Below are 63,489 nucleotides of genomic sequence, written 5' to 3'. Positions count from 1 at the left end.
TAGGGGGAAAAATCATACAAGAATATAAAACAATAGGAAGGATAATAGCCTTAAAGATTAAGATTTTTCCCTCCAAAGAGAGATCACGCAACTTCCAATAAATCAATTTTTCTTTAATCCGAGAACAAATCTGCACCCAATTCTTCTCACCAGATAGATTACAATCAGACCACACACCAAGCACCTTAATGCAGTCAAACTTCACCTGCACCTCAGATGGCAGATCATCACGCCATTCACCAAAAATCATACAGGCAGACTTCTGTAAGTTCACTTTCAGGGCTGAAGCAGAAGAGAAAAGACTCACCAGCAACAAACACCTATGGATAGAGGAAAAGGATGAACATAACAAATTCACATCATCCATATATGCAAGACATTTGGTCTGTTGCCCACCTGAACCTGGCACAAAAACCCCCTTGATAATTTTATCTGACCTAACTTTACAAAGTAATGGCTCAATAACACAGATAAAAAGGACAGGAGAAAGGGGGCAACCTTGTCTTACTCCAGATCTAATTGGGAACGGTTTGCTTAAGTGGCCATTGATCTGAATGGTACTAGTACCACATTTATACAAGGATCTTATTTGGGATATTAGAAGAGATGAAAACCCCATCTTCTGCAATACTGCAAACAAAAAATCATGGGATACAGTGTCATAAGCCTTCTCGAAGTCAAGGCTCAGTAAAGCCACAGATTGCTGACGACTAGCAGAAAAAAGTAATGAATCACGCAGCACAGACAAAGTATCAGTAATACTCCGATTAGGCACTGCACATGACTGGTCATCATGTACAACAAAATGAATAATCTGCTTAATACGGTTTGCCAGGACTTTTGTTAACAATTTAAAATCACAATTTAATAGTGTGATGGGTCTCCAATTTCTAATATTGCACTTATCAAGATTTTTATAAAGTAGGGTAATGGAACCTTTTGCAAAATCTTCAGGAATTGTCTCCAAGGTAAGACAGGTGCTAATCACCTCTAAAAAAATCATGTTTTATGGTCTCCCAAAAGAACTTAAAAAAATCATACGGGAGACCATCCAAACCTGGGGATTTATTCCGAGCACCGAGATCTACAGCACACTTCAGCTCCCGTTCCGTCACTGCATCACACAAAGAACTCCTCTCTGTATCAGGGGTCTGTGAAAGAGATGCAAGAAGATCAGATTTACAGCTCTCATCTATAGGTTTCCTATCATACAGATTGGCATAAAACTGTCTAGCCATATTTAAAGCCTCATCAGAGTTATTACTTTGTACACCGTCCTCCTCCAATACCTTTATCTCATTCCTCTTAAAGGGTTTCCTGAAGAAGTAACGGGTAAATTTCTCATTAGATTCTATATCTCTAATGCAGGAGCTAAAGATTATTTTCTTTCCCATCTCTTCAATACGTTTTTTAATTTCTAGCTTGGTTTTAGAAACTTCCTCATCCACTGTCACTCCTCTGTCTCTTAGTCTATACAAAAAGGAAAGCCTATTCTGTAAATCAGTGTAGATTTCTCTCCTCTCCCTAGCTCTAATCTTTCCCCACCTAATAAAAAAATATCTTATCTGCCTTTTCACCATTAGCCACCAATAAATACATGATGTATAGGAGTTCCTTACATTCTGCAGATTTTTATACAGGAACAAGAATTCAGATACAATAATTTCATCCTCCAATAAAGATTTATTTAATTTCCACACACCATTACCCTTTACCTCAAAAGATGTTACCAAAGAGGTAGTAAGACATTTATGATCAGAAAAGACATTTTCATGGAGCGCTGTCGGTCCGGCTGAAAAAAAGGAAGAAGAATAAGAAACAAAATCTATGCGAGACTGCACATTCTCTCTCCCCCACGTAAAGCCGGGATCTTGTGGGTTCTCTTTCGCCCAAGCGTCAGTCAAGCACAAATCATCTACCAACTCCTTTAGTAGACGAGAAGTAACATCGGCAGAGCCCTCTCCTCTTTTACGTTTCCTCCCGTCAGCTGAAAGGACAGTGTTAAAGTCCCCTGCCAGGATCATTGGATCAGATCCATACAAAAAATGTCGTAATGTTTCAAATGATTCTATCCTCTCCTGTTTGTAAGGGGACGCATACACGTTAAAGATATTAAAAACCATATCATTAAAATTTACCTTGACAGACAGCGCTCGACCAGGTACTATTTCTGTAGAAGACAAAACATCAAAATCATGAGAAGTAAATAACATGACCACACCTGAATTTTTACAATCATCCCCCCCTGACCATATAGAAGGACCATATGTCCATTCTTTCTCAAGATGACTATAATCAGGGCTAGATGGAATAGAACATTCTTGTAAAAGAATAACTTGAACACCAAGAGTAATTACATAAGCAAAAATAGCAGCTCTACGCGCTCAAGACTTGATAGAGCGCACATTAAATGTTGCGATGTTAACAGCCATTACATCAATTAAAAGGATCTCGACCTCTGACAGTTTTCAAACTTAAAGGACCTCCGGGAGAAGGAAAATCTGAAGATTCAGCATCCTCATTAATCCCGAGGCTAGCACCAGAAGAAGCCAAAGGAGAATCTAAACCTGACCACTGATCAGGCAGGTTAAATCCACTTACAGCTTGTACAGGATTATCAAAGTCCATATTATCAGACTCACAGCTCTCATTACCCTTCAAACGTTTAGAATCATGCACCTGGTCCCCATCAACACCTTTCTCAGTCCTCTTAGAGGTAGATGACGTATCCATTACTTGGTCTTCCTCCTGAGTGAACTCCACAGACGGAACAACCACCTCCGTAGCTATCTCCCCCTCAGCGTCCACTCCAGTACCGACCACAGCTTGACCACAAGGAATTTCATAGCTTTTGGACACAGAACCAGTAGAAACAACTTCCTCAGGACGAGAAGAAGGACCGCTGTTAGCAACATCCTTACTCTCCGGCGTACCATCATCGAGCTCCGTTACCACAACTGTGCTTTTAGATTGCTTTTGAGTAACATCAAGCTTGAGTTTCTTAGTTTTATGTTTCTTTGACTTCTCCCTCTGCTCCTTAGGCAAGCTGGTACAACCTACAGAGGAAGATAAAGAACAAGACACATTCTCCTTTGTTTTGGCTATAACTGGAATATCCAACAAGGCATCATCATCAGAGGAAACAAATCCATCAGACTTTGGCATCACTCCAACTCCACCAAGGCTGTCAACATCCGATACGGAACCTAAAAGCTCTCTTGAAACAGATGGCTGGACTAAAACATCATGAGAAACAACATTTTTCTTCACAGCATTAGCATAAGAACTTGAATTAAAAATTCTACATTTCTTAGTACATTCATTAAACAAATGAGTAGTTGCATCACAAAGAGCACATTTCTTGATTTTACATTGACTGGCAAGATGATCATTACCCCCACAATTAATACAAAGAGATTCAGTACAATTATCCTGCACATGCCCATATGATAAAAATTTTCTACAAAAATGAGGTTGCCCCTTATAGAAAATCCTACCCTTATTTGACCCAATAGAGGCAGTCATTGGCGGAGCACGTCTCCCACCAGGGCAAGAATCATCTTTGATAAACTTAACAACATATTGGCGTTTACCATTCCAAACTCCCATACAGTTTTTAAAATCTTTTATAAAATGTACCTCAGTGCAAAATTTCCTCAGAAAGGTAACAATATCATCTTCTAATAAATAAGGATTGAAAAAATGTACAGTTAGTAAAACTTCCTCCTCCCTGTACACAAAATCTGCCTGAATACCCTCTAATCTGGGATCTTCCCTATACCTCTGAAATCTGTCCTGAAAATTAAAACAACCAGAAATAGTTCTAAGCGTAATATAAAAAAAAAACCCACCTAGAAAAGTCTTGCGAGCAATGAAAATCTTCTACTCTGAAACCCATTAACCCAAGAAAAACTTCTCTGAATAAATACTCTTCAGTTACTTTAGATCTAAAAGCTTGCTCAATAAACGTACACCATTGTGGAGTCGCGCCCCTTGGGCCAACAAAAAAATCGGGCCAACAAAAAATCCCGGTTCTCCATAGCAGGAAAAAAAGTAGAGCACAAGGGAATGCCTCCCCCCCAATAGCAGCAAATTACAGACCCTAAAAAGGGAAAGGAATAAGGCCGATGGAGAGGGTCCTCACACCTACCGATCACTTCTCGTTTTAAGCTTGGTTATGCCCCTCACCCAATAGCAGCAATGCCCCAACCCCATAGGGAAGGGGAAAAAGGCCGAGTGAGGGGGTCCTTAGCTGCCTTTTGGCTAGATCAGTAAAACAAAAATTACCACTGATCTTAGCCAAAAGGCAGAGAAGCGATAACCACAACGCTCTTGTCTGGGACGCCACACACTCAGAGCACTCCCTCTGCCTCGGGGAGACAAATCACACCATTGGAAATTCACAAGCTGCAGCAGCAAACCACAACAATACATGCCAGGCTGCTAGGCCAGGCAAAAAACACAACTAATGACCGGGGATGATAACAGAAAAAAAAATCTGCTTCATGATAAAAAGCAGCAGCGGTGGCGGCGACCACCAGGAACCTGCTGCCTGACTACTGGACAGATAGCTGCTCTCCAATTTGCATGGCTCTGCCTCCTCCACCCTCCCCCGAAAAACGCCCCCCCTCCTTCCCCCCCGCCATCGTCGGAGCTGCACTCTGGAGACAGACAGGTAGAAAGGCGTGAAAGCCACCCGGCTGCTCAGGCTGATTGCACCTACCTAGCTGCTACTGGATCTTGTGGGCCTAGCTGCCCGCCTACCTACCTAGCTAGCAGGCTCCACTCATTTTAGAAAGACTTCCATGAGCAGGCACCAGGTGGAGAAAAAAGCACACGGACAACTTTGACAGCTCCAAAGACTTTTATTGTCTGCCAAGAAGGAGAGATATATAGATAGATAGAAAGACAGACAGACAGACAACAAAAATGAAAGACTGAAACAAAAAAACATAATTTATGTAAGAACTTACTTGATAAATTAATTTCTTTCATATTAGCAAGAGTCCATGAGCTAGTGACGTATGGGATATACATTCCTACCAGGAGGGGCAAAGTTTCCCAAACCTCAAAATGCCTATAAATACACCCCTCACCACACCCACAAATCAGTTTAACGAATAGCCAAGAAGTGGGGTGATAAGAAAAAAGTGCGAAAGCATAAAAATAAGGAATTGGAATAATTGTGCTTTATACAAAAAAATCATAACCACCACAAAAAGGGTGGGCCTCATGGACTCTTGCTAATATGAAAGAAATGAATTTATCAGGTAACTTCTTACATAAATTATGTTTTCTTTCATGTAATTAGCAAGAGTCCATGAGCTAGTGACGTATGGGATAATGAATACCCAAGATGTGGATCTTCCACGCAAGAGTCACTAGAGAGAGAGGGATAAAATAAAGACAGCCAATTCCGCTGAAAATAATCCACACCCAAAACAAAGTTTAAATCTTATAATGAAAAAAACTGAAATAATAAGCAGAAGAATCAAACTGAAACAGCTGCCTGAAGTACTTTTCTACCAAAAACTGCTGCAGAAGAAGAAAACACATCAAAATGGTAGAATTTAGTAAAAGTAAGCAAAGAAGACCAAGTTGCTGCTTTGCAAATCTGATCAACCGAAGCTTCATTCCTAAATGCCCAGGAAGTAGAGACTGACCTAGTTGAATGAGCTGTAATCCTTTGAGGCGGAGTTCTACCCGACTCAACATAAGCATGATGAATCAAAGACTTTAACCACGATGCCAAGGAAATGGCAGAAGCCTTCTGACCTTTCCTAGAACCAGAAAAGATAACAAATAGACTAGAAGTCTTTCGGAAATCTTTAGTAGCTTTAACATAATATTTCAAAGCTCTAACTACATCCAAAGAATGCAACGATCTTTCCTTAGAATTCTTAGGATTAGGACACAATGAAGGAACCACAATTTCTCTACTAATGATGTTAGAATTCACAACCTTAGGTAAAAATTTAAATGAAGTTCGCAACACCGCCTTATCCTGATGAAAAATCAAAAAAGGAGACTCACAAGAAAGAGCAGATAATTCAGAAACTCTTCTAGCAGAAGAGATGGCCAAAAGAAACAAAACTTTCCAAGAAAGTAATTTGATATCCAGTGAATGCATAGGTTCAAACGGAGGAGCTTGAAGAGCCCCCAGAACCAAATTCAAACTCCAAGGAGGAGAAATTGACTTAATAACAGGTTTTATACGAACCAAAGCCTGTACAAAACAATGAATATCAGGAAGACTAGCAATCTCTCTGTGAAAAAGAACAGAAAGAGCAGAGATTTGTCCTTTCAAGGAACTTGCAGACAAACCTTTATCCAAACCATCCTGAAGAAACTGTAAAATTCTAGGAATTCTAAAGAATGCCAAGAAAAATGATGGGAAAAACACCAAGAAATGTAAGTGTTCCAGACTCGATAATATATCTTCCTAGATACAGATTTATGAGCCTGTAACATAGTATTAATCACAGAGTCAGAGAAACCTCTATGACTGAGAATCAAGCGTTCAATCTCCATACCTTCAAATTTAAGGATTTGAGATCCTGATGGAAAAAAGGACCTTGCGATAGAAGGTCTGGTCTTAACAGAAGAGTCCACGGTTGGCAAGTAGCCATCTGGACAAGATCCGCATACCAAAACATGTGAGGCCATGCTGGAGCCACCAGCAGAACAAACGAATGTTCCTTTAGAATCTTGGAAATCACTCTTGGAAGAAGAACTAAAGGCGGAAAGATATAGGCAGGATGATACTTCCAAGGAAGTGATAATGCATCCACTGCTTCCGCCTGAGGATCCCTGGATCTGGACAGATACCTGGGAAGCTTCTTGTTTAGATGAGAAGCCATCAGATCTATTTCTGGAAGTCCCCACATTTGAACAATCTGAAGAAATACCTCTGGGTGAAGAGACCATTCGCCCGGATGTAATGTTTGGCGACTGAGATAATCCGCTTCCCAATTGTCTATACCTGGGATATGAACCACAGAAATTAGACAGGAGCTGGATTCTGCCCATACCAGTATTCGAGATACTTCTTTCATAGCCAGAGGACTGTGAGTCCCTCCTTGATGATTGACATATGCCACGGTTGTGACATTGTCCGTCTGAAAACAAATGAACGACTCTCTCTTTAGAAGAGGCCACGACTGAAGAGCTCTGAAAATTGCACGGAGTTCCAAAATGTTGATTGGTAATCTCGCCTCCTGAGATTCCCAAACCCCTTGTGCTGTCAGAGACCCCCAAACAGCTCCCCAACCTGTCAGACTTGCATCTGTTGAAATCACAGTCCAGGTCGGAAGAACAAAAGAAGCCCCCTGAACTAAACGATGGTGGTCTGTCCACCACGTCAGAGAGTGTCGTACAATCAGTTTTAAATATATTATTTGAGATATCTTTGTATAATCCCTGCACCACTGGTTCAGCATACAGAGCTGAAGAGGTCGCATGTGAAAACGAGCAAAGGGGATCGCATCCGATGCAGCAGTAATAAGACCTAGAATTTCCATGCATAAGGCTACCGAAGGGAATAATTGAGACTGAAGGTTTCGACAAGCTGAAACCAATTTCAGACGTCTCTTGTCCGTCAGAGACAGAGTCATGGACACTGAATCTATCTGGAAACCTAAAAAGGTTACCCTTGTCTGAGGAATCAACAAACTCTTTGGTAAATTGATCCTCCAACCATGTTCTCGAAGAAACAATACAAGTCGATTCGTATGAGATTCTGCTAAATGTGAAGACTGAGCAAGTACCAAGATATCGTCCAAATAAGGAAATACCACAATACCCTGTTCTCTGATTACAGATAGAAGGGCACCGAGAACCTTTGTAAAAATCCTTGGAGCTGTTGCTAGGCCAAACGGCAGAGCCACAAACTGGTAATGCTTGTCTAGGAAAGAGAATCTCAGAAACTGATAGTGATCTGGATGAATCGGAATATGCAGATATGCATCTTGTAAATCTATTGTGGACATATAATGCCCTTGCTGAACAAAAGGCAGAATAGTCCTTATAGTTACCATTTTGAATGTTGGTATCCTTACATAACGATTCAATATTTTTAAATCCAGAATTGGTCTGAAGGAATTCTCCTTCTTTGGTACAATGAAGAGATTTGAGTAAAACCCCAGCCCCTGTTCCAGAACTGGAACTGGCATAATTACTCCAGCCAACTCTAGATCTGAAACACATTTCAGAAATGCTTGAGCCTTCACTGGATTTACTGGGACACGGGAAAGAAAAAATCTTCTTGCAGGAGGCCTTATCTTGAAGCCTATTCTGTACCCTTGTGAAACAATGTTCTGAATCCAAAGATTGTGAATCGAATTGATCCAAATTTCTTTGAAAAATCGTAATCTGCCCCCTACCAGCTGAGCTGGAATGAGGGCCGCACCTTCATGTTGACTTGGGAGCTGGCTTTGGCTTTCTAAAAGGCTTGGATTTATTCCAGACTGGAGATGGTTTCCAAACTGATACCGCTCCTGTAGGGGAAGGATCAGGATTTTGTTCCTTATTGTGACGAAAGGAACGAAAAAGATTAGTAGACCTAAATTTACCTTTAGATTTTTTATCCTGTGGTAAAAAAGTTCCTTTCTCCCCAGTAACAGTTGAAATAATAGAATCCAACTGTGAACCAAATAATTTATTACCCTGGAAAGAAAGGGAAAGCAAAGATGACTTAGAAGACATATCAGCATTCCAAGTTTTAAGCCATAAAGCTCTTCTAGCTAAAATAGCTAAAAAGACATATACCTGACATCAACCCTAATGATATCAAAGATGGCATCACAAATAAAATTATTAGCATGTTGAAGAAGATTAACAATGCTATGGGAATTAGGATCTGTTACTTGTTGCGCTAAAGCTTCTAACCAGAAAGTTGAAGCTGCAGCAACATCCGCTAAAGATATAGCAGGTCTAAGAAGATTACCTGAACATAAGTAAGCTTTTCTTAGAAAGGATTCAATTTTCCTATCTAAAGGATCCTTAAATGAAGTACTATCTGCCGTAGGAATAGTAGTACGTTTAGCAAGAGTAGAGATAGCCCCATCAACCTTAGGGATTTTGTCCCAAAACTCTAATCTGTCAGATGGCACAGGATATAACTGTTTAAACCGTTTTGAAGGAGTAAATGAATTACCCAAATTATTCCATTCCCTGGAAATTACTTCAGAAATAGCATCAGGGACAGGAAAAACCTCTGGAATAAGTACAGGAGATTTAAAAACCGTATTCAAACGTTTAGATTTAGTATCAGGAGGACCAGAATCCTCTATTTCTAATGCAATTATGAAGATTTATCAGTATCAACCTCTGAAACAGAATCCTCTGAACCAGAGGAATCATTATCAGAATCAGAATGATGATGTTCATTTAAAAATTCATCTGAAAAATGAGAAGTTTTAAAAGACCTTTACTTTTACTAGAAGGAGGAATAACAGACATAGCCTTCTTAATAGATTTAGAAACAAAATCTCTTATATTAACAGGAACACCCTGAGTATTAGATGTTGATGGAACAGCAACAGATAATGGAACACTACTAAAGGAAATGTTATCTGCATTAGCAAGTTTATCATGACATTCATCACAAATAACAGCCGGAGGAACAGTTACCACAAGTTTACAGTAAATACACTTAACTTTGGCAGATCCAGCATCAGGCAGCGATTTTCCAGAAGTAGCTTCTGATTCAGGGTCAATCTGAGACATCTTGCAATATGCAATAGAAAAAACAACATATAAAGCAAAATTGATCAAATTCCTTAAATGACAGTTTCAGGAATGGGAAAAAATGCCAGTGAACAAGCTTCTAGCAACCAGAAGCAAATAAACAATGAGACTTAAATAATGTGGAGACAATAATGACGCCCATATTTTTTAGCGCCAAAAGAGACGCCCACATTATTTGGCTCCTAAAGCTTTTAGCGCCAAAAATGACGCCACATCCGGTAACGCCGAAACTTTTGGCGCAAAAACGTAAAAAAAGAGACGCAACTTCCGGCGACAAGTATGACGCCGGAAATAACACGAAAATGTTTGCGCCAAAAAAAGTCTGCGCCAAGAATGACGCAATAAAATGAAGCATTTTCAGCCCCCGCGAGCCTATCAGCCCACAGGAGAAAAAAGTCAAATTTTAAGGTAAGAAAAAAATTGATTATTCAAATGCATTATCCCAAATAATGAAACTGACTGTCTGAAATAAGGAATGTTGAAAATCCTGAATCAAGGCAAATAAATGTTTAAACACATATATTTAGAACTTTATTTAAAAGTGCCCAACCATAGCTTAGAGTGTCACAAAAATAAGACTTACTTACCCCAGGACACTCATCTACATGTAGTAGAAAGCCAAACCAGTACTGAAACGAGAATCAGTAGAGGTAATGGTATATATAAGAGTATATCGTCAATCTGAAAAGGGAGGTAAGAGATGAATCTCTACGACCGATAACAGAGAACCTATGAAATAGACCCCGTAGAAGGAGATCATTGAATTCAAATAGGCAATACTCTCTTCACATCCCTCTGCCATTCACTGCACACTGAGAGGAAAAACCGGGCTCCAGCCTGCTGCGAAGCGCATATCAACGAAGAATCTAACACAAACTTACTTCACCACCTCCATGGGAGGCAAAGTTTGTAAAACTGATTTGTGGGTGTGGTGAGGGGTGTATTTATAGGCATTTTGAGGTTTGGGAAACTTTGCCCCTCCATACGTCACTAGCTCATGGACTCTTGCTAATTACATGAAAGAAACACCATTTTATTAAACACATAAGTAAATCAAGCAATGGACACATCAATACATACAAAAAGATAAAACACCTAAATCAATCAATGAATGTACACAGCAATACATAGATTTGTTAATAAATGCTCATGAAACGAAGAATGGAAAAATAACAAAAAGTGCAAACACGTCGCCTCTCAAAGTGACAGCCGTTCTCCAGGCTTTTTTGGGCCAGCACACAAGGGGTTAACAAGAGTCCGCAAGAAAGCTGCATACACTGAATGGACAAAACAAAAATAGCCCTGTTCTGTGTTTAATTACAGCTCCCATTTTTTCCACACTTGTTGTGCAAAATTACAGTTCCAGAACAAATGCAGAACTGTCTCATCATCTCTACAGTTATCTCTGGGGCACATTGGGCTCCTCAGTAACCCTCTCCTGTACTGGAACGCTTTTACAGGGACACATTCATGTACAATAGCCCAGGCAAGGTCTTTCTGGCTGTTAGTTAGCTTTTTATTTAGTACCATGTTCCAGATATGTTTAGATACTGTCTCAGTATAGCGATCTACTAGGACAATTTTCTCTGATTTTTTAATGCAGTTAGTTTTTTTGCATCAGAAACCACTTCTTTCTCCAAATTTTTTAAACCAAAAATTCTAATAATCCTCTCCAGAACTACATAGAATTTGGATGGATTAAAGGCATAGGGTCTCCTTAAATCAAGAGATTCCCACTTATATTTACGTAGGATCCAACCACAGCCATAGAGTACAAAGTGACTCGCTACATGACCTTTCCCTACTAATTCTATAACAAAGGCCAAATACTTTAAAAATAAAAATTATTTTACATCAGGGACTCCTCTCCCACCATTAATGGGGTCTTTGTACATTATTTCCCTTTTCACCTTTTCCATTTTGGATCCCCAAATGAACATAAAAAACTCTCTATTAATTCTCTTAAGGCACAAGTCACTGGGTAAAAACACAGGACTTACATATAGCAAAATAGGCAGCAAAACTGCTTTAATTATTAGTATTTTACAATTGATAGATAAATCCCTCAGTTTCCAGAAGGTTAATTTTGTTTTAATTTTTTTCAAAATATTATCCCAATTTTCTAGTGCAGATAATGTTTGGTAAAAAGAGATACCTAGAATCTCCATACTTTTATTACTTTGTACATTAACTTTACAACTGGCCTCATATACCCAGGGCCCAAAGGAAACGCAGTTGCATTTATCTACATTTAACTTAAAGCCTGATACATAATTAAAGAAATCAGCAATTAAAACCACTCTATTTAAAGAGACATTGCTGCTACATAATACAACTACATCATCCATGTAGCTAAGGGCTTTAATTACAGAGCCTCCTCCACCTGGTACTGGGATTCCTTTTATTAGTTTTTCCCTTCTGATAGCCTGTAATAAAGGTTCTATCACACAGACAAATAATAAAGGTGACAAGGGGCAGCCCTGACACACTCCTGAGTTTACTTTAACAGGACTGGTTTTAAACCCATTTACAAGAATTTCACTACTTACATCTCTATACAAAACCCTAACCATATTTACAAAACTACTGGGCAAATTCATTTTCTGTAAAACTAAAAACATAAATTCATGACACACTCGGTCATAGGCTTAGTGACAGAACAGCCACCCCTTTATTACTGGTAATGGCTTCCTGCAGCACATCTCGTGTCACTATTAGATTCTCCCATATGGAGCGCCCAGGTATTGCACACGTCTGTCCCTCTTGGATTATACTTCCTATAACTTCCTTTAACCTGGAGGACAGGATTTTTGCCATTATTTTATAATCCACGTTTAGTAACGTGATTGGCCTATAGTTTTTAATGAGATTTCTCTCCCCCTTTTTATATAAGAGAGTTACAATTCCCCTCTTCTGTGACCCTGATAACCCTGTGTGCAAACACTCCTGTATCATCTGTAATAAATCATATTTTATAATGTCCCAAAAACACAAATAAAACTCCACAGTGAGCCCATCACAGCCAGGGGTTTTATTTTTTGTCTCTCAACCTCTATATAAGAAATACTCTTCTGTGTTTAACCTTCCCTGTTTAACCTTCCCTGTAGGTTGTGTAAAAAATCCCCTAAAAAATCTTTATTTACAGCTTTAGCACTAAACAAATCACTATAAAAACTATGTACGTTATGTAGCATTTTATCCAGTTCTGTCTCTCCTTCTAATTCAGTAATAATTTCTTTTTTATTTACAGCTTTAGCACTAAACAAATCTCTATAAAAACTATGTACATTATGTAGCATTTTATCCAGTTCTGTCTCTGTCTAATTCAGTAATAATTTCTTTTTTATTTACAGCTTTAGCACTAAACAAATCACTATAAAAACTATGTACGTTATGTAGCATTTTATCTAAATCCTTATCACCTTCTAGTTCAGTAATAATTTCTTTTTTATTTACAGCTTTAGCACTAAACAAATCACTATAAAAACTATGTACGTTATGTAGCATTTTATCTAAATCCTTATCACCTTCTAGTTCAGTAATAATTTCTTTTTTATTAACAACTTTCTTGAAGAAAAACCTGGAGCAAGTCTCATTTTCCTCAATGTCTTTAACTCTAGAGTTAAATATTATTTCCTTGCCCCTCTCTTTTATCCAGAGGTTAATTTGCTCTCTAACACTCTGTATCTGATTGCGCACCTGCTCCCCAGCTGCCTGCAATCTGTGCAGATTCTGTAAGCTCCTATTTAATGAGCTGAACCTGAGTCTCCTCTCCCTCCTCAGCTTAACCCCTTGTTTAATGAAAAACTCCCTTGCCCTTTGTTTGACCCAATCCCACCACACCTTAATACAGGAAAACTTTACTTTATAAGTCTGCCAAATCCTGTACTTTACCTTAAATAAAGTCTGTACCTGTACATCCTCTAACAGACTAGAGTTTAGTTTCCAATCACCTCTCCCCAGTGTCTGTGCTCCACTCACCAATATATTACACTTTAGCAATTTGTGGTCAGAGAAAACATTACTAATTAAACACATAGATTGTACAGTACAACCTTCCCCTACACAGACATAATCAATCCTAGATTTACTATTTACATTCCCCCATGTGTACCCAGGGTCACTGTTCCTTACAGCAGCTTTCCAGGCATCCTGTAAATGAAAATCTTGTGTTAAATGTTTAAACAAAACAGAGGATTTATCAGTTCCCCTTGCTCCTGTGCGATCATCTGCAGATAAAACACAATTAAAGTCCCAACAGAGTCTCTTTCCCTGGCAGAAAAAAACGAATTTTCTCCAGTAGCTGACACCTCTCTTCCTTGTCAGTGGGGCAATAAACATTTAACACTTTAACAGCAATGTTCTGGTATTTACATATTAACATTAAAGTCCTTCCTGGCTCAATGTCCAGCACAGAAGTCACTTTTATATTATTGCTGCACAAAATCCCCACCCCAGAATTTTTACAGTCATTGCTCCCAGACCAAAAGGATTTCCCTCTAGTCCAGGACTGCTTTATTTGTTTGTAATTATATTTACAAAAGTCAATCCCACATTCCTGCAGACAACAAATATCAAAGGGAAAAGACCCCAAATAATAAAATACTGTACTTCTCCTCACTGCTGCTTGGGCACTCCTCACATTTAAAGAAATACATTGCAGCAGCATTTATAAAACTTTAGTGCAACAAGTCACACAGCATACACATTACCCTGGGTCTGTACTTATCCTGGTAACATCCCTGAAAAGAACAGGAATCCCTGTAGATATGAGAGATCCAGGGTTAAAAGGCATAGTCATCCTCTGTACTTCACCTCCATCTGAAGTAATGGAGTCAATTTCATCTCTGTCAGAGGCAAAAAAAGGACTTGACACAGGGGTATCTGCCCCCACAGTTTGTGCAAGGGGAATTTAACCTTCTTTTATGGTAAATCTTCATCTGAGCTCTCACTCAGCCTGTCAGATAAATTTTCTTTATTATAAACAGGGAAATCCAGAGGGAAACACTCAGTTTCAGTCACCATATCCTCTCCTTGTGCTGAATTTTTTGCTGCACGATTCCCTTTCCTTTTCTTTTTGCCTTTACCTTTTTTTGCACTCCCAATTTCAAACTTTTGCTTAAGGTGGTGCACTTCATCCTCCCAATCCCCTTGTGCAAAACGTACTTTAAACAGTCTCTTTCCTGTCCACACACCATAAATATTCTTTATGTCCCTTACAAAAGTGACAGACTCACATTGCATTGACAGGAAAGTGTTAATCTCCTCAGCAGTGACATAAGGGTAATACATTTGTACAGTCACATACCTCTCCAGCTCCATGTGCAGAAAGTCAGCAAAAACCCCATCCAATCTGTTATCCAGCTCTTTAACATGAAACATCCTTTGGAAGCATTTGTAATCTGCTGTCTCTTTAAATACCAGCTCATAGACACCACTGGAAACATATTCTGGCATGCAGAATAAACTTGCAGGATCCATTTGGCACAGCTCCTTTAAGATGACGAACTTCAGTGCCGATCTCTTATCCTCAGGGATGTTGATTCTTGCAGTATTTTTGATTCGCACCTCACGGGCCGATGAAGTTCCAAATAATCCAGCCATCTTATCCAATAGCTGCAGGTTTTCTCTGTAAAAGAAAAAACAAAAACTGCACCTGTCCCCCAAAAAGGGGACAGATCTAACTCCCCAGCCTTTCAGCAGATAATACACTTGATCTTAGCCAAAAGGCCGAGAAGCGATAACGCAATGCTCTTGTCTGGGACGCCGCACGCTCAGAGCACTCCCTCTGCCTCGGGGAGACAGGGCACACCAATGCTGCTCAACACAAATCACACCAATGGAAATTCTAAAGCATTAACCACAACAATACATGGCAGGCTGCTAGGCCAGACATTAAAAAAACACAACTACTGACCAGGGATAACAAAAAACAATCTGCTTCATGAGAAAATGCAGCAGCGGCGACCAACCTGCTGCTGCCTCCTGACTACTGGACAGAGAGCTGCTCTCCAATTTGCATGGCTCCGCCTCCCCCCCCCACCCCGCCATCGTCGGAGCTGCACTCTGGAGACAGACAGGCAGAAAGGCGTGAAAGCCACCTGGATGATCAGGCTGATTGCACCTACCTAGCTGCTAGTGGATCTTGTGGGCCTAGCTGCCCGCCTACCTACCTAGCCAGCTAGCAGCCTCCAATCATTTTAGAAAAGCTTCCATGAGCAGGCACCAGGTAGAGAAAGAAGCACACGGACAACATTGACAGCTCCAAAGACTTTTATTGTCTGCCAAGAAGGAGAGATAGATAGAAAGATTTTGTAAAGACATGGATAAATCAAGCGATGGATACATCAAAATACATACAAAATGATGAAACACATAAATAAATACATAAATAAATAAATGAATAATTAAATAAATTCACACAGCAATACATAGATTTGTGAAGAAAGGCTCGTCACATGAAAAAGGAACAACAAAGGCTAACAAACACGTCGCCTCGCCAGGTAAATACCGTTTCCTAGGGCTTTTTTGGCCCAGCACACAAGGGGTTAACAAGACTCCGAAAATCTGCTGCTGCAGCTCATTTCGGCTTTTGGTTGTTGGGATGATGATTCTGTTTTTGTCACACAGCAAAAGAGATGGGTGCACCGGTCCTGGAGGTACTGCAATACCAGGTCAATGCGTGGAGTGGACAGAGCAAGCTCTTCTTCCATCTCCCTGTTTCAAAAATCCATTTAATATATGGCACCCAGATAGGGCGCGTATCAGATATTAAACTGATAAGAACAGATACTACACTTGATCTTAGCCAAAAGGCCGAGAAGCGATAACCGCAACGCTCTTGTCTGGGACGCCACACGCTCAGAGCACTCCCTCTGCCTCGGGGAGACAGGGCAGCACTCCAATGCTAACCACAAATCACACCATTGAAAATTCTAAAGCAGCAGCAGCAGCAAATAACAACACATGGCAGGCTGCTAGGCCAGGCACAAAACACAACTACATAACAACAAAATAATCTGCTTCAGGAGAAAAAGCAGCAGCGGCGACGACGACGAACCTGCTGCTGCCTCCTGACTACTGGACAGAGAGCTGGTCTCCAATTTGCATGGCTCCGCCTCCTCCACCCTCCCCCGAAAACGGCCCCCTCCTTCCCCCCGCCATCGTCGGAGATACACTTCGCAGACACACAGAAAGGCGTGAAAGCCACCAGCGGGCTGGCAGATCAGGCTGATTGCACCTAGTAGCTGCTGCTGCTGCTGGATCTTGTGGGGGACTAGCTGCCTGCCTGCCTGTCTCGCTCGCTCGCTAGCTAGCTAGCTAGCAGTCTCAATTCTTTTTTTAAAAACTTCCCTGTCCAGGCACCAGGGGGGAGAAAGAAGCACAAAGACAACATTGACAGCTCCAAAGACTTTTATTGTCTGCCAAGAAGGAGTGATAGATAGATAGATAGATAGATAGATAGATAGATAGATAGAAAGATAGAAAGAAAGAAAGAAAGAAAGACAATTAGTAAACACATCCATAAATCAAGAAATGGACACATCTAAATACATACAAAATAAGGAACCACAGAAATAAATAAATAAATAAGTAAATCAATAAATGAATGCATGAATTGACACAGCAATACATAGATTTGGGAAGAAATGCTCATCAAATGAAGAATGAACACAAAAGGATAGTAAACACGTCGCCTCGCCTGCTTAATACCGTTTCCTAGGCTTTTTTGGCCCGGCACACAAGGGGTTAACAAGAATCCGAAATGAAATCAAGCAGGCAGGAAAGCAGCTCGTCGCTGAGGATTTCTTCCAGAAACAAGCTGCTGCAGCTCATTTCGGCTTCTGGTTGTTGTATGGATGAGGATGATTATTCTGTTTTTGTCACACAGCAAAAGAGAGGGGTGCACCGGTCCTGGAGGTACTGCAATACCAGGTCAATGCGTGGAGTGGACAGAGCAAGCTCTTCTTCCATCTCCCTGTTTCAAAAATCCATTTAATATATGGCACCCAGATAGGGCGCGTATCAGATATTAAACTGATAAGAACAGATTTTTTTTTTTTTTTTTTATTTCACTTTCAGTCAAGAGTTAACCTTCAGTTTTAATTCCCCCGTAGGAGAATACGCACATAAAACCAATGAGAAACTCAATCACATCATCCGTGAAAAAGCCAGAAAAATCTGTAAAAACTGGCATAAAAATAAAACAAGGATAAAAAACATAAAAAACTGACCCTTAGTATGTCCCTTCAGCACTCTCCCTCACACTGTCCCTCTCTTCACCAACCCCACTAAATGACCCTAAAACCTATCCCTAAACACTGTCCCTATCTCTATCCCTAGAGAGCATTAATAGAAAAGCTTATTCCAAAAATAAAAGCCAAAGTTGATTTTAGCTTGCTTTTCTCCTACTCTCTTTCTTTCTCTTAAAAAATAAATATGAATTAAACTAAGGGCATACTGAATACAATTTTTAACGGGTAAAAGCTCATGATTAAATAATAAAAGATTCTTAGCGAACCAAATGGCTTCTTTAAAACAATTTAAAATCAGCCAAACATATAAAAACTTTTCTTCAGCTATGCATGAAAACTTACCAAATAAAACCGCTTCATGATTTAAAACACGCAGACCACCTACCCATTTTAAAAGGGGACTAATTTGCCTCCAAATCTCCTGTGCAAAACCACAGTTCCAGAAGATGTGTAGTGGCAACTCACTGGAGACACATCCCTCTCTCGGGCACTTGGCTCTGGCAACCAAGCCCCTACGGTGCTGGAATTCCCTCGTGGGAAGAGAGTCAGTGACTATCCCCAGGCCAAATCTTTTTGAAAATTACTTAAAAACTTTTGTGCCACATTCTTCCAAATTAGCTGAGAAACATTACCAGAAAAATTTAAAACCAGAGACACAATCTCACCAGATTTAAAAACCCTTAAAATCTTTCTATGATCAATTAAAATCACAGTAAAATGTTGCAACTTAAAACCTCTAATACTTTTCTCTAAAATAACATAATGCTTGGGTAGATTAAAAGCATACGGTCTATTTAAAAACAAATTAACCCATTTATATTTTTTAAAAATAAAACCCGTGGCGTATTTGATAAAAAGGCTGGTCATGCAATCATCACTACGAAGAGCCATCTTTACATTAAACGCTAAAAACTTAAAAACATCTCTAAATCCAAGGCATTTTTCCCCCCATTTTCAGGCAATTTTTGAAGCTCCGATCTTTTGAAGCGTTCCATCTTGGCTCCCCAATAAAAAATAAAACATTCACGTATTAAACTTTTTCAGCCAAAGTGCTGGGGGAAATAAAACCATAGCCACGTATAAAATAATAGGTAAAATAACTTGTCGCAGAAATAAAATCTTCCCTTCTAAAGTAAGCTTTCTGAATGTCCAGAACTGAATTTTTTTCTTAACTTTTGCAAGAATGAGGTCCCAATTAAAATCATACTTCATATCCCCAGTAAAATAAATACCTAAAATCTTTATCTTATCCCTCACCAAAGGCACATCAACACCAAGCAAACTCTCCCATCTACCATACACTCAGACTTATCAACATTCACCTTACACCCAGACGCACAACAAAACCACTTCACCGTTCTTATAGCTCTACACAGAGACACAACATCCGTACACAAAACTGTAATATCATCCATGTAGGCTAAGGTCTTGACCTGACATCCATTCCCACCCGGAACATGCACACCACGAATCACTTTATCCATCCTCAAGGCACACAACAACGGCTCCACACAACAAATAAAATAGGCGAAAGGGGACAACCTTGTTTGACGCCAGATTTAATAAAAACCTCATCAGATAAAAACCCATTCACCGACACTCTACTCACACAACCATCATACACACTTTTTATCTGATTTAGCATCCTCTCAGGCACACCCATCCTCTCTAAAACAGCATATAAAAACTCATGTGACACTCTATCAAAAGCTTTTTCAAAATCAATACTAAAAAGAGCTAAGCTCTGGTCCCTATCTAAACAATAAAAAATTGTATCCCTAAAAGTGCATAAAATCTCAGTTATACTCCTCCCAGGCACCGCACAGGCCTGACAGGGGGCTATAACTTTGGAAATGACGGTCTTAAGTCTAGATGCTAAAAGTTTTGTAAAAATTTTATAATCCGCATTTAAAAGTGTAATAGGATGCCAATTCTTAAGGGAATCTTTATCACCTTTTTTGTAGATTAAGACCACAACGCCCTGCGTCCAAGACACTGGTAAAATATTAAAATTACTACACTTATTAAATAAAATCATAAAATCATCTTTTAAAACATCCCAAAAAGTAGAATAAAATTCAATAGGCAGACCATCATTTCCAGGGGTTTTCCCATTTAAAAAACTCTTGATAACACCAAAAATTTCAGCACTACTAAAATCACTAGATAAAAAAGACTGATCATTAAAATTAAAAGAAGAATTCAACTGGCTTAAAAAATGCTCTTTTAAAGAATTATCAAGAGTTCTGCAAGAAAATAAATCTGAATAAAACTTATGTACAACCCTCTTCATGTCATTAATTTTACCCTCTCCCTCAATTTTATCCATAAAACTCTTGTTATTGACCAATTTCTTAAAAAAATATCTAGAACATTTTTCATCTTCTTCCAAAACTTCTACTTTAGTATTAAAAATAATTTCTTTCCCCTTTTCTTCCAATTTTTTCTTAATTTCTTCTTTTAATTTTAAAATATCTTCATCTACATTAAAACCATAAGAACGAGCCTGAAATAGTGCTTGAAGCCTAAAATTTAACTTAGCATAAAACTCCCTTTTTTCCCTAACTTTCTGTTTGCCCATCCTAATAAAAAACTCCCAAATCTTAACCTTAACTCTATCCCACCATAAAACAATATCCTCATCCCCCTGACTAAAACTCCACTTCCTATACTGTTCAATAAAACGTTCCCTAATAAAATCATCCTTTAAAAGAGAAACATTCAACTTCCAGTACACAGACTTAGACATTTGTTCAGCAGGCATATCACACACACACTCCACAATCTTATGGTCAGAAAAAACATTCTCACTGACAACACACGACCTAGGAGTAAAAACCTTAGATAAAAATAAAAAATCAATACAGGATTTCACTGTACTACTCGCCCACGTAAAACCAGGATCATCCGCACCACACTTCTTCCATACATCACACAACCTGAAATCCTCAATCATACCTTTTAACAAACTCGCAGAACCATCCAATCTAGCACTTACACCAATACTCTCCCTTTTCTCCCCAGGTAAAATACAGTTAAAATCCCCACCTAAAATCAAAGGAACAGAACCTGCTAAAAACAAAGCTAAAATCCTAAAAAACTCACTTCTCTCCTTTTTAAGAACTGGGGCATAAACATTAAGACATCGAAATTTAAAATTCTGAAAAGTAATATGGGCAATTAAAAGTCTCCCCGGGACAACTTCCTCATAACTATCAACAGTAAAACAATAACTATTAAAAAGAATCCCTACTCCTACAGATTTATTTTCATTGCTACCTGACCATATAGAGGGGCCATTATCCCAACACTTTTCTAAAACCTCAAGCCTATCATTTGTATTAATACCACATTCCTGTAAAAATATAATATCATTATTTCTAGTTTTCAAAAAATCACACAAGGTAGTCCTTCTAGAAGGACTTTTAAAACCCCGTGTATTTATTGATGCAATTTTTAGCATCAAAGAAGAAAAAGCAGTAGAAGAGCTTTACATAGAAGATCTTCTAATAGAGAAAACATCCACTTCTTCTTCAATAGGCATTGATGACTCATCAATCCTGAGCTCAGAACCGTCATTCGAAACTACTTCCTCATGAGTCAATAAACTAAAGTCTATCGAAACACCTTCAGAGGGGAATACCAAGTTCTGAGCAAGAACAGAAAACCTGTTCTGTTGTTCCAAAAGGATTAAATCAGGTGTAGCAGAAAGCAGAAAGATATGTAGAAGCTACCTCAACAGGAACATCCAGAATCTTCAGCTTCTTCGAAGATTTACAAGAACTCTTCTCAGCCACAAAATCCTCAGGATCAGTACGACAACCAGATGACACATCCATCTTTGGCTTCTTAGAGGACACAGAGGCATCACTCTTAGCCTTAGATACACTTTTTTTAGATTTTTGTAAAGGTTTTACCTGAATACTCGAGGAAGGAACAATAGATCCCTGTGAGGTGTCTATTGTCATATCCTCACCATTACCTTCATCCAATCCCCTCACAGGAGAACCTTCAACAAGAATATTATTTTCTTCCACTTCCATAGAAGAAGGGGGAGCAGAACCAATCCGATGACCCTGAGCAACCCCCTACCAAGGGATTCTCCCAGAGACACCACAAAAGGCTGCCCCTTTTCCCACCTCCGTCTCTCAGGACAAACACGGCTCATGTGGTCCATAATACCACAAAGGTCACAAAGTCTAATGTGACAATCTTTACTTTGGTGACCAGTCAGTCTACAGAACCGACAAACCTGCTCCTCAAAACAGCTGGAGGTATCATGCCCATACCGAAGACATGTCTGGCAATAAGGGGGCATCTGGTTGAAACCCATAAAACCTCGATTATTCCCAATGGAAAATAACGGCGGGGGTCACAAAAAACCTCCAAACTCACTGTCATCAGGGCGGAAAGATACATGAAATTTCCATTTCCTTGTCCATACTCCAAACTTATTTAGAACCTGTCCTTCACATTTGATCCTGGAGCAAAACCTCATCAGGTAACGGGCTATTTCATTTTTATCCACATGTGGATTATACATGTGAATGATGAGAAGTTTATCTCCACCGCTAAATAGAGAAATTTTGATCCCTTTTAGAGCATCATGCAACTGAAAAGCACGACATTTCTCTAAAACAATATTAGCAAGTTGATTCGAAACAAGGGATAGATCGTAATACCCTTGCTTAAAAAAATCTTGAAAACACATAAATTGGTCGAAATGAAAACCAAACAAATCGACCAACAAAACCTGTCTGCAAAAAAATTGGCATCCTTCAACACTTGGTATTCAGGGGCTACCTGAATATGCAAGGTATCATAAGGATATGAACCAATAGGTCTTACCCGAGGAAGTCCCCGTGGTTCCCCTCCATCTCCATTCAAACCTCTGCCAGCAGCATCTTGAACACCACCTCGACCTCCATCCACTCCAGCACCACCGACTCCAACACCTCCTCCAATTCCAACTCCGACTCCATCTACGATGTCTCCTCCGACTCCCTCTCCTCCGATGTTTCCTCCGACTCCTCCTCCGATGATACTCTCCACAGTCTTCTCTCCAGTAATCGCCGCCATAATGGCAACTTGATCACAACCCGGAAGCTTTGGATAGCTGTCCCCCCAATAGCAGCAGGTGGTGCACCCAAAGGAAACACCACCAGGCCGAGGGGACAGGTTCCGCCACTCCTTCTGACCCAGACACTTGATCTGAGCCAAAAGGCTGAGAAGCGATAACCGCAACGCTCTTGTCTGGGACGCCGCATGCTCAAAGCACTCCCTCTGCCTCGGGGAGACAGGGCACACCAATGCTGCTCAACACAAATCACACCATTGGAAATTCAAAAGCTGCAGCGGCAGCAACCAACAACAATACATGGCAGGCTGCTAGGCCAGACAAAAAAAAAACTCTGCTTCATGATAAAAAGCAGCAGCGGTGGTGGCGACCACCAGGAACCTGCTGCCTGACTACTGGACAGATAGCTGCTCTCCAATTTGCATGGCTCCGCCTCCTCCACCCTCCCCCGAAAATGGCCCCCCTCCTTCCCCCCGCCATCATCGGAGCTGCACTCTGGAGACAGACAGAAAGGCGTGAAAGCCACCTGGATGATCAGGCTGATTGCACCTACCTAGCTGCTACTGCACCTTGTGGGCCTAGCTGCCCGCCTACCTACCTACCTACTTACCTACCTAGCCAGCTAGCAGGCTCCACTCATTATAGAAAAACTTCCATGAGCAGGCACCAGGTGGAGAAAGAAGCACACGGACAACATTGACAGCTCCAAAGACTTTTATTGTCTGCCAAGAAGGAGAGATAGATAGATTTTGTAAACACATAGAGAAATCAAGCGATGGACACATCAAAATACATACAAAATGATGAGACACATAAATACTTAAATACATAAATAAATTCAAACAGCAATACATAGATTTGTGAAGAAAGGCTCGTCACAGGAAAAAGGAACAACAAAGGCTAACAAACACGTCACATCGCCAGGTAAATACCGTTCCCTAGGCTTTTTAGGCCCAGCACACAAGGGGTTAACAAGACTCCAAAAAGAAAGCATGCAGGAAAGCAGCTCGTTGCTGAGCCTTTCTTCCGAAAATCTGCTGCGGCAGCTCATTTTGGCTTCTGGTTGTTGTATGGATGATTCTGTTTTTTGTCACACAGCAAAAGAGAGGGGTGCACCGTTCCTGGAGGTACTACAATACCAGGTCAATGCGTGGAGTGGACAGAGCAAGCTCTTCTTCTATCTCCCTGTTTCAAAAATCCATTTAATATATGGCACCCAGATAGGGCGCGTATCAGATATTAAACTGATAAGAACAGATTTTTTTTTTCACGTCAGTCAAGAGTTAACTTCCAGTTTTAATTCCCCCAAAGGAGAATCTGCACATAAAACCAATGAGGGACTCAATCACATCATTTGTGAAAAAGCCAGAAAAAAATCAGCAAAAAAAACTGGCATAAAAATAACAAACATAAAACGCTGCCCCTCAATATGTCCCTTCAGCAATATCCCTCACACTGTCCCTCTCTTCACCAACCCCACTAAATGACCCTAAACACTTTCCCTATATCTGTCCCTTAAGAGAGAATCAATAAAAAAGCTTATTCCAGAAATAAAATCCAAAATTTTTTTGCTTGCTTTTCACCTACTCTCTTTTTCTCTCTTAAAAAATAAATATGAATTAAACTAAGGGCATACTGAATACAATTTCTAACGGGTAAAAAAAAGCTCATGATTAAATAATAAAAGATTCCTAGCGAACCAAATGGCTTCTTTAAAACAATTTAAAATTAGCCAAACATATAAAAACTTTTCTTCAGCTATGCATGAAAACTTACCAAATAAAAACGCCTCATGATTTAAAACACGCAGACCACCTACCCATTTTAAAAGGGGACTCATTTGCCTCCAAATCTCCTGTGCAAAACCATAGTTCCAGAAGATGTGTAGTGGTGACTCACTGGAGACACATCTCTCTCTCGGGCACTTGGCTCTGGCAACCAAGCCCCTACGATGCTGGGATTCCCTTGTGGGAAGAGAGTCAGTGACTATCCTCCAGGCCAAATCCTTTTGAAAATTAGATAAAAAATTTTGTGCCACATTTTTCCAAATTTGCTCAAAAACATTGCCAGAAAAATTTAAAACTGGAGACACAATTTCATTCGAATTAAAAACCCTTAAAATCCGCCTATGGTCAATTAAAATCTCCACAGAAAATGTTGTAATTTAAAACCCCTAATAATTTTCTCTAAAATAACATAATGTTTGGGTAGATTAAAAGCATACGGTCTATTTAAAAACAAAGTAACCCATTTATATTTTCTAAAAATAAAACCCGTGGCGTATTTGATAAAAAGGCTGGTCATGCAATCATCACTACGAAGAGCCATCTTTATATTAAAAGCTAAAAACTTAAATCTTAAAAACATTTCTAAATCTAAAGCATTTTTCCCTCCATTTTCTGGTAACTTCTGGAGCTCAGATCTTTTAATATGTTCCATTTTTGCTCCCCAGTAAAAAATAAAACACTCACGAATTAATCTTTTTAACCATAATGTTGGGGGAAATAAGACCATAGAAACATATAAAATAATAGGTAAAATCACTTGACGAACTACTAAAATCTTCCCTTCTAATGTTAATTTTCTAAAAGCCCACAACTGTATTTTCTTTTTAACTTTAGCTAAAACGAGGTCCCAATTAAAATCATATTTCATATCTGCAGTAAAATAAATACCCAAGATCTTAATTTTATCCCTAACAATCTTCACATCCACACCAAGCAAACTCTCCCATCTTCCATACACTCAGACTTATCCACCTTCACTTTACAGCCAGACGCACAACAAAACCACTTCACCGTTCTGACCGCTCTACACAGAGACACAACATCCGTACACAAAACAGTCACATCATCCATGTATGCAGCCAACTTCACTTGATTCCCACCTCCACCCGGAACATGCACACCACGAATCACTTTTTCCTTACGCAACGCACACAACAAAGGCTCAATACAACATATAAATAAAATAGGTGATAGGGGACAGCCCTGCTTAACCCCAGATTTAATAATCACCTCACTCGTCAAAAAACCATTCACAGACACTCTACAACCATCATACACACTCATAATCTGTCTCAACATCCTCTTGGGCACACCCATCCTCTCTAAAACTGCAAATAAAAACTCATGCGACACTCGATCAAACGCTTTCTCAAAATCAACACTAAAAAGAGCCAAGCTCTGGTCCCTATCTAAACAATAAAAAATTGTATCCCTAATAGTACATAAAATCTCAGTTATACTCCTCCCAGGCACCGCACAGGCCTGACAGGGGGCTATAACTTTGGAAATGACGGTCTTCAGTCTAGATGCTAAAAGCTAGGTAAAAATGTTATAATCCGTATTTAAAAGTGTAATGGGACGCCAGTTCTTAAGGGACTCTTTGTCTCCCTTCTTATAAATTAAAACAACAACGCCCTGCGTCCAAGACAACGGTAAAATATTAAAATCACTACACTTCTTAAATAAAACCATAAAATCATCTTTTAAAACATCCCAAAAAGTAGAATAAAACTCAACAGGTAGACCATCATTCCCAGGGGTCTTTCCATTTAAAGAACTCTTAATAACCCCTAAAACCTCTGCACTATTAAAATCACTAGCTAAAAACAACTGATCATTAAAATTAAAGGAAGAATCTAACTGGTTTAAAAAATGTTCTTTAAAAGAGTCATCAAGTTTCCTTGCAGAATATAAATCAGAATAAAATTTGTGTACCACCTCCTTCATTTTATCTAGTTTACATTCCTCCTCTATCTTGTCCATGAGACTCTTTTTAGCAATCATTTTCTTAAAAAAGAACCTTGAACATTTCTCATCTTGTTCTAAAACCTCTACCTTAGAATTAAAAATAATCTCCTTCCCCTTATCCTCTAAATTTTTCTTAATTTCTTCCTTTAATTTTAAAATCTCCTCATCTACACTAAAACCATAGGATCTGGCCTGATAAAGGGCCTGTAATTTAAAATTAAGGTTGTCATAAAAATCCCTTTTTTCCCTAGCTTTCTTTTTACCCATCCTAATAAACTCCCGAATCTTAACTTTAATTCTATCCCACCATAAAATAATATCCTCATTACCCCGGCTAAAACTCCATTTCTTATACTGTACAATAAAAGACTGCTTAATAAAATCATCATCTAAAAGAGAGACATTCAACTTCCAATAAGTAGACTTAGACATTCGCTCAGCAGGCACATCACATACACATTCAAGGATCTTATGATCAGAAAAAAACATTCTCACTAACCACAGACGACCTCAAATTAAAAACCTTTGATAAAAACATAAAATCAATACGGGATTTAGTTTTTTTATTTCCCCAGGTAAAACCAGCATCATTCCCACCACACACCATCCATGCATCACGCAACCTAAAATCTTCAATTACACCTTTCAAAACACTTGCAGACCCATCCAACCTATCACTCATACTCACACTCTCCCTCTTCTCACGTGGTAAAATACAATTAAAATCCCCACCTAAAATCAAAGGTTCTGGACCTGCTAAAAACAAACCTAAAAAACTCAAGTCTCTCTTTTTTAAAAACAGGGGCATAGACATTAAAACATCGAAGTTTAAAATTCTGATAAATAACATGGGCAATTAAAAGTCTCCCCGGGATAGCTTCTTTAAAACTTTCAATAATAAAACTAGGACTATTAAAAAGAATACCCACCCCTACGGACTTATTTTCATTACTGCCTGACCACAGGGATGGGCCCCTATTCCAAAAGGACTCTAAAACCTCAATCCTATCATTTTTATTTATCCCGCATTCCTGTAAAAACACTATGTCATTATTTCTTAAACTTAAAAAATCACACAGGGCAGTTCTCCTAGGAGAACTTTTAAAGCCCCGTGTATTTAAAGATGCCAACTTAAGCATCTACAGAGAGAGTGGTAAGAGATCTCATTTAGAAGATCTAACAGGCACCGAGTCCTGGCCCTCAGATAAGTCACTGGGCACAGGACTAGCCACTCCCTCTCCGACAGGCATTGACAAATCATCAATCCTGAGTACAGAATCTTCACTTGAAATAGACTCAGACCGGGCTACCGTACCAAAGTCAATGTTTTCACGTTCAGGGGGAAACACTGACTCTTCAGACAAGACCGAGAATCTATTAGGATGTTCTGAAATATCAAAATCAGGGGACACAGAGGCAGGTGTTATAACCTCCGAATAAGACACGAGAACAGACTTCAGCCTCTAAGAAGGGTTTTCAAAACCCTTCTCCGCCACAGAATCCAGTGGAACTTCATGATATTCAACCTTATCCTCAGGAAACTTCGGCATCTTAGAGGACATATGGACATGCCTCTCAGCCCTAGATCCACTCTTAAACTTGGATTTACCTGGCTGAGATTTTATATCAGTAGGGGGGGACAACAGAACCTTCAGAGCTCTCAATAATGCCCTCACCTCCCACTTCCATAATGCCATCATCCAAAGCAGAAAATTCAGCCTGCATTGGCTCTTCTTCAGTAGAGCCAACACCTTCCTGGGGATCCTCATCCACCTGCTGATCAGTGGAACCTCCAAGAGACACACCAAGGCACACGACGATACCATCTTCGTCTCTCAGGACAATTTAAAAAAAACGTGGTCCAGACCACCACAAAGGTCGCAGCTTCGGATTTTACAATCCTTAGACAGGTGGCCAGACTTTTTACAGAAGCGACACACCTGCTCCTCCAAACAATTGGAGCCATCATGCCCATAACGAAGACATCTACGGCAGAAGGGGGGCATCTGGTAAAACACCAGAAACCCTCTATTAACACCAAGAGAGAACAATGGGGGAGGTCTCTGAAAACCCCCAAATTCTTCTTCATTCGGGCGAAAAGACACGCAGAACTTCCACTTACCTGTCCATACACCGAATTGATTCAACACCTGCCCCTCAGATTTAATGCGAGTGCAAAATCGCATCAAGTAACGCTCAATTTCATGTTCATTCACATGCGGATTATACATGTGAACAATGAGCAGTTTCTCACCTCCTCCAGAGGAGAGAACTTGACCCCTTCAGAGAATCATTTGTCTTAAAAAATCTATATTTTTCCAGGACTACATTTGCCAGTTGGTTTGAGATTAAAGACAAATCAAAATAACCTTTTCTGAAGAAGTCCTGGAAACACATAAATTGGTCATATGAAAACCCAAATAGCTCAACTAGAATAGTTTTCTGGAGGTAAACCGATATTCTGGGGCTACCTGAATGCGTAGGGTATCATAGGGGAAAGTACCTATAGGTCTTACCCTTTCACGTCTTCTGAATCCCCCTCCATCATGATGGTAATGTTCAGCACCATCCTGAAAACCTCGATCACGATCTTCCTCTAATCCAGCACCTCCTACTCCGACACGTCCAGTACCTCTTACTCCGACACCTCCGACACGTCCAATACCTTCACCTCCGACACCTCCATCGACAATTCCTCCAACACCTCCTCTGACAACTTCCTCCACTCCATGAATAGCCGCCATACTGGCAACTCGATCGCAACCAGACGTCTCAGATAGCTGTCCCCCCAATAGCAGCAGGTGGTGCACCCGAAGGAAACACCACCAGGCTGAGGGGACAGGTTCTTCAACTCCTAATGGCTCAGACACTTGATCTGAGCCAAAAAGCCGAGAAGCGATAACCGCAACGCTCTTGTCTGGGACGCCGCACGCTCAGAGCACTCCCTCTGCCTCGGGGAGACAGGGCACACCAATGCTGCTCAACACAAATCACACCATTGGAAATTCAAAAGCTGCAGCAGCAGCAACCAACAACAATACATGGCAGGCTGCTAGGCCAGACAAAAAAAACTCTGCTTCATGATAAAAAGCAGCAGTGGTGGTGGCGGCGACCACCAGGAACCTGCTGCATGACTACTGGACAGATAGCTGCTCTCCAATTTGCATGGCTCCGCCTCCTCCACCCTCCCCCCGCCATCGTCGGAGCTGCACTCTGGAGACAGACAGGCAGAAAGGCGTGAAAGCCACCTGGATGATCAGGCTGATTTCACCTACCTAGCTGCTACTGGATCTTGTGGGCCTAGCTGCCCACCTACCTACCTACCTACCTACCTAGCCAGCTAGCAGCCTCCACTCATTTTAGAAAAACTTCCATGAGCAGGCACCAGGTGGAGAAAGAAGCACACGGACAACATTGACAGCTCCAAAGACTTTTATTGTCTGCCAAGAAGGAGAGATAGAAAGATTTTGTAAAAACATATATAAATCAAGCAATGGACACATCAAAATACATACAAAATGATGAAACACAAATAAATAAATAGATTCACACAGAAATACATAGATTTGTGAAGAAAGGCTCGTCACATGAAAAAGGAACAACAAAGGATAACAAACACGTCGCCTCGCCAGGTAAATACTGTTTCCTAGGCTTTTTTGGACCAGCACACAAGGGGTTAACAAGACTCGGAAAAGAAAGCAGGCAGGAAAGCAGCTCGTCGCTGAGGCTTTCTTCCAAAAATCTGCTACTGCAGCTCATTTCGGCTTCTGGTTGTTGGGATGATGATTCTGTTTTTGTCACACAGCAAAAGAGAGGGGTGCACCGGTCCTGGAGGTACTACAATACCAGGTCAATGCGTGGAGTGGACAGAGTAAGCTCTTCTTCCATCTCCCTGTTTCAAAAATCCATTTAATATATGGCGCCCAGATAGGGCGCGTATCAGATATTAAACTGATAAGAACAGATTTTTTTTTATATAATTTTATTAAAAAAGTTACAAATACATTAAAACATAAAATAAAATTAAAAATACAAAATACAAAGAAAACAATATACAAAAAATACAAAAAAATACAAGAACATCAAAAAAATACATCCAGACAAAATCTCCGTTTTACATTTTATTAATTGTCTGGATGTTTACAATATAATTTTATTAGACCATAAATCAGTTTTCCATATTTGTTTAGCAAACACAGGATTTATCTTGTTTTCTTCTAAATAATAGGTATAAACAGTTCCAAGAATAAAACCCACACAATCCTCAACAGAAAGAAATTATTTTTTAAAAAGATACAAATTCCTAATTTTCCATAAACCTAACTTAACAGTATTTATAAACTGCCATGCAACCCTTTCCTTAACCTTTAATATGTTTAAACCCTTTCCAAAAAGAATTATATCATAGGACAAAGCCTGCAAACCACAAATCTCCTGAAACAAAGGCATCAACAAACTCCAAACTTGCTGTGCAAAACTGCACTCCCACAACAGATGAAAAATACTCTCCGGGAAGAAACACATTTCCCTTGGACAAATCTCAGACTGAACAAGACTTCTTCTGTGTTGAAATTCTCTTGTAGGAATGCAGCCGTGCACAGCCAACCAGGCAAAATCCTTCTGCTCATTAGAAAGGAATCTACAGGACACCTTTTCCCAAACTGCTTTAGACGGATCCTCTGCAAATCTACCTACCGGTAAAACAAAAGAAAAGGAATTAACATGACACGTCAACTTTTTCTGATCTTTAACAATATCAAGTGGCAAATCACCCAGATGAAACAAAGAAACTGTTTTCTCCAAAAGTAAATAAAACCTTAAAGGACAAAGTAAAAATAAAAATTTTGAAGAAATATGGCACCAACCAAACCTATGCAGGATAATACCAGCATGGTATCTCAAAAAAGCAGCAAACTTAACATTTTTATTAATAGATTTAACAGTAAAGGAAAGAAAGTTAAAAAAATATATACTTCACCAAATCCGGAAAATCTTTCCCTCCACAGGACTTACTCCTACAAAGCTTTTCTCTACTGAGCTTATCCATGCTGGAACTCCAAAAAAAAGAAAACAAGGGTTTGTTAATCCGCTTCAACCATAAAGAATTAGGAGTAAAAACTAAACAACAAAACAAAATGATTGGCAAGAAAACAGATTTAATGACCAAAATTTTACCTTCAAAAGATAAATCACGAAGTTTCCAAAAGGCACATTTGCCCTCAAGTTTCTTAACCACAGCAGACCAATTCTCCTGTCCCTTTAACTCCTGATCAAAATGAATACCAAGGACCTTAACTGAGTCCCTTCTTACCTCAATATCCTGCGGTAAGTCCTCCTTCCAAATCCCAAACACCATAACACACTTTTTTGAAAGTTTAAATGTAATCCACACCCAGCAGAAAACAATCTAGCCAATAAAATACATCTATGGACAGCAGCATAGGAGGAACAAATAACATTTACATCATCCATATAAGAAAGACATTTGACTTGTTCACCATTACCTCCAGGAACAAAAATACCACGGATAACCTTAACTCCCCAAATCTTAACAAGGAAAGGTTCTATGGCACACACAAAGAGAATAGGGGACAAGGGACACCCCTGCCTGACCCCTGACCTGATAGAAAAACCATCTCCAAGAAAACCATTTATCAATAACTTACTTACGCCGCCATCATATAAAGACTTAATCTGCTGAATCAAAATTCTCTCTCTGAGGCTTGGCTACTGAATCCGTCACACCTACAGGGGATACAGAAGGAACAAAAGAATCCCCTATTGGGGAAACAACATTATCGGCAAACAAAACATCCAACTCATTCTCAGAGTAAACAGAACCTTCCTCTTCTGAATTTACAGGAAAATAATCAGAATTTTCTTTACCAATATCAACCTTAACAACACCTGCATAGATTGGCTTTGACTTTCTTGGACATTCACCAAACAAATGATCTAATGAATAGCAAAGATGACATTTCTTTACTTTACATTCACTAGTGGCATGTAAATCAGTCTGACAATTAGTACAAAATTTACTAACACAATTCTCTATTTTGTGACCATAAACTAAACATTTTCTGCAAAAACTCGCCTGACCCTTATAATAGGCACGGCCTTTATTAGAACCAATGAACACAATCATAGGAGGACATTTCATTCCATTAAAGGAAGATTCATCAGTACGAAATTGCACACGATACAGGCGCTTACCATTCCAAATGCCATGCTCATTAAACACTTTCTTAATGAAAACAACTTTGGAACAGTAAATATGCAAATATTTCAAAATGTCCTCCTCTGAAATGTATGGATTGTACATATGCAGTGTCAAAAGTACATCTTCCTCCATATACTTCAAATCACACCAAATACCCTTTAGTAAGTCATGTTCAGCATATTTTAAATACAACTTTCTGAAGTTGAATACAGCAGCAGGACAGGAAAAAGTGACATCAATAAAGCCCATTTTTAAAAAATCTTGACTACAGAAAAAATCACTCAATTCAATTTTCATCAAACCAAAAAAGATTTTGTCATACAAAAATTTTTCTGTAACAAGACCTCTAACAGATTCTTGAACATAAAAACGGACTGTGTTTCTATAAGTCGTAAAAAATCGCGCCTTGTTAGAGGCCGATGAAAAACGGGAATCTGCCATCTCCCAAAAGATGAGAAGGAATGCCACTCCCCCAAAAGCAGCAAGGACTCCAACCCCCAAAAAAGGAAGAAAGGAGCCCAAGGCCAAGAGAGTGGGTCTTCTCAAAGAAAAAAAAAAAACAGCTACCGATTGCTTCAGGTCGTGCCCCAGCACCCAATAGCAGCAGTGCCCCAATCCCGAAGGGAAGGGGCAATAGGCCGAGAGAGGGGGTTCCCTTAGCAACCTCTGACTAGATCAAGAAAAACAAAAATACCCCTTGATCTAGCCAAAAGGCCGAGAAGCGATAACCGCAACGCTCTTGTCTGGGACGCCGCATGCTCAGAGCACTCCCTCTGCCTCGGGGAGACAAATCACACCATTGGAAATTCACAAGCTGCAGCAGCAGCAACCAACAACTATACATGGCTGGCTGCTAGGCCAGGCAAAAAACACAACTACTGACCGGGGATAAAAAAAAAAACTCTGCTTCATGATAAAAAGCAGCAGCGGCGACGACAACCACCAGGAACCTGCTGCCTGACTACTGGAAAGATAGCTGCTCTCCAATTTGCATGGCTCCGCCTCCTCCACCCTCCCCCGAAAACGGGCCCCCCCTCCTTCCCCCCCCGCCATCGTTGGAGCTGCACTCTGGAGACAGACAGGCAGAAAGGCGTGAAAGCCACCCGGCTGCTCAGGCTGATTGCACCTACCTAGCTGCTACTGGATCTTGTGGGCCTAGCTGCCCGCCTACCTACCTACCTACCTAGCTAGCAGGCTCCACTCATTTTAGAAAAACTTCCATGAGCAGGCACCAGGTGGAGAAAGAAGCACACAGACAACAATGACAGCTCCAAAGACTTTTATTGTCTGCCAAGAAGGAGAGATAGATAGAAAGATTTTGTAAACACATAGATAAATCAAGCAATGGACACATCAAAATACATACAAAATGATGAAACACATAAATAAATGAATAATTAAATAAATAAATAGATTCACACATCAATACATAGATTTGTGAGGGAAGGCTCGTCACATGAAACAGGAACAACAAAGGCTAACAAACACGTCGCCTCGCCAGGTAAATACCGTTTCCTAGGCTTTTTTGGCCCAGCACACAAGGGGTTAACAAGAATCCGAAATGAAAGCAGGCAGGAAAGGAGCTCGTCGCTGAGGCTTTCTTGCAAAAATCAGCTGCTGCAGCTCATTTCGGCTTCTGGTTGTTGTTGGGCTGATGATGATTCTGTTTTTGTCACACAGCAAAAGAGAGGGGTGCACCGGTCATGGAGGTACTGCAATACCAGGTCAATGCGTGGAGTGGACAGAGCAAGCTCTTCTTCCATCTCCCTGTTTCAAAAATCCATTTAATCTATGGCACCCAGATAGGGCGCGTATCAGATATTAAACTGATAAGAACAGATTTTTATTATTTATTTTTTTTCCACTCAGTCAAGACATAATAAATTAATAATAATGAACTAATCCGCCAAGTCCATTGTTTATATAATGATGTTCTAAAACATCATAGTGGAAAAGTAATGTGGTATTCCGTGGAATAAAATTCTGTGGCAAGCAGGAAATAAAGATAATACATATTATATAAAAAAAGGAAATTTAACATACTAAAATCACATTCCATAATAAAAATCCCCAAATTGTATCTGCTTTCTTTTTCCCAACCCTCTTAACATCCCTCAAATAATATACATACATAAAACTAAGACTTAAAGAGATACAATCTTTGGGAGAAACAGTCTCTTTCCTAAAAAGTAAAATATTTCGAACTTTCCATAAGGCTTCTTTAAAACAATTAATTGTCATCCACACCCATAAAAATTTTGCTTTATCTATGCAACCAAACTTACCATATAAAACTGCCTCATGATTTAAAAACTGAACCCCACCCAACCATTTAATAAGTGGCCCTGTCAGTCTCCACACCACTTGAGCAAAAGGGCAATTCCAGAAGATATGGAGAGGTGTTTCATCAACTGTACAGGTAAGTCTGGGACACTTAGCTCTCGCCACTAACCCCCTTCTATGCTGAAATTCCCTGGTACTTAAACAATCTCTCACAATACCCCAGGCCAGATCCTTTTGGAAATTACTTAACTCCCTCCTAGAGACATTCCTCCAGATCTTAAGGGACACCGAGCCTGAGAAATTACACACGGGCCCCACAACCTCAGCTCGCTTAAATAAAACCAAAATCTTTCTATGATCAGATAAAATATCCAGAGGAACATCTCTAAGACGAAATTCTCGAACTACTTTTTCTAAAATCACATATTGGGGAGGAGGAATAAAAGCAAAAGGTTTGGATAAAATGACTTTAAGCCACTTATATCGATAAAAAATAGAGCCGGCAGAATATATAATAAAATTCTTAAGCATGCAATCATCGGGCTGAAGCACAATTTTTAAAACAAAAGCTAAATACTTAAAACGTAAAAATGTCTTAATGTCAGGAAAGTTCCCCCCCCCCCCCATTCTCATGCAATTTGTACATTTCTTCTCTTTTAAACCTCTCCATCTTAGATCCCCATAAAAATATAAAACATTCTCTAATAACTCTCTTCAGCCATAAAACAGGTGGGAATAAAATCATAGACACATATAAAATAATAGGCAGAAGGAATTGTTTTATAACTAAAATTTTACCTTCCAAGGTTAACTTCCTAAAATTCCATAAAACAATTTTCTTTTTAATTTTCTCTAAAACCATTTCCCAATTAATATCACTTTTCATATCATTTGTAAAATAAATACCCAAAATTTTAATTTTATCAAACACAATCTTAACTTCAACATCCAAAAGACTCACCCACTCCCCATACAACATACACTCAGACTTATCCTCATTCATCTTAAAACCAGACACCCCACTAAACCATCTAACCACCCTTACAGCACGCTTCAGAGATACACTATCACCACATAACGCAGTCACATCATCCATATACGCCATACACTTTATTTGTACACCACCACCACCTGGAACATGCACTCCTTTATAGATTTCTCCTCACGCAACGCACCCAACAATGGCTCAATCGCACAAAAAAATAAAATAGGGGACAAAGGACAACCTTGTTTAACACCAGATAAAATCCTTATTTTCTCAGTAAAAACACCATTAACAGACACCACACTCGTACTATTATTATACAAAAGCTTAATCTGATCACACACTTTCTCAGGCACACCCATCCTCACCAACACCTTAAATAAAAACTCATGAGATACCCTATCAAAAGCTTTTTCAAAATCGACCAAAAGGATTGCTAAATTGTTTTTATTATCAAGGGCTTTAAAAATACAATCTCTAAGAATAAATAAATTATGATCAATACTCCTTCCTGGAACAGCACAAACTTGATTAGGGCCAATCACCTTTTTAATCACATTCTTAAGTCTACTAGCAAAAATTTTAGCATAAATTTTGTAATCAGCATTTAATAAAGTTATAGGGCGCCAATTAGCCAAATTCTCCCTATCACCCTTTTTATATAATAAAACTACTACCCCCTGCTTCCAGGAAGGAGGTAAAAACAGCTCATTAAAACATTTATCCAATAAAACCATAAAATCATCCTTTAAAATATTAAAAAAAAATCAAATAAAATTCAATCGGTAAACCGTCCAAACCAGGTGTCTTAAAACGTTTAAAACTTTTAACAATTTCTAAAACTTCATTTTCATTAAAATCACGAGACAAAAAATCCTGGTCATTAGCATCAAAAGAAGATTCTAGAAGAGAGAAAAAATATTCTTCAAGAGAAACATCAGTTTTTTTAAAAGAATATAAATTAGAATAAAAATCACAAGTCTTATTTAAAATACCTTTAAAATCTGTAACACCATCAATCTTAACAATTTTCTCCTTTTTAGCAACAATTTTCTTAAAAAAGTACCTAGAACATTTTTCATCATTTTCTAAAATCTGCACTTTGGAATTAAAAATAATGGTCTTACCTTTTTCTTTCAACAATTGAGCAATCTCTTTCTTAACTTCCCTCAATTCCATTCTCTCTTAATATCAGTAGCATCTGCTGTCTCATCTGCAACACATAATAAAAACGTTTCCTTTTCTCCATATGTACCTTCCCTTCCTTAATAAAAAAATCACGCACCCTCACTTTTATCCAGTCCCACCAAGAAAGCACACCCATCCTATCCCTCTCCACACACCACTCACCATACGTCCCCTCTCCACACGCCACTCACCATACGTCCCCTCTCCACACGCCACTCACATACGTCCCCTCTCCACACGCCACTCACCATACGTCCCCTCTCCACACGCCACTCACCCCTACTTCCTTATGAACCTTTCCCTAACACACTCATCCTCAAGTAAACTCACATTTAATTTCCAATGCAAGCTTTTCTTCTCTTTCTTTCTACCCACCTCACACACACAATCAAGCAACCTATGATCTGAAAACACATTATCTAACACCGACACATTCCTTTTTCTAACATTATTATCAGTAAAAATAAAATCAATACGAGATTTAGTGTTTTCATTTGACCAAGTAAAAACATCTTTCTTTCCCATCACAACAGCAACATCCTGTAATCTAAAATCATCAATAATACCTTTTAAAATACTTGCAGACCCATCTGCCCTATCCTGAGAACTAAAACCAATTCTTTTTTCCCCAGGATAAACACAATAAACTTAAAATCTTAAAAGGTTCCTTTCTCTCTTTTTTATTAACTGGTGCATAAACATTAATACATTTTAAAATAACATCATTAAAAACAACTCTAACCATTAAAACTCTACCTGATACAATTTCTTCTGAACTTAACACACTAATACTATTACCTTTAAAAAGAATCCCTACACCTACACATTTGTTACCATTTCCACCTGACCATACTGAGGGACCTTTATGCCAACAAGATATAAAATCATCATACTTAACTTTACAATCAATACCACATTCCTGCAGAAAACAATATCGTGATCAAGACACTCTAGAAAATCACACAAAGCATGGCGCCTAGCAACGCCCCTAATGCTTCGTGTATTTAATGAAGCAATTTTAAGTGCCATTGAGAGTCGCTAAAAAAGGTCATCCTCTCAAGACATTAAAAACTCCCGGAGATTCATCCCCTCCTGACATAACATTATTGACAGGAGAAACAATATTTAGCTCTTCATCACTGGATGAAAGCTGAGGAAGACAATCACTATCCATTTCAACAGGAGTAAAACCAGATGCAGCACTAAAAGACAAATCCTGTATATCCACAGGACCCGACTCAACAACAAGAGTCCCAGGTACAAAAGAGATATCCAAAGGATCCAAACTTTGCTTCAACATCCCCGACTCAGACACATGAGTCTCAGGTAAGGAAACATTCTTACTTGGCTCCGACTCACAAACAAGAGTCCCAGAGACCAAGGCACCTTGCTGAGGTTGTCAAAGACATCCCGACTCACTAGACAGAGTCCCAGGAACCTGAACAGAAGTCACAACACCTTGTCGTTGCTCCTCAGACCTCACACAAGCTGAATCCGGAATTTCTGCTTCCCTCTCTTCTCCTCCACTCTCCTCAACTTCAAGACCAGAAAAATTATTCCTGGTCTCCACATCCAGAATACTTCCCTTCTGGCATGCATCTTTCTGCTGTATACTTCGTACCAAATCAACTTCAGAATTCACATTTTGCAATTTCTTCCTTTTTTTCTTGGGCACTTCAAAGGGCAAATCTTTAGGTACTTCAGGGTTCTCCACAACTGGCTTTGGAACAACTTCATTGGACATGCCACCAGATGATAAAAACTTAGCCTGCTCCGCAGCTTTTTTAGCCACATAATCATCTTTATGCATCAAGGCACCCACATCAGAAGTGGCACTCTCACGACGCACGAAACCCATTCTTCTGAGCTCTTCATCTCTCTGGGCATCAGAATAGCGAGAAGTAAACTCTGTACCCCCCCTATCCTGTGCACCAGAACCAGAATCCGCCCGAGAGAATCCATGTTTTTTCTTAGGACACTTAAAATAAGTGTGGCCAGGAACACCACATAAATCACAACGCCGGTTAGCACAATCTTTGGCCCTATGCCCAGGACGCTCACAAAACCGGCGAAAGAGGTCTTCAATGGCAGGTATCATGACCGTATTTAAAACAGTTCCTGCAGAAATCAGGCATGCTGTTAAAGAAGAGAAAACCTCTTCGACCCCCCAAACTAATTATAGGGGGTGGCCTCCTGATTCCACCGTAACAATCAGGATCCATCTGGAATGATACCCGGAACTTGTGTTTCCCACACCAAATTCCAAAGGCATTAAACACCTTCCCAACATAAGAAACCGGGTTGCAGAATCTACTTAAAAATACTGCAATGTCTTCCACAGGGACGTGTGGGCTGTACATATGGACAGTCACCAAACGGTTGGATAACCCAAAAAGAGGGGTCACACGTACACCTCGAAAATCCTCCCTGTCTTTCTGGCCCTTATATTGCTCATAATAGCCACCCGCAGAGTGTTCCGACGTAAAGGTGACATCATACGTTCCTCTGCAGGGGAAATCTTGAATGCACAGGATCTCCTGCCTTCGAACCTTCAGAACCTCATCCAAAAGAACAGTCACGATGAAATTTAGGTCCTTTAATCGCCACAGCTCCTCCGTAACTTCAAAGCGAATAGTATCCGCAATATCCATTGTTGCAGAATTAGTCTGGAAACCAGCACCTTCCATCTCGAACGCTGCACCACTATTCCTGACTTACCCAAGGGTTCGACCAGGTTTAGGGCGATCGCAACTCGTTGCTTAGGGTAAGAATCCCCCCAATAGCAACAAGTGGCTTAAGACCTCACAAGGAGGCCGATGCCACAAGGCCGAGGGGAAACGTCCCTTTAGCACCTCCTGACAAAGACACAAGTTTACAATTGATCTTTGCCAAAAGGCCGAGAAGCGATAACCGCAACGCTATATTCTTCTTTGCTGAGACAAGCCGGATTCTCCTATTTATGGAGTAAGTTACTATTTTGTTTTTTCTTGATTCACTGGACACCTCTGTATATAAAAGAACTGGTAAAATAACTTGTTTTATAATTAAAATCTTCCCCTCTAGAGTTAATTTCCTAAAACCCCATAAACCAAATTTCTTCTGAACTCTAGCTAAAATACTCTCCCAATTAAAATCATACTTCATATTCTGAGTAAAATGGATTCCTAAAATCTTAATTTTGTCTCTCATAACATTTATATCCACATCTAACAAACTATCCCACCTTCCATACAACATACACTCTGATTTCTCAAGATTCACCTTACACCCAGAAGCCTCACAAAACCACTGTACATTTCTAATTGCACGCTTTATAGATACAGGATCCGTACATAACACAGTCACATCATCCATATAAGCTAACACTTTCACCTGACACCCATTCCCACCAGGTACACACACACCTCTAACCACCTTATCCTTCCTTAACACACACAACAATGGCTCCATACAACAAATAAACAAAATAGGGGAAAGGGGACATCCTTGCTTCACACCTGATCTCACTTTCACACCTTCAGTCAAAAACCCATTCACTGACACAGCACTCTCACACCCATCATACACACTTCTAATCTGCCTACATATCTTATCTGGGAATCCTAACTTCTTTAAAACATCAAATAAAACCTTATGGGATATTCTATCGAAAGCTTTTTCAAAATCAATAGTTAAAAGCGCTAAACTCTGATCTCTATCCAAGCAATAAAAAAACGAATCTCTAAGTGTACATAAAAGTTCTGTTATGCTTCTCCCAGGCACCGCACAGCACTGGCAGGGAGCAATAACCTTGGATATAACAGTCCTAATACGTGAGGCTAAAAGCTTAGTAAAAATCTTATAATCGCAATTCAGCAATGTGATGGGACGGCAATTCTTTACTTTGTCTTTTTCCCCCTTTTTGTACAAAAAAGTAACCACCCCCTGCGTCCAAGATTTAGGTAAAAAATTAAAATCACCACATTTCTGAATTAAAAAAATAAAATCTTTCTTTAAAATATCCCAAAAAGTCACATAAAATTTTATTGGCAACCCATTCCCCGGGGTCTTGCCATTTTTAAAACTCTTAACAGCATTTAAAATCTCCTCACTAGTAAAATCCTGGGCTAAAAAACTTTGGTCATCAATATTAAAAGAAGAATCTAAAAGGTTTAAAAAATGTTTTTCTAAAGAACGATCTAAAACTTTAGGAGAAAATAAATTATCATAAAAATCAAAAACAACCTTTTTAATATTTAAAATCCCAGTTTCCCCTTCTAAAACCTCAATAAAACTTATTACTGGCAAGTTTTTTTAAAAAAGAAATGGGAAGACTTTTCATCCTCTTCTAAAACCTGAACTTTAGAATTAAAAATGATTTGTTTTGCTTTATCTTCTAAAACCTTTTTTATTTCTCCCTTAACCCTAATAATATCCTCTTCTACTTCACACCCAAAATTCCTAGCTTGATATAATGCATTTAAACGAAATTGTAAAACCGAATAAAACTCTCTTTTTTCTTTAGCTTTCCTTTTGCCAGCATTTATAAAAAACGTACGAATTTTAGCTTTAGCTGTATCCCACCACCCCACAATATCATTATCACCCCTAGTAAAACTTAATCTCTCATAAAACTTAATAAAATCATCACATACACGTTTATCTGTTAAAAGAGAGGTGTTTAATTTCCAATATGTTGAAGTACATTTCTTTTCACCAGGTAAATCACAGGTACATTCAACAATCTTATGGTCCGATAAAACATTCTCACATAACTGACAATCCAACACCTTAAAAACCTTTGATAAAAAAATAAAATCAATCCGGGACTTAACACGAGCGTTACCCCACGTAAAACCGTCACCCACACTACCACTCACTTTCCATGCATCCTGCAAACACAAATCCTCAACCATCCCTTTCAGAGCACTCACCATCCAAACCAGCACACATACCCAAACTCTCTCTTTTCTCACCAGGCCACACACAGTTAAAATCCCCACCTAAAATCAAAGGCTCATTGCCAGCTAAAACCAACTCTAAAATACTAAAAAACTCCACCCTCTCCCTCTTAACAGTAGGGGCATAAACATTAATACACTTGAAGCTAAAATTATAAAAACTGACATAAATAACTAAAATCCTACCCGGTACAACTTCCTCTACCCGATTAATAATAAAATCATTGCTACCAAATAAAATGCCCACTCCAACACACTTGTTCTCATTTCCTCCCGACCAAACTGAGGGGCGCCTCTATCCCAACCTTTTTGTAAGGATTCTACGTTAAAATGAGTATCAATAGCACATTCTTGCAAAAATAAAATATCGTTAAAACGCAACTTCAAAAAATCATACAGAGCGGTCCTCCGAGGAAGACTCTTAAGGCTCCGTACATTTAAAGATGCTACATGGAGCATCTATAGAAAGTGAACAGTCTCAGCTATTTGGTATAATTTCTAGACACATGCAGGCCATGACCCTCTGACAAGCAGTCACTGAGTGCAGGGCTCTGTCCACTTTCTATAACAGGCATCTCATTGATCCTGAATTCCGCATCACTCATATCTGACACAAAGTCCTCAATTACTCTGGAGGAATCCACGGGAGGTGATAAAGGGGACTCAAACTCCTCAATATCCATTGATGACCCAGGTACAGGCGAGTATATAATAGAAATGTCTGGGAACAAAGCGGCAAATCTGTTTGCGGATTCAAAGCCAAGCCTAGGTCTTGGGGAGACTGCAAAGGGGACAAGGCAGTAGCTGGAATAATCCCTGACACATCCTCTAGGCTGGCTGACAAACATACAGCTGAATTCCTTAATTTGGAAATATTTCCACGCTTACTCTCCTTCCCTTTAGCACTCCTCTTAGGGGAAGAAGGCAAACTTCTCTTCCCTCTACTACACCTAGTAGGGGAGAAAATCGGTCTCTTAGCCTTCACTCCGACTGAAACAGGGATTGCCTCAGTTACAACGGGTCTAGCAGCAGCATCAGCCCCATCTGTAGAGACTTTTGCTACCACTTCACATGGTACAGGCTTTTCCACAACAACAGGCTTGGGAGGGGCAACAGGACCCTTTCTACTTTCCCAGCGCTGCCTCTCAGGGCAATTACGGTACTCATGCCCAGTTCCACCACATTCATCACAGGTACGGTCTACACAGTCTTTACTAAGATGACCTGTTTTCCTGCAAAATCTGCAGACCTGATCTTTTTTGCAGAAGGTGGTGTCATGCCCATAACACATACACTTACGGCAATAGAGAGGCATTTGACCATACACCAAGAACCCTCTATTATAACCAATAGAGAACATAGGAGGGGGCCGTCTGTATCCCCCATATTTCTGGTCATCAGGCATAAAGATCACTAAAAACTTCCGTTTACCTGTCCAAACATTAAACTGATTGTAAATCCTGCCTTTCCGCTCTACCTTAAGGCAATATTTATACAAAAAATGCACAATGTCATCATCTGTAACATGGGGATTGTACATTTGAACCACAATTAATTTCTCTGCATCACCAACCAAGGGAAATATCTTCACCCTTTGAAGTAGTTCATGGCCCTTATACAACCTAACCTTCTCCAAAACTTGATTTGCAATTGCTTCCGAGAGCAAGGTTAAGTCCTAAAACCCGCTCCTCTGAAAATCCTGGAAGCACATAAACTCCGAATAATGAAACTTAAACAGCTCATGCATAAGAGTCTTTTGTAAAAACTCACCATTCTTCCTTGCTTGATAATTTTCCTCCACCTCAATCCTGAGGGTATCCAAAGGTCTAAAACCTGGTGTTCTCCTTCGAGTCCCTCCAGCAAAAACACTGGGTTCGCCATCTTTGGCTCGACCTGCTCCTGATCCTCCAGCTGTTCCTCCATCACCGATCCCGGGATCTCCTCCTATCGACTCCTTAACTCCAACTCCGACTCCAAAATCAACTTCGACTACGACTCTCTCCTCCTCCAGCGCTGCCATACTGGCAACTTGATCCCTTCTCGTTGTCTCAGATAGCTACCCCCCCAATAGCAGCATGTGGTGCACCCGAAACACCACAAGGCCAAGGGGGTAGGTTCTTCAACACCAATTGGCTCAGACACTTGATCTGAGCCAAAAGGCCGAGAAGCGATAACCGCAACGCTCTTGTCTGGGACGCTGCATGCTCAGAGCACTCCCTCTGCCTCGGGGAGACAGGGCACACCAATGCTGCTCAACACAAATCACACCATTGGAAATTCAAAAGCTGCAGCAACAGCAGCAACCAACAACAATACATGGCAGGCTGCTAGGCCAGACAAAAAAAACTCTGCTTCATGATAAAAAGCAGCAGCGGTGGTGGCGACCTCCAGGAACCTGCTGCCTGACTACTGGACAGATAGCTGCTCTCCAATTTGCATTGCTCCGCCTCCTCCACCCTCCCTCCTCCCATCGTCGGAGCTGCACTCTGGAGAAAGACAGGCAGAAAGGCGTGAAAGCCACCTGGCTGATCAGGCTGATTGCACCTACCTAGCTGCTACTGGATCTTGTGGGCCTAGCTGCCTGCCTACCTACCTAGCCAGCTAGCAGGCTCCACTCATTATAGAAAAACTTCCATGAGCAGGCACCAGGTGGAGAAAGAAGCACACGGACAACATTGACAGCTCCAAAGACTTTTATTGTCTGCCAAGAAGGAGAGATAGAAAGATAGATAGAAAGATTTTGTAAACACATAGAGAAATCAAGCGATGGACACATCAAAATACATACAAAATGATGAGACACATAAATACATAAATAAATAAATATATAAATGAATTCACACAGCAATACATAGATTTGTGAAGAAAGGCTCGTCACGGGAAAAAGGAACAACAAAGGCTAACAAACACCTCGCCTCGCCAGGTAAATACCGCTTCCTAGGCTTTACTTGGCCCAGCGCACAAGGGGTTTAACAAGACTCCTAAAAGAAAGAATGCAGGAAAGCAGCTCGTTGCTGAGCCTTTCTTCCAAAAATCTGCTGCAGCAGCTCATTTCGGCTTCTGGTTGTTGGGGTGATGATTCTGTTTTTGTCACACAGCAAAAGAGAGAGGTGCACCGGTCCTGGAGGTACTGCAATACCAGGTCAATGCGTGGAGTGGACAGAGCAAGTTCTTCTCCCATCAACCTGTTTCAAAAATCCATTTAATATATGGCACCCAGATAGGGCGCGTATCAGATATTAAACTGATAAGAACAGATTATTTTTTTGTTTTAAAAACATTTATTATTTTTTTTTTTTTTTAAATAATTTTTTTTTTATTGAGGCATTAAGTATAAACAACATAACAAAAAAGAAAAATATGTCCAGTCATACAACATTGACAAAAAAGAAAAAACTCATACAGATCACATATGGGGGAAAACAACATTTATTATTTTTCATCAGCATAAACATAGCAGTAAATAAATATGACATACAAAAGTATTTTTACATACAATATTATACAATACAATTTAATTAACAAATAAATGCCAGGTTTTCACTTTCCATTCTGTTTCAGCAGAATCACCATATTTCTTTTTATCACATAAATAATATATATACATCACACTCAAAATCATCTTTATTACATCAGAACACAAAATTTCATCTTGTTTGAAAACCAAAATATTCCTCACTTTCCACAAAGTTTCTTTTGTTGCATTAACAATTTGCCACATTTTAGTAAACTGAGACCTCTCACATTGTACATTGTAACAATAAAGTATCACTCTGTGATCTAAATACTGTAGCCCTGTTATGTGTTTAATTACAGCCCCATTATTTTCCACACTTGTTGTGCAAAATTACAGTTCCAGAACAAATGTAAAACGGTCTCATCCTCTCTACAGTTATCTCTGGGGCACTGTGGGCTCCTCAGTAACCCTCTCCTGTACTGGAACGCTTTAACAGGGACACATTCATGTACAATAGCCCAGGCAAGGTCTTTCTGGCTGTTAGTTAGCTTTTTATTTAGTACCATATTACAGATATGTTTAGATACTGTCTCAGTATAGCAGTCTACTAGGACAATTTTCTCTGATTTTTTAATGCATACAGTTTTTTTGCATCAGAAACCACTTCTTTCTCCAAATTTTTTAAACCAAAAATTCTAATAATCCTCTCCAGAACTACATAGAATTTGGATGGATTAAAGGCATAGGGTCTCCTTAAATCAAGAGATTCCCACTTATATTTACGTAGGATCCAACCACAGCCATAGAGTACAAAGTGACTCGCTACATGATATTCCCTGCTAATTTTATAACAAAGGCCAAATACTTTAAAAATAAAAATTATTTTACATCAGGGACTCCTCTCCCACCATTAATGGGGTCTTTGTACATTATTTCCCTTTTCACCTTTTCCATTTTGGATCCCCAAATGAACATAAAAAACTCTCTATTAATTCTCTTAAGGCACAAGTCACTGGGTAAAAACACAGGACTTACATATAGCAAAATAGGCAGCAAAACTGCTTTAATTATTTGGATTTTACCATTGAAAGATAAATCCCTCAGTTTCCAGAAGGTTAATTTTGTTTTAATTTTTTTCAAAATAATGTTTGGTCAAATGAGATACCTAGAATCTCCATACTTTTATTACTTTGTACATTAACTTTACAACTGGCCTCATATACCCAAGGCCCAAATGAAACACAGTTGCATTTATTTACATTTAACGTAAAGCCTGAAACATAATTAAAGAATTCAGCAATTAAAACCACTCTATTTAAAGAGACATTGCTGCTACATAATACAAATACATCATCCATGTAGCTAAGGGCTTTAATTACAGAGCCTCCTCCACCTGGTACTGGGATTCCTTTTATTAGTTTTTCCTTCTGATAGCCTGTAATAAAGGTTCTATAACACAGACAAATAATAAAGGTGACAAGGGGCAGCCCTGACACACTCCTGAGTTTACTTTAACAGGACTGGTTTTAAACCCATTTACAAGAATCTCACTACTTACATCTTGGTACAAAATCCTAACCATATTTACAAAACTACTGGGCAAATTCATTTTCTGTTAAACTAAAAACATAAATTCATGACACATTCGGTCATAGGCTTAGTGACAGAACAGCCACCCCTTTATTACTGGTAATGGCTTCCTGCAGCAAATCTCGTGTCACTATTAGATTCTCCAATATGGAGCGCCCAGGTATTGCACACGTCTGTCCCTCTTGGATTATACTTCCTACAACTTCCTTTAGCCTGGAGGACAGGATTTGTGCCATTATTTTATAATCCACGTTTAGTAACGTGATTGGCCTATAGTTTTTAATGAGGTTTCTCTCCCCCTTTTTATATAAGAGAGTTACAATTCCCCTCTTCTGTGACCCTGATAACCCTGTGTGCAAACACTCCTGTATCATCTGTAATAAATCATATTTTATAATGTCCCAAAAACACAAATAAAACTCCACAGTGAGCCCATCACAGCCAGGGGTTTTGTTTTTTGTCATATTCTTTATAACACTCTCAACCTCTATATAAGAAATGCCCTTATCCAATTTCCCCTGTTCTTATGTGTTTAACCTTCCCTGTAGGTTGTGTAAAAAATCCCCTAAAAAATCTTTATTTACAGCTTTAGCACTAAACAAATCACTATAAAAACTATGTACGTTATGTAGCATTTTATCTAAATCCTTATCACCTTCTAGTTCAGTAATAATTTATTTTTTTATTTACAGCTTTAGCACTAAACAAATCACTATAAAAACTATGTACACTGCAGCATTTTATCTAAATCCTTATCACCTAATTCAGTAATGATTTCTTTTTTATTTACAGCTTTAGCGCTAAACAAATCACTATAAAAACTATGTACACTGCAGCATTTTATCTAAATCCTTTTTACCTTCTAATTCAGTAATAATTTATTTTTTATTTAAAGCTTTAGCGCTAAACAAATCACTATAAAAACTATGTACGTTATGTAGCATTTTATCTAAATCCTTATCACCGTCTAATTCAGTAATAATTTCTTTTTTATTTACAGCTTTAGCACTAAACAAATCACTATAAAAACTATGTACATTATGTAGCATTTTATCTAAATCCTTTTCACCTACTAATTCAGTAATAATTTCTTTTTTATTTACAGCTTTAGCACTAAACAAATCACTATAAAAACTATGTACGTTATGTAGCATTTTATCTAAATCCTTATCACCTTCTAATTCAGTAATAATTTCTTTTTTATTTACAGCTTTAGCACTAAACAAATCACTATAAAAACTATGTACGTTATGTAGCATTTTATCTAAATCCTTATCACCTTCTAATTCAGTAATAATTTCTTTTTTATTTACAGCTTTAGCACTAAACAAATCACTATAAAAACTATGTACGTTATGTAGCATTTTATCTAAATCCTTATCACCTTCTAATTCAGTAATAATTTCTTTTTTATTTACAGCTTTAGCACTAAACAAATCACTATAAAAACTATGTACATTATGTAGCATTTTATCTAAATCCTTATCACCTTCTAATTCAGTAATGATTTCTTTTTTATTTACAGCTTTAGCACTAAACAAATCACTATAAAAACTATGTACACTGCAGCATTTTATCTAAATCCTTATCACCTTCTAGTTCAGTAATAATTTCTTTTTTATTTACAGCTTTAGCACTAAACAAATCACTATAAAAACTATGTACATTATGTAGCATTTTATCTAAATCCTTATCACCTTCTAATTCAGTAATAATTTCTTTTTTATTTACAGCTTTAGCACTAAACAAATCACTATAAAAACTATGTACATTATGTAGCATTTTATCTAAATCCTTATCACCTAATTCAGTAATAATTTCTTTTTTATTTACAGCTTTAGCACTAAACAAATCACTATAAAAACTATGTACACTGCAGCATTTTATCTAAATCCTTATCACCTAATTCAGTAATAATTTCTTTTTTATTTACAGCTTTAGCACTAAACAAATCACTATAAAAACTATGTACACTGCAGCATTTTATCTAAATCCTTATCACCTAATTCAGTAATAATTTCTTTTTTATTTACAGCTTTAGCACTAAACAAATCACTATAAAAACTATGTACAGTACGTAGCATTTTATCTAAATCCTTTTTACCTTCTAATTCAGTAATAATTTATTTTTTATTTACAGCTTTAGCACTAAACAAATTACTATAAAAACTATGTACATTATGTAGCATTTTATCTAAATCCTTTTTACCTTCTAATTCAGTAATAACTTCTTTTTTATTTACAGCTTTAGCACTAAACAAATCACTATAAAAACTATGTACAGTACGTAGCATTTTATCTAAATCCTTATCACCTTCTAGTTCAGTAATAATTTCTTTTTTATTTACCGCTTTAGCACTAAACAAATCACTATAAAAACTATGTACGTTATGTAGCATTTTATCTAAATCCTTATCACCTTCTAGTTCAGTGATAATTTATTTTTTATTTACCGCTTTAGCACTAAACAAATCACTATAAAAACTATGTACACTGCAGCATTTTATCTAAATCCTTATCACCTTCTAATTCAGTAATGATTTCTTTTTTATTTACAACTTTAGCGCTAAACAAATCACTATAAAAACTATGTACAGTACGTAGCATTTTATCTAAATCCTTATCACCTTCTAATTCAGTAATAATTTCTTTTTTATTTACAGCTTTAGCACTAAACAAATCACTATAAAAACTATGTACAGTACGTAGCATTTTATCTAAATCCTTATCACCTAATTCAGTAATAATTTCTTTTTTATTTACCGCTTTAGCACTAAACAAATCACTATAAAAACTATGTACGTTATGTAGCATTTTATCTAAATCCTTATCACCTTCTAATTCAGTAATAATTTCTTTTTTATTTACAGCTTTAGCACTAAACAAATCACTATAAAAACTATGTACACTGCAGCATTTTATCTAAATCCTTATCACCTTCTAATTCAGTAATAATTTCTTTTTTATTTACAACTTTCTTGAAGAAAAACCTGGAGCAAGTTTCATTTTCCTCAATGTCTTTAACTCTAGAGTTAAATATTATTTCCTTGCCCCTCTCTTTTATCCAGAGGTTAATTTGCTCTCTAACACTCTGTATCTGATTGCGCACCTGCTCCCCAGCTGCCTGCAATCTGTGCAGATTCTGTAAGCTCCTATTTAATGAGCTGAACCTGAGTCTCCTCTCCCTCCTCAGCTTAACCCCTTGTTTAATGAAAAACTCCCTTGCCCTTTGTTTGACCCAATCCCACCACACCTTAATACAGGAAAACTTTACTTTATAAGTTTGCCAAATCCTGTACTTTACCTTAAATAAAGTCTGTACCTGTACATCCTCTAACAGACTAGAGTTTAGTTTCCAATCACCTCTCCCCAGTGTCTGTGCTCCACTCACCAATATATTACACTTTAGCAATTTGTGGTCAGAGAACACATTACTAATTAAACACATAGATTGTACAGTACAACCTTCCCCTACACAGACATAATCAATCCTAGATTTACTATTTACATTCCCCCATGTGTACCCAGGGTCACTGTTCCTTACAGCAGCTTTCCAGGCATCCTGTAAATGAAAATCTTGTGTTAAATGTTTAAACAAAACAGAGGATTTATCAGTTCCCCTTGCTCCTGTGCGATCATCTGCAGATAAAACACAATTAAAGTCCCCCATTACCAACAGAGTCTCTTTCCCTGGCAGAAAAAAGCGAATTTTCTCCAGTAGCTGACACCTCTCTTCCTTGTCAGTGGGGCAATAAACATTTAACACTTTAACAGCAATGTTCTGGTATTTACATATTAACATTAAAGCCCTTCCTGGCTCAATGTCCAGCACAGAAGTCACTTTTATATTATTGCTGCACAAAATCCCCACCCCAGAATTTTTACAGTCATTGCTCCCAGACCAAAAGAATTTCCCTCTAGTCCAGGACTGCTTTATTTGTTTGTAATTATATTTACAAAAGTCAATCCCACATTCCTGCAGACAACAAATATCAAAGGGAAAAGACCCCAAATAATAAAATACTGTACTTCTCCTCACTGCTGCTTGGGCACTCCTCACATTTAAAGAAATACATTGCAGCAGCATTTATAAAACTTTAGTGCAACAAGTCACACAGCATACACATTACCCTGGGTCTGTACTTATCCTGGTAACATCCCTGAAAAGAACAGGAATCCCTGTAGATATGAGAGATCCAGGGTTAAAAGGCATAGTCATCCTCTGTACTTCACCTCCATCTGAAGTAATGGAGTCAATTTCATCTCTGTCAGAGGCAAAAAAAGGACTTGACACAGGGGTATCTGCCCCCACAGCTTGTGCAAGGGGAATAGAGGTCCCCTTAACCTTCTTTGATGGTAAATCTTCATCTGAGCTCTCACTCAGCCTATCAGATAAATTTCCTTTATTATAAACAGGGAAATCCACAGGGAAACACTCAGTTTCAGTCACCAAATCCTCTCCTTGTGCTGAATTTTTTGCTGCACGATTCCCTTTTCTTTTTGCCTTTACCTTTTTTTGGCACTCACAGCCTGCACTTCAGGCACAGGATTTTCCTCCACAGCAGCAAACACAGAGTCTCCCAAAGCAGCCACCATATCATCAATTTCTGACATAGCAGAGCTAGAAGCTTGCACTGCTTCCCTCTCAGGATTTGTTGGCACAGCAACTTCAGCTCTCTCAAACACACCTTTCACCACACTTGACCACTGCCTGGGACTCTTATCTGTACAGTTCTTAGCTAAATGCTCAGTGCTCCCACACTTTAGGCATTTTTTTGGATTTGGACACCTGTCCATAGTATGGCCCTCTTCATTACAGTTCCTGCAAACAAACTGCTTGTCACAGTCAGTAGAAATATGTCCAAAAGAGCCACACTTCCAGCAAAACTTAGGCATGCCAGAGTAAAACAGGAAACCTTTATTTCTCCCAATCTCAAACTTTTGCTTAAGGTGGTGCACTTCATCCTCCCAATCCCCTTGTGCAAAACGTACTTTAAACAGTCTCTTTCCTGTCCACACACCATAAATATTCTTTATGTCCCTTACAAAAGTGACAGACTCACATTGCATTGACAGGAAAGTGTTAATCTCCTCAGCAGTGACGTAAGGGTAATACATTTGTACAGTCACATACCTCTCCAGCTCCACGTGCAGAAAGTCAGCAAAAACCCCATCCAATCTGTTATCCAGCTCTTTAACATGAAACATCCTTTGGAAGCATTTGTAATCTGCTGTCTCTTTAAATACCAGCTCATAGACACCACTGGAAACATATTCTGGCATGCAGAATAAACTTGCAGGATCCATTTGGCACAGCTCCTTTAAGATGACTTCCATCACGAACTTCAGTGCCGATCCTCCTCTCTTATCCTCAGGGATGTTGATTCTTGCATCGCACCTCACGGGCCGATGAAGCTCCAAATAATCCAGCCATCTTTTCCAATAGCTGCAGGTTTTCTCTGTAAAAGAAAAAACAAAAACTGCACCTGTCCCCCAAAAAGGGGACAGATCTAACTCCCCAGCCTTTCAGCAGATTTTTTTTATTTTTTTATCTTTTATTCAAAAAGTTCACACATAAATACACAAGTTTAAAAACACAATAAAATAAACATATTTACATAATCCGATAAAATCACAATCATGAAATACACAGTCATCAATATATGTGATCAGAAATTTACATTATCAAACATTTACATAATCAAAAAATACAAAAAAACAAAACACAATAAACTATCCCTTGCTTCCCCTTAATTTCCCTAAGAAAAACACCCTACTTATGAACTCAATCTGTCCCTCACAAAAAAACCCATGACCCTACAAATAAACTACGATGTCCCTCCACGCTGTCCCTCTTCTGTCCCTCAGAAAAGAAAACTGGAACCAGGAAACAAACCTAAAAGAAAAGAAAAAAACAGCAATGAAAAACTCAAAATACAATTTTATTATTCCATAAATCAATTTTCCATAATAACTTGGCTTTAACATCATCTTGTTTGTTATCCAACAAAAAGTAAGTATAGGCTGTACCTAGCGTTAAACCTACGCAATCAGACACAGAAAGGGACTCTCTCTTAAATTAAAATATATTGCGGAACTTCCACAGGGCTAACAACGCAATTAGTAAATTGCCAGACTATTCTGTCCTTGTATTTAGACAAAACTAAGAATTTCCCATATAAAATGACTTCATAAGAAAAAACTTTGATTCCAGAAATCTCTTTAAACAGGGGTATAAAATTAGCCCACACTTGCTTAGCAAAAGCACAATTCCAGAGTAAGTGCATAACGGTTTCTGGAAAATAACAATTATCTCTAGGACACTGTTCACTCCTAACTAATCCTCTCCTGTGCTGGAATTCACGTGTGGGGATGCAGTTATGGACAGCAGACCAGGCCAAATCTTTTTGTGGATTAGCTAGACTCTTATGGGATACCTTGCACCATACCTCTCTGGAAAGGGTCTCAGAAAGTCTGTCAACAGGAAAGACCTGACAATTGGAAGAAACATGGTTAGTTAATTTCTTCTGATCAGAAACAACAGACAAAGGTAAATTAACAAAGCTATATACAGTTACAATTTTTTGTAAAAGCAAATAAAACTTAGGAGGGTCCAACAAAAAAGGCAGCTGTAAAGAAATGTTATACCACCCATACTTCTGTAACAATTTACCAACATTAAATTTAACAAAAGAAGCCACCTTACTATCACTTTGGACAGTTTTGACAGTATGAGCAAAAAACGTAAGGTAAATATACTTTTCAATGTCAGGAAAATCTTTTCCCCCACAATTTTTAGGGAGGCACAATTTTTCTCTTTTTAACTTATCCATTAAAGAATTCCAAAAAAAAAACAAAAAATAGTTTTTTTAATTCTTTTCATCCAGAGCGTATTTGGTGGGAAGACCATACTACTAAAAAGAATAAGGGGCAAAAGTATGGATTTAATGACAAGGATTTTGCCTTCTAAAGACAAATCCCTCAACTTCCAAAAAGTACACCTGTCTTCAATCTTCTGTACCAGGAGAGACCAATTTTCCTGACCAGACAAACGTTGGTCAAACCAGACTCCCAAAACTTTGATTTTATCATATACCACTGGTATTTCATGAGGAAGATCATCTCTCCATACACCAAAGATCATACAGGCACTTTTTAAAATGTTAAGCTTAAGAGCTGAGGCAGAAGACATTAAATTAGCAAAAAAAAAGATCTATGTATAGCAGCATAGGATGTACATAAAATATTAACATCATCCATATAGGATAACACTTTAGCTTGCTGACCACCAGAACCAGGGATAAAAACACCTTTAATAACTTTATCATTCCTGAACTTATTAAGAAGGGGTTCTAACGCACAGATAAAAAGGAGAGGGGACATAGGACACCCCTGCCTTACCCCGGACTTCATAGGAAAGGCTTCCCCCAAATACCCATTTAACTGCAGAGAGCTCTTACAACAATTATACAGAGACTGAATCCGCTGTACCAAGAGGTCAGGAAACCCCATCTGTTTAAGAACGGAAAAAAGAAAATCATGAGATAAGCTATCAAAGGCTTTTTAAAAATCCAGACTTAATAACCCAACAGACTGATTCCTTGAGGATGAAAACAAAAGAGAGTCTCTTAAAAGCCATAACCCATCAAGGATAGTTCTCCCAGGCAACGCACAAGTCTGCTCATCTTTAATAACAAAAATGGATGACTTTACGCATTCTATTGGCAAAAAGTTTTGCAATTAATTTATAATCGCAGTTCAGAAGCGTAATTGGGCGCCAGTTGCGGATATCTTCTCTGGAGCCCTTCTTATAAAGTAAGGTAACAATTCCCTGCGAGAAATTATCAGGCACCTTCCCAGCATCTAATACATCTTTACATACCGCAAGAAAATCATCCTTAATTAAATCCCAAAACTTCTTATAAAATTCATATGGCAGACCGTCGGCACCTGGGGACTTAGCACTATGACTATCATCTATAGCCTGTTTAATCTCATTTTGCATGACCGGGGCAATTAAGGCTTCAATTTCACTGACAGGTACAGTCTCTGTAATGGAATCTAAAAACATAGAGACTTACAATTAAAATCAACTGCTTTCTCATTAAAAAGGGACTTATAAAAACTAGAGGCAATTTTAAGCATTCCTTCAGTGGAAGAGCTCTCCTGATCCCCTTCCACCAACTTTGTCATAGAATTTCTTTTAAAAGGTTTTTTTTTTAAAAATACCGGGTACATTTTTCCCCTTCCTCAAGCTCTTTAATTCTGGCATTAAAAATAATGGTTTTACCAATATTCTCTATTTCCTTCTTAATGGCTAATTTAGTTCTGGCAATCTCCTCATCTACCTGCATACCTGACTGACTAAGGCCATGTAACCACTGCTTCTGGGCAAGTAAGTCGGCATAAATACGCCTACTCTCAGCAGCTTTAATCTTCCCCCACTTAATAAAAAAGCTCTTTATTTCTGCCTTAGCCATTACCCACCAATACACTCTGGACTTATAAAATCTCTTAAGTTTCTGTAAATTAAAATACATCTTATAAAACCTATTTACAACATTTTCATCCTCAAGCAATAAAACATTTAATTTCCATGTCCCTGGCCCTCTTACCTCCCCTGACACCTGGAAGGTGGCACATGAACACAGGTGGTCAGAGAAAATGTTATTCTGGAGCGTTGCCTGCAAAGGAATAAAATGCTTTGAAGCAAAAATAAAATCAATTTGTGATTGTGCATTAGCTCTCCCCCACGTAAAACCATCATCTTGTGGGTTCACACACTTCCACACATCACTCAAACCTGCGTCTGCGACCATCTCAGCCAACGTACGAGAGGCGATATCGGTGGCAGCTTCACCCCTTTTTCTCTTGCGCCCTGCAGACTGGAGAACGGTATTAAAATCCCCAGCTACTAACATTGGCTCTGATCGCAGAAAAAGTTGCAGTGTCTCCAACAATTCAAGTCGCTCCTGTTTTAAGGGAGAAGCATAAATATTAAAAACTGTAAAAACAAGACCATTAAAAGAAATCTTTGCAGACAACGCTCGACCAGGGACAATAACTTGTGAACTTAAAATTTTACATTCATGAGAATTACATAAAATAGCCACCCCTGCAGATCAATTATCGTCTGCACCTGACCATACAGAGGGGCCAAAGTTCCATTCTTTTTGCAAAGAAACATAATTATTAGAAAATGGAAGGGCACATTCTTGTAAACATAGTATATGTATTCCCAGAGTAGCCAGGAAAGCTAACATAGCAGTTCTACGGACCTTAGATGCAATGCTACGGACATTAAAAGACAACACTTTAAGCTCCATTAGTTAAGGGTATTTTCCACTCTTAACTGGACGAAACAAAACACCTCCGGGAGAGGCAGGAGACTCTAAGCCCGACAAGTCAGACTCATGTTCCAAATCCATCCCGAGGCCATCAGATGAAGAATGATCAGATTCTACATTAGACACAAAGTCCTCAATTATAGCTGACTCATGAGAAACATCAAGAGACTGAAAGTTCATAATATCAGCAGTCCCACCAGAAGATGAAACAGGTCTTCTTTTGGATTCAATCCCTGACTCCTGCTGCTCTGTCGTCCGAGATCTCTTTGCTGAATCAGTCATATCCATCGGAAGGACCTCTTCCATGTCATCCCGCTGGTGTTCAACCGACAACGAAGCATCCGCCTCCACAGCTGCCTCCTCATCCGTCAACACCTCCTCCGGGGCCTGTGGTTGTGCGCAAGGAATACTTGTATCTGAAACACAAGAAAGAGAAAGAGCCTTTTTACGGAACAGAGCAGCATCTGTACTGTCATCTTTAAGATCTTCCACGGTATCATCTGGGTGGGACATCTGGGAAGCTTCCCGAGCTATAGCACGTCTCTCCAATCTCCTCACGGCTCTATCAGACTTCTTCTGACGCTTTTGTTTAGGAGCCTCTGTAGAATCTGATTTTCCAAAAGTATCTTTAGGTTCTGGAATAGAAGAAAGACAAGAAGACCCAGGAAGAGATTCCTCCTCAGGGGTCACAGATTGTACAGTATTCTCATCAAAGACAATAAATACATCATCAGACTCTGAATCTGACTTGTCTGAAATATTTGGAAAAACTCTGGAGCTTTAACTTTAGGAATGTCTTTTTTAACAGAAGCAGCATAGGAAAAAGATCTCTTAGGGCACTCTCTATACAAATGATCAAGAGAATTACACAGATCACATTTTCTTATACGACATTCATTAGTAGAATGCTCATCACACATACAATTAGTGCAATATTTCTGTTTACAATCTTCCATTTTATGTCCGTAGACCATACATTTCCTACAAAACATAGCTTGTCCTCTATAATAGGCTCTCCCTTTATTAGGACCTATTGACACATTCAAAGGTGGACATCTAATACCATTGTGGCAAGTATCATCTTTAATGAATTGGACCTTATACAGTCTCTTACCATTCCATATGCCCCTCTCATTAACTGTTTTTTTAACAAATTCTACCTTTGAACAATATTTCCTCAAATATTTTACAATATCCTCCTCTTGAATGTAAGGATTGTACATATGTAAAGTTAGAAAAACATCCTCATCTCTGTAAATATCACATTTTATCCCTGTAAATAACTTATGCTTCTCATATTCCTGGTAAAACTTCCTAAAATTATAAACTGCATTAGAATAGTGAAAAGTAATGTCCAAAAAACCTAACCTTGAAAAATACTGACTACAAAAAAATCCTCTTTCTGAAACTTAAAAAGACCAAACAAAATTTTATCAAACAAAAAATGTTCAGTTACCTTATTCCTAACTGTCTCATCAATAAAAAGCCTAACTGAATTTCTAGCAACAGTAAACATTCGCACCCCCTCTGGGGCCGAAATTTTTTTAGAGTCCGCCATCCGTAAGCAAGAGGGAATGCCTCCCCCCTAATAGCAGCAAGTCCCTCAACCCACAAGGGGAAGAAGAACAAGGTCGAAGGGTAGGGTCCTCTAACACCACAAAAAGCTCCTACCAATCGCAAACCTCAAGGTCGTGCCCCAAACCTAATAGCAGCAGTTACTCAGACCCCGAAGGGAAGGAGTCCCAGGCAAAGCAAGATGGTCCTTTAGGTACCTAAAAGGCCAGATAAGGCAATAAAAATTACCCCCTGATCTAGCCAAAAGGCCAAGAAGCGATAACTGCAATGCTGTTGCCTGGGACGCCGCACACTCAAAGCACTCCCTCTGCATCGGGGAGACAGAGAACACCAATGCTGTCGACAAATCACAACACTGAAAATTCAAAAGCAGCAACCAACAACAATTCATGGCTGGCTGCTAGGCCCGAAAAAAAGACAACTACTAGCCTCAGCCAGCTTACTACTGGCCAGGGAAGACCCCCCTGCTTGATGATTAAAAGCAGCAGCGGTGATAATTTGCATGGCTCCGCCTCCTCCAAAAACGGCTGCACTCCGGAGACAGAAAGACGTGAAAGCACCTGGCTGATGCTGATTGCACCTAGCTGCTACTGGATCTTCTGGGCCTAGCTGCCTACCTAACTAGCTAGCTAGGCAAGAAGGCTCAACTTATTTTTTAAACTTCCCTGTCCAGGCACCAGGTGGAGAAAGAAGCACACGGACAACATTGACAGCTCAAAAGACTTTTATTGTCTGCCAAGAAGGAGAGATAGATAGAAAGAGACAAAAAAAGAAAGAATCACAAAATTAGTAAACACATAAATAAATCAAGCAATGGACACATCAATACATAAATAAATCAATGAATTTACACAGCAATACATAGATTTGTGGAGAAATGCTAATCAAATGAAGAATGGAAAAAAAAAAAAAGGATAGCAAAGACGTTGCCTCCTCTCCAAGTAACAGCCGTTTTCTAGGCTTTTTTGGGCCAGCACACAAGGGGTTAACAAGAGTCCAAAAGAAAGCTGCGCGCACAGAATGCAAATTGCAAGGCAAAAAAGAATTCAGGCAGGCAAGCAGCTTGTTGCTGAGGCTTTCTTCCCAAACTCTACTGCTGCTGCAGCAGCAGCTAATTTCGCTTGTCGGCTTTGTTGTTGTTATTCTGTTTTTGTCACACAGCAAGAGAGAGGGGTGCACCAGTCCTGGAGGTACTGCAATACCAGGTCAATGCGTGTAGTGGACAGAGCAAGCTCTTCTTCCATCTCCCTGTTCCAAAAATCCATTTAATATATGGTCCCCAGATAGGGGACGTATCAGAAATTAAACTAAGAACAGTTGTTTTTTTTTATATTTTTTTATTTTTAAATTCTTTTTTATTACCGGAAACAAATGTGATACAACAGAAAATCAAACATTACAATAGATGTTATAGAGTTATACAGTTTGCATCAGTATTTTGCGTACATAATGATTACATTTACATTTACATTTCTGCAGGTGGCTTGTTAGAGCCAGGTGCGCAGAGCAGTCCATGAGAGAGGAAGGTTATGTATTGTCTTTATATGCTTTAATCTGTGGCATTTTGATGCAGCAGAAACCGTTCAGTAAACTTTGTATGCCACATCTGTCTCCATTTTTCAAAATATTTTAATAACATAACAATTAACAATAACAGTAACAGTAACTACAATATACTAACATTGTGATAAAGGGGTGGAGTTCAATATGGAAAGGAAAGGTGGGGAGGAAAGGGGGAAGAAGAGAAAAAAATAAATAAATAAATAAATTTAAAAAAAAGGCGAAATCTAGAAAAGCATTTCCTCAGTCGGGTAATTGGTGATTTTAAGGGTCTCCCCTTCAGTTTCACCGGAGTTAGAGTTAAGAGAAAGCTGAGGCATCATCTCCGATTGGAGAAAGGGTTTCAAAATCTGCTGTTTCAGGTCTGTGTGGAACGTATTAATAAGAGGGCACCACTTTTTCCAGAAGGGCCTTAGTCGTCTGGTCACGTCTAATCTTACGTCATACTGTTCTATGTAAAGTTGTTTGATCAATAAGTGTTTAAATTGTGCTATTGTTGGGGGTGTTTCGAAAGCCATCTTGTCAGAATACAGTGCCTTGCCAGTATGGTGCACATCGTAAGGATCTTGTGGTGTCGTTGATGTGTATCTCCCCATTTGAAGAGATATATTTCGGCCGTAGTGAATTCTATTTCAACCCCAAAGGTGATTTTTGCCCAGTATTGAAGATGTCCCCAGAAACGTCTAATAGCTGGGCAGGTATAGAAGTAGTGCAGGAAAGAGGGGGCTGGACTGCTGCATTTAATACATTGGTTGGGGCATGTGTTGTTCCATTTTGCCAATCTATTAGGAGTAATATAGTCCTTGTGTAATAGTCTAGTCTGCGCCTCTCTATAGGTTATTGCAAGAGTGGCTTGTTTTGTGCTGTCTAAACTGTTTTTCAAATCTTGTACCGATATTTCAGTATGGATGTCTGTAGCTAGTCTAGCTAGCATGTTGGTCTGAATGGTGGTCTCAGTATGTTTTATTAGTTGTGTGTAAAAATGTGTGAGGGAGAACCGACCTATTAAGAATAGTGTCTGAGCGATAGCGAAGGGTGATTTGTTCCAGAAGCTATCATGGGATGTTTGTAAAGATATCACATAGTGCCGCAGCTGAAGGTAAGCATAAAAATGCTGATTTGGAAGCTGGTATTTCGCCTTTAGCTCCTGGAAAGAGCGTATCGTGTGTAGCAATGGGTCCAGGATGTCTCCCACTGTCCTAATGCCCCGGGTTTCCCATACACGGAATGGTGCATGTTCATCACCTGCTGGGAAGTCTGCATTCCCGCGGATAGGGATATACCTTGGAGAGGGGATGTTGATTTTTAAAAATTTGTGAATCAGCTGCCATGCCTTCAGTGGGTCACGGTACAGGGCACTGTTAGCAACTCTAGGGGGAAGAGATGACATTCCCGCATAGGGGAGATAAGCCGGTGCTAGCGGGGCGACAATCGCTTCTTCAAGCGCTATGTCAGTAAAATGTTTCGTATTCATCTGCCAATCGGTGACCAATCTGGCTAATGCTGCCCAGTTGTACAACTTGAGATTTGGCAATCCTAAGCCTCCCCCCAGGTATGGGAGGTGTAGCTTGTTCGCTGCTATTCTGGGCCTACCTCCCTTCCAGATGAATCTGGACAGCAAAAACGGTAGCATAAGCAGTGGGTATAAGATTTTGGGTAGTATTGTCATCTTGATCAAGCCAATACGACCCGAGAGGCCTAGAGGGAGGTTAGCCCAATTCGTTAGCTGGGAAGCCAGCTCTGAACATTTACGTGATATGTTAAGATCATACATCCTGGAGGGATCTCTATGGAGCTTAATGCCAAGGTAGGTTAGCCCCTCTGAGACCTCTACAAATGGATAACTATGGGTAGAGGACGTATGTCTATGTAGCCATAGTATTTCTGACTTTGAGGTGTTTATTTGGTATCCCGAGAAGGTACCGAAGTTCGAAATCATGTGTAGTATGTGTGGTATATGGACGGCTGGTGTGTCGACAAACAGTAGCATGTCATCGGCGTATAACGCCAGGTGCAAGGGGATCCCTCTTAACGTGATCCCTGGGGAGAGTTGCCGAAGTTTCATCGCGAGGGGTTCCAGAGCTAGGTTGAACAGCAGCGGTGAAAGGGGACAACCCTGTCTGGTGCCCCTATGTAGCTGAAAATCCGAGGAAAAGAGGCCGTTTGCGATGACCCGTGCCACCGGATGGTGGTACATTTTACCTATAACCTCCAAGAACGGACCCGTAAAACCAAACCTCCGCATAGTATCTAGGAGATGTGGCCATTCTACCCGGTCGAAGGCCTTCTCTGCATCCAAGGATAGCAGGAAGGCCTCCGGCGTGTCTTTCCTATCTTTTTCCTGCCCCTGTGCCCAATAATATTCTATCACCTGCATGACCCTGCGAAGATTCACCACCGATGAACGTTTGAAGACGAAGCCCGTTTGATCCGGGTGGACTAGGTCAGGGAGAATCACCTTCAATCTGTTAGCAAGAATCTTCATGAACAATTTGTAATCTGTATTTAACAGAGATATTGGTCTGTAAGATTCGGGCTTTGAGCGGTCCTTGCCCGGCTTGGGAATCAGCGTGATGTGCGCTGAAGTGAAGTTGTTAGAGGGGAGGGTGTCTGAATGAAGATATTGTACAATCTGGTCAGGGTGGGCGTAATCTGGGCCTGTAGTGACTTGTAAAATTCAGCCGGCAGACCGTCTGGCCCTGGTGCCTTGCCTACTGGCAAGGATCCCAGGGTGAAGGTAAGTTCCTCGAGTGTCACTGGGGCGTTTAAGCTATCAATTTGGGTCTGTGTTAGTTGGGGCGGGTGCAGCGAGCGCTAGAATTGCGTCTGGACTCCCTCCAGAGCCGTGTCCTGTTGGGTATAGAGTTTTGCATAATACTGCGCGAAGCACTGCGCTATGTCCTCTGGTTTAGTGTGTGTTAGGCCTTGCGCTCTGATTGCTGTTATGTTGGCTCTAGCTGTCTGGGGTTTTGACAAGGTAGCCAGCATCCTGCCTGCCTTCCCACCGAATCTATAGAATTTTCCTGCTGTCTTTAAGAGTCCAGCAGTCGCCTGTTGTTTCATAAAAGCTTCAAGGTCAGCTTTTGCTGTTAAGTATGTCTCATAGGTTATTTTCGTGTTAGCTTGTAGATATGTTTGGTATGTTAGGCCCAGTTGTTTTTGTAAGCTCTTTAATTTATATTGTGTTTTGTGTCTTAACTTAGAGACATATGAAATTATAGCTCCGGCAAACACTGTCTTGGCCATCTCCCACAGGAGTTGGGTGTTGTCAGTATGTGCTGCGTTATCAGTGAGAAAGTCCGTCCAAGTGTGTTGTAGATATTTGGTAAATGCCTCTGAGGTGGTCAGATAGGTCGGAAATCTAAGAATGTTTCTGTTAGTGTGCCGTCTTCGGGTCCCAAGTGACAATTCCACTGGAGCGTGATCTGAGATCAGAATATTGTGTATCTTACAGTGGTGTACCAGTGTGGTCAGTTCCCCAGCAATCATGAATAAATCAATTCTGGAGAG

The 63,489-nt window shown here is 39.3% G+C and overlaps 4 non-coding genes and 4 pseudogenes across 4 annotated transcripts; all 8 read right to left on the bottom strand.

Annotated features, from left to right (window-relative positions):
* Nucleotides 1-15,358: 15,358 nt before the first annotated feature.
* On the bottom strand, nt 15,359-15,489 carry LOC128655074 (uncharacterized; annotated as a pseudogene).
* An 895-nt stretch (nt 15,490-16,384) lies between these two features.
* Nucleotides 16,385-16,575, bottom strand: LOC128654925 (U2 spliceosomal RNA). The gene has a single exon (XR_008401564.1). It is a non-coding gene; the product is annotated as a U2 spliceosomal RNA (small nuclear RNA).
* A 1,070-nt stretch (nt 16,576-17,645) lies between these two features.
* Nucleotides 17,646-17,840, bottom strand: LOC128654988 (U2 spliceosomal RNA). The gene has a single exon (XR_008401607.1). It is a non-coding gene; the product is annotated as a U2 spliceosomal RNA (small nuclear RNA).
* Nucleotides 17,841-24,184: 6,344 nt separating this feature from the next.
* Nucleotides 24,185-24,366, bottom strand: LOC128655033 (U2 spliceosomal RNA). Its single transcript, XR_008401626.1, has one exon. It is a non-coding gene; the product is annotated as a U2 spliceosomal RNA (small nuclear RNA).
* A 6,280-nt stretch (nt 24,367-30,646) lies between these two features.
* LOC128654979 (U2 spliceosomal RNA) lies at nt 30,647-30,832 on the bottom strand. Its single transcript, XR_008401600.1, has one exon. It is a non-coding gene; the product is annotated as a U2 spliceosomal RNA (small nuclear RNA).
* Nucleotides 30,833-34,741: 3,909 nt separating this feature from the next.
* Nucleotides 34,742-34,943, bottom strand: LOC128655009 (uncharacterized; annotated as a pseudogene).
* Nucleotides 34,944-45,555: 10,612 nt separating this feature from the next.
* Nucleotides 45,556-45,735, bottom strand: LOC128655038 (uncharacterized; annotated as a pseudogene).
* A 13,852-nt stretch (nt 45,736-59,587) lies between these two features.
* Nucleotides 59,588-59,797, bottom strand: LOC128655057 (uncharacterized; annotated as a pseudogene).
* Between the last annotated feature and the right edge of the window lie 3,692 nt (nt 59,798-63,489).

Source organism: Bombina bombina, chromosome 3 (genome assembly GCF_027579735.1).
Source record: "Bombina bombina isolate aBomBom1 chromosome 3, aBomBom1.pri, whole genome shotgun sequence".
Taxonomy (NCBI): Eukaryota; Metazoa; Chordata; class Amphibia; order Anura; family Bombinatoridae; genus Bombina; species Bombina bombina.
Note: the sequence above shows the minus strand (reverse complement) of the source record. Positions and strands in the feature narration are given on the sequence as shown.